We start from the raw sequence: 70341 nt of genomic DNA on the forward strand, positions 1-70341 counted from the left end.
CTTAAATTTAAAAAACAAAGCGCTATTGTAAAAAAAAATGAATGATCTTTTAAAAGATGTATCACAACACACCCCTTCCCATTTGAAAAATAATGGTGAATTTCGCCCTCGCTAAGGGGTTGAAGTTGCGGGGTTAAAAATTTCAACAAAAAATCGTTTTTCTAAAATAAAGAATTGACGGATGCGAGCGTTTTTGTTTTATAAATCAAGAACTTCTAAAAACTACCGCTAAAAGTATTAAACTTTGATATTGTTTCAAAATCTTTGACAAGCTGTCATACTGTGAACACTCAAGTTGGCAATTTCAAACATCTGTTATCGATGGGCCACCCTGTATAAATGTTTGTAAGATTAAAAAAACAAGTAGGTTTTTATTCAAAAATATTTTACAAATAAGTATTGCTTAAAGGTACTACTACAGGTTTTACAATAAAAGAGAAAGTCTATTTTTACAATACGCTTATTGTGATATGTTCTTTTACATCCATTGCAATAAATTCCCTTTATAACGTTAGTTGTGTTATGGGTACAAATGAAACCAAATTTATCCAACAGCAGTTTGGTTATTAGTAAACTCTTCTATTTGCTGGCTTTCATCTTCACTCTCGGAGTCTGGTTGCAAAATTGTTAATTTCGTACTTAAAACCTCTTCTGTGTCCAGTGTTTCAGACTTGAAACCACTCTTTTTAACTGCACTGTCTTTTACCATACCGGAACCTTTTACTTTCTGTGTTTTCTTTTTCTTAATCATTTTCGCCTGCAAGTAATATTTACTTTGTTTTTCTTTAGTTCTCTCTGATTTTCGGGCTTCTTTTCTTTCTTGTTCTTGTCTTTTGGCATTCCATTTTTTCCAGCTGAATGTATTTCCAATTAGTACTTGTAAGAATAAAAGGTCATCTTTCGCTTTGCTTTTCTTTCGGGCGTCTTGGGCTAAACCACGAAAACGCGAAGACTGATATTATTTTGTTTGTTTCCATATTTTCCCTCACTGAAGATAACATTTCTTGTTTACATTTGTAAATTCTGTCAGATAAATATCTTTTGCTTTATTCTCGGTTGTTTGCTTATTTAAAAAATCCCTTCCAAAGCTCGTTCTATATGTAAAATATCTTCGACTATTTTCATCGAACTGATCCATCATTTCAAAGATTTTAACGTTATTCTCCAACTATATTTTTGAACTGATCGTATGTAATCGATGAGGTATTAGTTAGGTTGATTTCTTCCATTTGTTTATTTGTGGTACCTCATTCGTATTTTTTGAACCAAGACATTTACTAAAATCAATAGATGACGGATTCCAAGGATGTATGGCACTCGCTCGAAATCCATTTTTTTTAGTGTCAACTCTCGTGTATTCTTCTATAACACCTTTAAACAGTGGAGCAAACTTTTTTTTGGTTAGTGATTCATTAGGGTTTCTTCTTATAAATTCTAATACAGCTTTTTTCCATCCTGTTTTTAAAGGTTTGAAAGCAGAAAGATCTGCGGGCTGCATTATTCTGGTAGCGTTAGGATAGAGCACAATTAATACTATTGCCAGCTGGGTACAGAATTGACTGATTTTAAGCCTCTGGTGCATGGAGTGACCATCGATATTATAACTTATAACTTTTAATTAAAATATAAATTTTTGGGTAAAGGTAAAAAAATGTTTCGTCGCCATTGAAAAATTTTTTGGGATCATTAAGTATATGATCTATGCTTTTACTTTTTAAATATTTTTTAATTGTTAAAAATATTTACGGATATCTCCTTCTGAGACCACTGAGCTGGTAGATTTAACTGCCTCTGGCGTATGTTCAGTAAAAGTCGGATGAATTTTAAAAATGCGGATACCAGACGTCTCCGGGTAAATTTTCTGGAAATTTGTTTTCACGGGGATTTAAGTCTAAGAATTCTTTAACAGATAATTGGATGTCTATTTTCTGAATGGAAATCCTTTTTGGTAGCTGTTTAATATCCATTCTTCCAATCTCGCCTCTTCTTCGACTGTAAGAATGGTAGCCGGGCCCAAACTGGTCTTAAAATGTCTATGGAATTATTCACTTTTTCTAAATTGTAAAGTTTGCCGCGGTACTTTAAAGATTTGAGAGGCTTTTTGTTGTGACATTCTATTATTAATTGCTTCCAGTGCTTTAACATCTTCTTTATACTTTTTCTCATATTTTTGCTCCTTCTTGCACTTTGGGGATCTGAAGTTGAGAAAAAATGGCTTTGTATTAGTGTAGGATACAGTATCTTGTATTTTAGATTTTAAATTTTAAAATAGCGTAAAATACCTTTTTTAGTTAGGAATTAATTAAAAATGGTAAAATTAATTCTGTGTTTTTTTTTTAAAAAGCAGTATACCACCTAATAATTATAGGTACATATCTATATTGTAAAGGGTTCTAAGTTAAGTGCGCACCATTGCTAACTTTTTTATCATCATAGATATAAAGTCAGTTAAAAGTATTTTTTCTACTGATTAAGAGGGTTTTCTATTTATTTTAAAAAGTGTATTTTTTAAATGAGACACCCTATTTAATGGGTCTATCTTAAGCAGTTATTGAGATATAAATTTTTAAACATCCCATAAGAATAATATTTTTAAATTAAAATATTATTTTTATTAAATTTAAAAGAAATAATTTGATCGCATTAGTATTTTTGAAATTATGGGGAAAGGGGTCTTTAATTTTAGGACAACTGTGAATAACTTTGAGGTTATGATCCGTATTAAAACAAAGAAAATAACTATATGGTGGCCAATCACTGTCTAGTTTGCCCTGTATCTGTATATATAAAACATAACTTACACATGGCTCATGGATGTTCTTGCGAACATCATCATGTCTGTTTTTATTGTTTCGTGTATATTATGTACATATTATATTTCTATTGTTTCGTGACGTGTCTAAAACGATCTGTTAATATTTCTTGATGTAAAATATATGACCGATAGTTTTTTGTAACCTAATCTCGAATTTGTTGGATGAATATGTACATACAGTACCGAGCAAAAGTGGAGAAACATTTTATTTAATAAATATAAAGCCAGAGTAATCGACTATTGCCAATAAACAAATACTCACATTATTTCTTTAGGTTCAAAGGAATGCAAAAACATATTTGGTATTTTTAAATTCTTGCAACAAAAACTATTGCTAAATCTATTTGCTTATCCTTATTTTATGAGGAGCAAAAGTAGAGAAACATGTTTAAAGTTCTTAGTTTATGTTTGCTTATTGAAAGCAATACACAATAATATTTTGTTAATTAATAAAGAATAACCTGTAAATATGCCTCGAGGTATTACTTTGGCGTTATGTATAAAACAGTTGATAATATCAAAATATCAATCGGGTGTTAAGCAAGCAATCATTGCTAAGCAGTTAGGATTAAACCGCTCAGTCGTTTCCAAAACCATAAAGTTACACCGCATTAGGAACTCATTAATAAGTCCACCTAAAACTGGTAGGCCTAGAAAAACGACGCCTAGAGTTGACGAGAAGATTAAATCCTTAGCTCTTAAAAATGCATTTAACACAGCAGTGGATATAAAATCTCAACTAGACGATGTAAATATTAGTGTCCATAGAGTTCGAAGACGTTTAAGTTAAGGGACAGTGGCTTGCGGGCAAGAAAACCATCCAAGAAACCCTTCATTTCGAAGAAGAATTGAACCGCCCGACTTCAATTTGCACATGACCGTTTAAACTGGTCAGAAGCAAGATGGAATACAGTATTATTTTCGGATGAAAGTAAGTTTAATTTATTTTCTTCTAATGGTATTTTATGGGTCAGGCGTCCTAAAAATAAAACAGTTGATCCAAAGTATGCTTTGGGCACTATTAAGCACGGAGGGGGAAATGTACAGGTGTGGGGTCGTTTCTCTGGTATGGAAATGGGCCCCATTGTCAAAATTATTGGGATTATGGATCGGTTTAAATATTTAGAAATATTAACTGATAGTATGTTGCCATATGCAGAGGAAAACATGCCATTGCAATGGAGGTTTTAACACGACAATGATCCGAAGCATACAGCTAAAATTATAAAAAAAATTTTTTGAGGACAAAAAAATAACTGTTGTTAAGTGGCCAGCTCTGAGTCCTGACCTTAATCCCATAGATTCTCTATTTAGTAGACAAAAAAATTCGTAAGGAATATCCCGAAAAATTTAAAAATGGAGACGAGTTGTTCGAAGCAGTTGAAGCTGCATGGCATTCTGTACCCAAGGAGACCTTAGGGAATCTGATTGGATCTATGAAAAGGAGATGCCTTGCAGTTATTAAAAATAAGGGATATGCAACTAAATATTAATTTGTTGTTATATATTTTCTTTAAATATGTGTTTCTCTATTTTTGCTCCCTGTTTTTTTTATTAATTTACATATGGCTTTATAATAAGTAGAACTATATTGTTTATGTTTTATTTTTATTATCTAGTTTGGTGTAGTATTATAAATGTTTCTTTACTTTTGCTCGGTACTGTATATTAAAAAGCGCATGATTAATGTGTTAAGAATGAATCACTTACCCTCTCTACAGATAAATAATTTGTAAAATGTTATCTACAATGTGTTTATATTTAACTATTATAATATATAAAAACAATTCGACGAAATAACTTTAAAAGAAACCTTAAAAAAGAAATAACTTTAAAAGAAAGTAGCTTTACAACTAGTCTTTATGCTGAAACTTAAAACGATATTATGTAGATTAGTTAGTACGAATCAATTTAGGCTCTTTCTAACATCTAACATAAAATCTCAATATTCCTATACAGGGTGTTTCAGAACTATGGGATCAAACTTCTAGGGGTTGTTCAGTGCAACAGTAGAATCCATTTGAGTATAGGAACCCATGTCCGGAAATGTGTCACTACGGCGCTAAGACGCCTTTAAATTTAGAAAAAATATTAATTACCTAAATAGGATCTGATGCATTTATTTTTACCTTTTGTATATGATACCATCACAACAATTGTTCAAAATGTCTTCCTCCAACCTCAATACACCGATTTAAATGCCCAAATGATTTTGGCGGACTACACTAAACATTTAATCCTCGCTTTGAATGATTTTAAATGCTGCTGTTATTCGTCCAATTAATAATTCTAGCTCTGATTCTACTGGAGTTTCGTAGACTAAAGACTTTTTATGTCCCCACAAGAAGAAATCGAATGACCTAGGAGGCCAAGAAACTGCTCCACCTCTGGCAATCCCACGGTGCCCAAAATGTGAGCCAAATACTCGCGTACTTATACAGCAAAGTGAGCTGGCGCTTCATCATGCTGAAACCACATTTGCTGTCTTTAGTGGAGCATTTTCAAGGAGTTCTGGGAGAACTTCCTCCTAGAAACGCAGACAAATAGGTCCTGTTAACCGGTAGAAGACAGTTGACAGACCAACGATTCTGATGTTTTCTTGGAAAAATTGCATAAGGATTTTCTTCGTCCCAAACATGGCTATTCCTACTTTTAAAAATACCGTCTCTTGTGAATGAGACTTCATCGTGTGCAATGATGTGATCCAGAAGCCATCGACAAAATTGAACTCTAGGATGATAATCGGCTGCAGTCATACCTTGAACTTTCTGGAAGTGGTAAGGATGGAGTTGTTGCTCGTGTAGTACCCGCCAGACAGAAGCGTTACTCGTATTCATATTCTTAGCGACGTCACGTGTGCTATTTGATGGTTCATCGGCAACTCGCTGAAGCACCTCTTCTTCAAATTCGACCGTTCTTACGGTTCGAGCAACACCAGTATCATGCATCTTGGTCTTAAACATGCCTGTTTCAGCGAGCCGCCGATGAACCGCAATAAACTTTTTGTATTATTATTAATTCATGTTTTTTATAAATTTTAACGCGTCTTAGGGCCGTAGTGGCGTAGTGACGCATTTCCGGACATGGGTTCCTATACTCAAATGGATTCTTCTGTTGCACTGAACAACCCCCAGAAGTTTAATCCCATAGTTCTGAAACACCCTGTATAAAACATTCATGGCATCGAGGTCTGTGAACGATCGATAACTCCTATTTGCCCATCCCTAGTTTTCATAGGCGTAAAACGTCAACGTCAAACGCATATTACGTTTTGTGTTTTGTGACTGATTACGCTATGAAAGGATAAGGATAGTGCATAGAGAGCGTTATACGTTACACGTCCAGCTTCAGTGCCTTTTATTTTATATCCGGAGTAATTTAAGACTGTTTTATTATTATCCGTGATTTTCTAAAGTTTTTTTTTTACAATGGCTGCAAATAGCGACATACAGAGATTAACAGATGAGGAGCAGCAAGAAATTAAGGAAAGGTTGGGCGAGGTAGGTGCTTTTTTAAAGACTAGGACTTGTATCTTGCAATTTTATGTATGTACATAGATTTTAACCTATCTATTTACTATTCATGTGTTTATAGTATTCACCCATCAGTGGTGTTATGATGATTTAAATTATTGCTTTATTTTTATGCTAAATTTCCTTTTTGTGGTTTAAATATAATATGACTTATATATCCATGGGCTTCTTCTCTTAGGAGATCAAAATTTTTTTTGAGTATTTGAATGACTCACAAATGGTAAAAATGAACTATCTAGTTTTTCGTGGATGAATTGGTTGGGATATTTTCATCCCCAATCCCATTCACTTTTAGAAAATAACATAACTGTAGCATTTAGTGTTTTAGAAATGTTAATGTTTACATAGTAGATTGCCAGAAAATATTGTATCAGATCCCCTTAAGATGTTATTGGTTTCCTTAATTTTGGACTATGAATAGTCATGTTTTATAAAGTGAAATGGAAATTGATTAATTAAGGCTTAAATGAAAATATAATCATTACTTATTGAAAATGATCATCTAGGATGAATATTGAATAATGCTCAAGTGCTAGTTTCAATAACTTTCAGTGATTCATTAAAGATGAATCATCAGAAGTAAAACACTCACCTTCTTAGATGTGAGAAGTAAACTAAAATCTTCAGAATACCTACATATTATGTTAGTTGTTGTGAAATACAGAAACAGTCACTTTTCTATTTTTTTAGTTAGTTAGGATGCTATATTTTTATAAACTTAATTTTTTTTTAATTCTGTGAAAATCTTCAAAATTTCTGGCTTACTTTAAAATTTGATTAATTAGATTTGTAGACCATAAATCATTCAAATATTGAACCTACAAACAAAATTAAATTTACCTTCCAAGATGTCATGCCTATTAGTTGCTCCTACAGAGAAGTTTAATTTCTTCTCTTCTTAAACATGTGGTATTTGATCTGAGCAATTAATTGGCTTCCATGCTTACCAGAAAGCATCTTTGATTTTATCTTAGGCCAAAAAGTTTGGCAGAAATTGGATCTTAATAAGCAATAATTACAAACAGATGCATTTATTTACACTAAATTTTTTAAAAGAATAACATTTAATAACTTGTTTGTTCTTTTTGATTTTGATCCTGTATCACACTACACATTTCTTTACATTAATAAACTTTCCTTAAAACTCTGTATTTGTCTGTTTAAGTGTATTAAAATTGATAGTTGAAATTGAGTTTTGAAGTGCAATTGTGCATACAAATTTATCTAAGAAATCATAAATTCATTCTGTAAAATGTACAAAATCTTATTTTTAAGTGTTAATCTGTATGGATTGCCACTATTAAAACAAAAAGCTTTTTGGCTTTACATGATTTATTTCTTTAAATGTCTAGTAGAATTAAATAAATATGGATTGTTATTTCATTTTACTCAGGGTTTTCTGGAGTCTTTTAATTTCAAAATTCCCTTTCCTTTTTTAAAGGGCTCCTTAATTTTTTTTGATATATTTTTTAAGATGCAAAAGCATATCAACCAAACCAATTTTTATTTCCTTTATTTAAATTTACTATTAAAAAAAATTTGCTTTTTAATTGTGAGGACTTTAGGTCTAACATGTTGCTTCAATTGTTCCCAGGTATGTATGGTTGAATTTCCATAAAATGATTGTTTTACAAAAATTATCATCAGTTCTTAGTTGTTTAATATATTTTCCCCCAAAACATGAAGTGACTAACTTCTCTTTGCCAAAAATTTTAGTTATCTTACTTCATGTTTTGGGGGCTTCATGGTTTGGACATGTTTTGGGGGATGATGTATAAATACTATATTTTTGAAGAATAAATGGTATCCTTTAATAATTAAAAAAGGATTTTGACTTTGAGTGTACTCTGTCTATGTTTACAACATGTGGATCGATTAGGTCCATTGATCAAATTGATAGACTATTTTTATTTAGTATAGCCCTGTTTACAAGGATTGATTTTGAGGGTTAAATTATTGCAGGATTATCTCTAGGATCAAAATGTCAGTTGAAAGGAGTTTATCAGTTTAAATGAAGAATTATAGGATATAACCTCTAAATCTTTAAAAGCACTATTGTTGTTTAAAAATATTAAAAATAAACTAATAATTTTTTTTCAAGGCTTAAGCTTGTCGTTCTCCTCTTCTTTATTTTTTTGTAAAAAAAATAAAAACTTCATAACCTAACATCCAATAAAATGTCAAATCTGTCATTTTGGTACTTCAAAATAGGTCTCCAAAAAAAAAAAAATAATCTAGGCTATTTGGAAGCCATCAAATTCACATATTAAATTTTAGTGTGCTGCCATTTACACAAAAAAATAGTCCTCATGACGTCATTTGATCCAAGTATTAAATATTTGGTACACACATTGTAAACATTGCTATTGTCAGTCAGTCCCAATTAAGAATATCTAAAAATTAATAAATGCTTATATAATTTATATAACATTTATGTAGATGAGTTTTATCCTATATTATACTTCCATTTTTATTAAGCTTATTATGTTATATTACAATTTCAAAATATTGTTGATATTGCAATGTAATACTAGACACATTTATATACTCATATCATATTTAAATGTGAATATTGATACATTTTAATGCTTTGAATGTTTCATTAAATAATGGAATCCTTCTGATTTTGAAGAACATATTTGTTTATGCTTTTCAAGCTAATTTTTTTTAAAGTGCTGTATTGCTTGATCCAATTTGAGCTAGATTTTAAAAAATGATTGAATAAAGCCATTACTTGGATTTATTGTGATGTGTTGGCCTCACATCTTTTAGGATACTTGAAAGATAGCAAAATACTTTTATACATGCAGAGGTGTGCATAAAAATAGGAGTATTCCAACATTGTCCTAAGGCAAAAAACATTAAAAGAACAATATTATTCATTACATTATTTATTTAGAATAAAAAACTACCATTATTTAATCTATAGAAACAAAATGGGTATTTAAAAATTTGTTGTTCAATAAAATAGTAGTGAATTTAAAAAAAAAAAATTATATTTATATGCTAGTGAAAGAAAAGTGTCGAATAACATCAGTTCACCTTTGTTCTTGATCAGTGCACGGCATCTGCGGGGCATGGATTCAATTAGCTTTTCACAACTGGCAACAGGAATTGAGTGCTATGGTGCCTGGTAAATTTCCCACAATTCATAAACAGTGAGTGGTTGGTTTAGCAGCCCATACAGCTTGCTTCAACTGTTGCCATAGATTTTCGATAAGATTTAGATCCGGTGATTGCGGCGTCCAGTCTAAAACCGTAATTTGTATCCTTTCAAACCATGTTTTCGCTTTACGGGAAGTGGTATTTCTTCCTCGGCATAAGGTAGAAAAAAATTCTGCAGGATCTCAAAGTACCAAAGTACCCATCAGCGTTAATAATCTTATGTAACGGACCAACACCATACCAGGAGAAACAACCCCATTATATTCTATTTTATTATATTCCTACTTGATTGGTAGATCTCAATATGTTGAATATGAGGGCTTTAAATCGAAACTTTTTAACGTAACGTCGGGTGTGCCACAGGGCTCGAACCTGGGTCCGCTCCTGTTTAGTTTTTTTATAAATGACTTGATTGAGTTACTCACTTGTCATAGGCTGGCTTTTGCTGATGATTTGAAGCTATATTTAAATGTATATTGTTTGGAGGATTGTGTTTTTCTTCAGAACTGTCTAAATACATTGGAGGTATGGTGCGCTGTTAACAGGTTAGGCTTGAATGCAGCTAAATGTAGTGTGGTCAGTTACTCTAGATCAAAAACACCCTTAAATTTTAATTACTTTATTAATGATACTATTTTGAGTAGATTAGAGCAAATTACTGATCTTGGTATCACCTTTGACTCTGAATTTACATTCGTTCCACACTTCAACAACATAGTCAAGTCAGCCCTGAGAAGGCTTGGGTTCATAATTAAAAGTTCTCAGAGTTTTACTTTGGAATCTACATTAAGACTGCTTTTCTGTTGCTTTGTGCGATCAAAAACTGGAGTTTGGCTGCATTATATGGAGCCCGCTCTATCAGAATCATGTTGGTCTCCTTGAATCTGTTCAGCGTAGATTTGCTAAGTTTTTGGCCTTCAGGCAGGATGGCACATATCTGGTAAGAGGGTTTGATCATCGGCAACTATTGGAACGCTTCAATCTAAATCCATTACATCTCAGAAGAATGATCTTCTCTGCAAAATTCCTGCATGGGTTGCTGAATGGATTCATTGATAGTCCTGTACTTCTTTCTGGTGTACGTTTCATGGTGCCTAGGCTTAATGCTAGACATCCCCTAACATTCTTTCTGCCAAGGCCACATGTGCGATATAAATTTCTCTCCGGTTCATGTGATTGTCGATATCTTGGTGGATCATTACTCTTGGGATTAAGACCCATGTGTTTAAGTTATAGTTATATTGCAGTTAATTTAATTTAATTTTGTTGAATATGTGATTATCTTGTTAAACTTTTATAATTGGGTTTTTATATCATATTAATAGTTATTTGTTCTAATTTTTTGGATAACTTTTGAGATTGTGACTTTACTTAACTTTTTTTCTTTTCTTTTCATTCTTTTAGGTTTGTTTGTGTGTGTTTTTTTTAACTATATTTTTCATTGTTTTGCAACTGTTTCCTGTTATTGGGCAAGTTGCCTGTTGGAAATAAAGGCTTATTATTATTATTATTATTATTATTATTGTTTACAGCCAGTTAAGGCTCGCACTCCCTCTAAGGGGGGGGGGATCATTTACTTATCCCAGATACCTGCGATATCAAAAGGATTAAGCTCTGTGGTCTGTGGGGGCCTTTTCGGTGTCCTTAAGTGACCTGAAATGTAGAGTTATCCCCTAGAAATTTCCGGGTGCTGCGAGCAGTTGCCAGTAGTACTGCCTTTTGCATGTGCTTATATAGATGTTCGCCTGTTCCTAGTTGTTTAAGGTATTCCAGTAGACTTTTCGGTATTACACCCGTTGTCGATATAACAATTGGGATGGTCTGAACATTATCCATTCTCCATTGCCTTCCGATTTGAATTTCTAGATCTCTGTATTTGGCGATTTTCTCAGTGTGTTTCTCTTGCAGATTATTGTTGTTCGGTATGGCTACGTCAATTAGAGTTGTTTTCCTGGAAATTTTATCTATTAAAATAAGATCTGGTCTATTATGCCTTACATGTTGATCGGTAAGTACACTGCGGTCCCAATATAACTTATATCGGTCATTTTCCACTACGGGTTCTGGAGTATATTTATAATACGGAACCTTCTCTGTTGTAATAAGTTCCAACTTCATTGCCAACTCTTGATGTAAAATTTTCCCAACTGAGTCGTGCCGTTCTTTGTATTCTGTCGCTGCAAAGGCCTGACATCCTCCTATTATGTGCTGGATTGTCTCTGATGTTTGGCATCCATACCGGCATTTGTCGTTTTGTACGGACGGATCTCTGACGATGTGCTTGAGATAATTTCTTGTTGGTATAACCTGATCTTGGATGGCGAGTAGAAAGCCCTCGGTTTCTGGAAACATCTTGCCTGATACCAACCAATAGTTCGACGAAGCAGTGTCGACATGATTTTGGCTGATCTCATTAGGATGCCGCCCATGAAGGGGCTTCTCCATCCAGATGCGGAGTTTTTCCTGGTCCGTATGATGGTAGCTGCACGCTTCCTCATTATTATTATTATTATTATTATTATTATTATTATTATTATTATTATTATTATTATTATTATTATTATACTGGAACCATCATGTTTTATTGTTTTAGTTGTAAAGCGTGGATTAAATTCTTGGTCTTTGTAGGTGTTGCTGGAAATAACTAGAGTAAAAAAAACAATTTTTGATTTGTAACTCCACAAAATGTTCCTCCACTTTGTACTACCCCATAGAACATGTTCCTGAGCAAATTTTAATTGCCTTTGTAGTTGCAGTTCCAAATCCTTTTTTATTTGATCAGAAGACATAAAAGGCATTTTAGTTGCACATGCAATTATTTTTCTGTCCTCCCTCAAAGTGGTTTCTTTTTGACCTCAATTGTTGACAAAAGGTTTCCTCTCTTTTCCATCTGCAATCATTTTTGCACTTTAGTACGAGAAAAAATTACGAGAGTACTCGTAACTTTTTCCTTGATTTAACAAATTCATAATAATTTTTCCTTTATCTGGTGTACAGTGCCTCGCGCGTCAGTATGTTTCATTGCCACTGCTATTTCTATGCACACCACTATATACAAGGTGTCCCGGTTCATGTGGGAAATCTCTCGGATCCAGGTAGAACATCGCAAAATAATACCGAACGTTTCTATAAAAAAAATTCCTACGGGCCTTCTTTACGAAGATACAGCCTCCTAAAGGACGCCGCTGGAAATTGGTTTTTCATAAATTACTTTTAAACTACCCGGTAGAATTTAATACAAATTTTTGGTGATGAACACTATTAGGGACCTCTTAAAATGACATGCTTAAAATACATTTACCTTGTTTACTTTACCAGGGGCGGACTAGGTTGTACACTTTAATGCGTATATTTTTAACACCCTGTATGTTAAAGTCTAAAAAAAATTAATTTGGATACCTTAAACCCTAGGCTAAAAAAAAGGTACTCTTGTTCATTATTGATAAAATGAACCGTTTTGGAGAAAAAAAATAATAAACGAGCCATTTTATCGATAATGAACAAGAGTACCTTTTTTTAGCCTAGGGTTCAAGGCATCCAAATTTATTTTTTTTAGACTTTAACATACAGGGTGTTAAAAATATACGCATTAAAGTGTACAACCTAGTCCGCCCCTGGTAAACTAAACAAGGTAAATGTATTTTAAGGATGTCATTTTAAGAGGTCCCTAATAGTGTTCATCACCTAAAATTTTTAACAAATTCTAGCGGGTAGTTTAAAAGTAATTTATGAAAAACCAATTTCCAGCAGCGTCCTTTAGGAGGCTGTATCTTCGTAAAGAAGGCCTGTAGACATTTTTTTTATAGGAACGTTCGGTATTATTTTGCGATGTTCTACCTGGATCCGAGAGATTTCCCACATGAACCGGGACACCCTGTATAGTAGGATAGCTGCTTTTTGGTGGTTCTCTATTTATGCATCATTCTTTGTTATTGTAATCTTTCCTTTGATCCTCATATTGCTACATATTGGATCATTACTATTTAAAAACCTGATTTTATTTCCACATATACATATAATATGTATACAGGGTGTTCATTTGAAAACTTCCCTCCACGGATTTATCGAAAAGCACTGTTTAAAAAAAACGCCGAAATACGTCAAAAGGTTTGTCAAGGGGGACAACTTTCTAACCTAAAATTACTTCACCCCCTTTCACCCATTGCCCCCCAGGGTCATATCCTTAAAAATTTTAAATGGCAAGGGGTATCGAGTAATAGCTTGTTTAAAAGGTCTTTCAAAGTCTTTTATTTTGACGTTTGATTTTTTTAAATCGGTCGATTCGTTTTTGAGAAAATTAGAAAAATCTTTGTTTATCCTAATTTGTTCAGATAGAAAACAAAAACATGAAAATATCAGTTTTTATTTCAATAAATGTTCAAAATGTTGCCCGTTAGGGTTTGCCAAAGCTACAATTCGTTTATAATTAAAAACGGAAACTACCAACATAAACAGCAATTTCGAAGATTAGACGTGGAAAAAACTAAATAACAACCTGAATTTTTTTCCGCATTCTTTTCATCAAAACAGATATCCTGGGCGAACTATATTTATTGTTATACCTGCTTAGTTATTTATAGTTGCTAAGGAAAATTAAGAATTTATTTTGCCGTCAGTTACATTTGTGACAGTCTTGGAATAGTGAAAGTTTATTTGTTAAATTGAAGATTTTACTTCCAAAATGGTTTACACACTAGCCGAAAGAGTGGAAATTATTCTAATTTATGGTGCCCAAAATCAATGGGCTCGGCAAACTGCCGCCACGTTTAACGCCAGACATCCGGAGAAGATAAGTTCTCATAGGTATGTTTTGGACCTTGTTACTAAGTTTACTGAAACTGGATCTGTTGCAAATAAAAAACGTGATCATCGGCGAATTTTGGATGAAGCCGCTCAAGTTGAAGTTTTGGGTCATTTTGGAATAAATCCTAATACTTCATTACGCAAAATTGTTGCTGCCACTGGTATTTCATTAGGCTCTGTTCACACAGTTACCAAACTTCATAAATTTCATCCATTCAAAATGAAAATATTGCAAGAGTTAACCGAAGACGATTTGGATAGGCGAGTTGAGTTTTGTGAAAAAATGACTGAAGCGATTAATGATAATACTATTCATGTAAAGAATATCTGCTTCAGCGATGAATGCACATTTTATCTAAATGGATTTGTTAATAAGCATAACTGTAGATATTGGAGCAATGAAAATCCTCATGCATTTGTAGCATACTAGTTAGAGTACCCTCAAAAAATTAATGTATGGGCAGGCATTTTAGGAAATAAAGTGATTGGGCCATTATTTATTAACGGAAATTTAAATGGAGACATTTATTTGGATATGTTGGAAAATACCATCAATCCGCTTATTACTGAATCCATTGAAAACCAAATCGATGATGATGGAAACCCTATACTTGATGAGGCTGAAATATATTTCCAGCAAGACGGCGCTCCTCCTCACTATGTTCTTCTCGTTTGGCAATGGCTAGACGACGAGTTTTCAGATAAATGGATAGGGCGAAGGGTTATAGAATGGCCTGCTAGATCTCCTGATATAACGCCGTTAGACTTTTTTCTATGGCGTCATTTGAAATCTATTGTGTTTACTCTCCAACCTGAAAGTTTGGATAAACTTCGTCAACGCATCGACAGCTGCCATGATATCCCACAACATGTTTTTGAAAATGTCCGTCAGGAATTTGAACATCGCCTATATCATTGTTTTGCCAAAAACGGGCAACATTTTGAACACTTATTGAAATAAAAACTGATATTTTCATGTTTTTGTTTTCTATCTGAACAAATTAAGATAAACAAAGATTTTTCTAATTTTCTCAAAAACGAGTCGACCGATTTAAAAAAATCAAACGTCAAAATAAAAGACTTTGAAAGACCTTTTAAACAAGCTATTACTCGATACCCCTTGCCATTTAAAATTTTTAAGGGGATGACCCTGGGGGACAATGGGTGAAAGGGGGTGAACTAATTTTAGGTTAGAAAGTTGTCCCCCTTGACAAACCTTTTGAAGTATCTCGGCGTTTTTTTTTTTAACAGTGGTTTTCGATAAATCCGTGGTGGGAAGTTTTCAAATGAACACCCTGTATATGGGTATAGTATTTTCAAGGATTTTCCATTGTGACTAGAATAAAACCATAATAACGATTTGGGTCATAAGACACACACATTTTCCAGTTTTGGGTTTTATGATTTGCATCTGAAAATAATAAGTTATTTACATCAAACTATTTGATTATATAGAGTCAATGTAAGTACATAAACCTTCCTGGCACTCACTTAGCTTTCATTTTGATGGCAAGTCAGCCTGTAATAGACTTATTGTGCTCAAAATAATAAATAAATAATATAAGTATTGGAATTAATTAAAACAGGCCTAAATGAGGTTTGAAGATTTTTTTGATATTCACCTGATTAGGAGATCTGAATATCCTTTTTTCTCCATGATCTATTATTCTATTTGCTTTTTTGATGGTAACAGCTATAATATATTGCTTAGGTAAGTACCCTGTAAATGAAATTAAAAGTTAACATATGGTTAATTTTTATAACACAAGTATTTTTAACACTGAAGTATGGATATAAGCATCCAATCATAAATAATTTTTAATATTTCTACTCAATCATTAAAAACACAAGCAATATTTATAAAATAAATAACCTATGATGACAAACCTATCCTTTTATCATTTAATTCTTTGCTACCTTTCTTTCTTTAAAAATTATAAATGTTTAAAACAAAAATTAAAAAATGAAATTTTGAAAAAAATTTCTGTTGGCATGTTGATATCTCTTATTTCACAAAATTAAATTGTTGGTTTATTTAATGTTACCTCCGAACCGTAAGTCTATTCTTCAAGATTAACATATTGTAAAATTTCTTTTAGTATATCAGTTATAAGGTGATATGTGAAAATTGATAAAATTTATATCAATTTAAGCCTTCAACTCTGGATAATACCGCAGAGCAGCCGTTAAAAAAATATATTCGGGCGGATAAATCAGAATAAATCTAATGTTTTTTGAGTTGTTTGGCCTTTTAACTGGTTTTTAAAGAATATATTTAGAACAATTGCTTTGGCGTTTGTTTAGACATCTAAATATATTATCAACGTATTTTATATGTCAAATAATAAAACTTATACTTAGCACTGGATACATTAAAATTTATATATATATTTTTTTTTAATATTTATCACGGTAATAAACCTTTTTATCGGATTTAATCATTATCTCTTCTATGTTATTATTAAAGGAACTACTTTAAGTGAACATGATAAGATATATATAGTATTTTACCTGAATTACATTTTTGTTCTAGAAAATAAAGCCTGGATTTAATTATAGCAATTATAGGACCAATAGAAATTCTCTGCCCTAAAAAAATATCTAAGCCATTACATTATAATGTTTGGCTATATGCTCTTTAAGAATTTGGAGATAGATTATTTTTATGGTTATTTGCTGGTTCTCTATTTTTGTTATTAATTTTTTATTGTTAACTTAGATCTAGGAGTAAATAAATAATCTATATTACTTTTCCTTAATAAGAAATTGAAACTAGAATTTAAATATAGATTTTTTGGATACTACAGTAAAGTAATATTTAATAAAAATAGGTTGCCGTTATTTAAACAAAATGTAGGCCTGGAGTCATAAATTATTTAGCAGGCAACATCTTGGGGTGCCATAAAGGTAAATTGCTTCAAATGTTGAAAATCAATATTTTTTACTTCCTGCCATCATAGTGTCAAATAAATAAATAAGTTTTAGCATAAACATATATTTGGTTAATTCAGTATCTAGGTATTAAAAATAGCATTACCCACGCGACTATTGATTAAAGTCGGGGCATTGTTATGTTCATAAATTAATACATTTTAAGGATGCTCGTAATTCACATTGTGGGAGGGCAAAGTTAAAGTAAATCATCGATATAAATTTGGTTTTGTATACACGACGGCGATCTTCGCGTTGTTCCAAAGTTCGGGGCAACTGTATAGAGCCATATGTTCTTCTTAAATTTCATTAGGCCAGGGTTTTAATCTCCTTTAATTCTCCCGCACCGATAAATATAGGCTATTATTTTTGGTATTTTTTGTAAGAAATTTTAAATTATTTGCATTTAATTAATTCATGACTACTTTATAGATTGACCTTTTGTAAGAGATATAAAATTTGTTGTTTAAATAGATTATATAGGCTTTTTTAAAAATCCTTCTAGATACTGTATTTTATATTAATTTATTATAGCCGTGAACATTGTTTTTTACATAACGTTATATTTATCGCTGGTAGCATTATGAATGGCGGGATTTCCAATTGCACATGTATAGTTAATTAATAGCAGGCTATTTACTATTAAATAACTCAAATATTGAGGAAATGGTACCTGTAGTCTATGACGAAAGGTACACTGTGTTATTTACTTTGTTCTTATTTACAAATTTTGTCTTCCAGAGAATTGAAGGTTTTGTAATTGTGAATATACCATACCACAAGCAGGGTCAAATACCTTAAGCATACATAGTTTTATAAACTTCAAGCTAAATGTATACAGTCTAGATACAAAGAAAAACTATGGTCCATGCTTATTGGTTATGGTGTACCATAATCAGTAAATACCTGAACATAGAGCGAAATTTTGGACCCAAGTTAATCGGATAATAAGGCGGTCTACTGAGACTGCTCTACACGCCGTAGTTGAAAGAGCTGCCATCAACAAGAAAGTTGCACTAGTATTTTCTTCTATGTTGAAGGTGCCTTCACCAAGGCAAAAATTAATTTCTTCTGTGGGGGGTGGCCTACATGCTAGGAACATTCTCAGCTTTCTTGCCAGTTGGGTCCGGTCAGTGCTGCGAGAAAGAATCGCCAGCGTGAGGATCCCCAAACAGAGTCAGTGGTGGTGGTTTCCCACAGCACTAATGCTTAGGCGTTTAGAGCGGGAGAAGGATCTTACGCGCAGGCCTGCGACGGTTTATCACAGGGAAATTCATCGGAGTAGTATCTGAACGCATGCAAATCGCGTGCAGGATCGTCTAAAGGAAGATCTCTATCAATTTCGACAAAACAGAGCTCATACTTATCACCAAAACAAAAAATCTTACGTAGTTCATGTGGTTCCAGAAACCCTTGCAACTAAAACAAATTCTATGGGGGGAGATCTATCTTGACAGCAGGGACGTTAAAAACGCAGTAAATAAAACAATTGCCGTTCTGTGGCAGCTCCGGAAGATAGTCGGCAGGAAGTGGGTGTAAGGTGCATAATGAGAAAAACTGGCTAACTGCAAAGGCTGGCTTGTCGTGACGTAACAGGTGCAATGAGAACCACTCCAGGAGCCGCGCTTAAGTTTTCATTCACTGTGGATTCAGAGAGAAGCATTGGCATCCTATGTAAGGATGAAAGACAGCATGGCCAGGAGAAGCAAGGCATACACCCATCGCTAAACTAGTGAAAAAGAATATGCGTATTTTGCTGTCTCAGAATGCCTCAGAATGTCTCAGAATGGTAAATCTTACAGAAAACGTTTAAAGCAGCAATAAATAAATCTTCATATTAAATATGGAGTTAATACTTTCATGTGCCTAACGTTGATATTTTTAGTAACTATTCACATTTTAGAAGGCAACTAATTTACTCTACTATTAGTGAGACGTCATTGCGCATCATTATGCTTTCCTGGATTTTTTTTTTTTAAATATATTAATTAACCCTTCCTTACATTTTCTAATTGTCATATATTTAAATATATTTTCTTAATGTTTTTATGTTCATGTATGAATGGATTGTATGTTGTACCCAAAAAGTAATAATAAATAGACAAAAATAGGCAATATTATGACGGAATGAAGAAAATCCGGTGAGAAATTTCTGAACTCTGCTTTTAATAAAAGTAATCTAAAAACTAAAATTCGTGTTGTTGAAAACTGGAAAATATCAAGTGAATAACTTTTAAAAGGCGCGACTTAAAAATTGTCTTGTAAATGGCTTAAGCTATAGTGCTTTTAGTAATTTGCATAATGTTTTTTTTTTCATTATATCCTACACAAGTTGTAGTTTTGATAATATTTTTTCTCCTTTCTCTATTTCTGGCACAACAGGCATTATAGATATACTTTTTGACCTCTCTATATTCTGTATTTGAATAGTAAGATGAATTAAGATGCCAAAGTAACACGCAAAAACACACGGCCAAAAAATTAATGCGCGGTTCGGAGATATTAATTTATGGTCTAAATAATTAACAAAACTATACCATCGCTTTTAAAAACCTTTTTCATTTACCTAGACTAATGATATATTAATTTATAAATCATTATATGGCGACATCCTTAATATGGCGTTTTTTTTTATAACAAATTCGACAAGAACGTTTAAATGATATTTTAATAATAATCACTTTTTAAAGTGTCTTTTTATTACAGATATGAGTAACTAATTGCCAAAAACCAAACTAAACAGAATATATTCAAAACGGTTACAGCCAGTTGAGATTGACTCAAAAGAATGCCCCGATCTTTTTCGCACGCGGTTATTAAATGTTTTTATTCATAATTTCATGTATTTAGTCTTGAGCACTGGCGTCGGGAGACGCAGATGATGCGCCGCTTCATCACAAATTTTAAATTTCAAAAAAAAACATCCACATCTCTACATTAACAATTTGGTTTGTTTCATATTTTAAAATAAATTTATTCTTTATTTTATCTGATTTATCAAAATTAGAAGCCTCTTCTCGATACACAAGAACAGGGAAAATCAAAAGACAACCTTCGTTCATAGATTTAGAAATCAGCGGTACTTTCACTATATGTGGTTGTGTGGTAGTGTTTATTTAAAAAACTATTTTGTCTGTCCTGTTTAATTATTGGTGTGAAATCGAGTATAGGAAATAAAGGGGGTTTAATAATTTTGGAAATGTGACAAGAGGTTGTAGTAGCCAACAAGATTCTACGCAGGACATTTAATTTGATCCTTTATCTTAATCTTAAAATCTTATCCTTTGTAAGCTAAAAAAAAACGTACACTATTGAAGGCGGTTTGAAGGAAAATTCTTTGGATTGAAAAGGTTTTGTATAGCACAATTTAATGATAAAGTATTATTAAATAGAAGGTTTATGCAGTTACCTATTTGTGCTACTGTTTATTTAGCCCAGCAAGGGCTAGATTCTTTGGACAATGGTTGTAATTTTAAAGATTTTTTGCACTCGTACATATCGATTAGTAATATAGACATTTATTCAAAACGAACTTTTTTCTATTATCTCGATAAACTTATAGGTCGTGAAATAAAAGAATGTACTTTTTCTCTATTCAACGGATATTCTAAAAAAGTCCCATGTGTTGCATTACAATACCACAATGTCGCATTTTTTCAAAAAAGGAATATATTTTTTCCTCATTTTTTCATCATTCTTTAAAAAGAACTTATGTACCTGATCAAATCATTAAGAGATGAATATCTACGTCAGCAGTAACACGATGGACATCATGTCTGACTCTGAGGTTTTAAATGTTGCTAATGATCAATGGAATAATTTAAAACAAGTATTTACTGAAATTAGAGATGGCCAAACTTCGAATCAAACTTCAATAATTTAAAGCGTGGGTTTCTTAAACCACTTGATTTTGAATGTGGTGTTTTTATTAGCATTTTTAGTGACATTATCGAAATTACATTTTAACACGTTACAGAAATGAGTGAAGTGAAATAAAAATTATTTGATTTAATGAGTTTGAGAGTAGATATTCGTCTATTTGTGACCATTTCTTCTACAAGTCTTTTAGTTGAAAGTAGTTTTTCTTTAAAAAGAATTAAAACGTATCTGTGGAACTAGGGAACTTAAATAAACTTATGAGTATAGCCATTTTATGACATTATCATAGATACATTTGCTGCTTTAAAAAACTGAAGAATAGACCTTATCTTTAAAAAGTAAATAAATACTACCTCGGGTGTAACAATAAGTGTAGGTAAGTACTTTTCTATTAGTGATTTTTTTATGTATTTTAAAATTTTGTTTTTGCGGCTTATGGTCAATTTTGGGTTCTGCGCTTCACCCATTCCTAAATTCACGAGCCGCCACTGGTCTCGAGAAACTAAATATTACACTAAATAGGTAAATACTGTGTGTATGGTTACGGGACTACACTCTTCAATGTGAAATTCTCACGACTTGGTTGCCTAAGAAACGCCTTACGCGTTAAGCAATTTTTTAATAAAGATGATATAGTGGATAAAATAAATTAAATAAATATTTGAAAAAACATGTATCTATGACGTAAGATTCACCTTCCTTCTTAAGTATAAATTGCTATCGCATGTTATGCAGATAATAATCAATTTTAACGTTATCAAGGAGAACTGACACTTTATAGCTACCAATAAATTAATTTATCTGATTGCACAGTAATTTGATGATTGAGTTATTGATGTTTTTTAAAACTGGTTCACCTTACGTATTTTTTGTAGATGGAAATATGACGAAAAATTATAACGAATATGGTCCTAAACGTAAAATAAATTGTAGAGTGTTTGAAGTCATTATCCTGCATAAATTTCCGCGTGACCGGCATAAACTTCTTAGCATAGGGTTCCATTACATTTTGCAGGATGTCTTTGTAAATATATTGGTCCATTATGCCATAATTATATCCTATGAATGTACTCCACTCCTCGCCATGACATGGCACCCCAGATCACGATTGATCCTCCACATCCTTAGCGGTTTTGATTGTGTAAAGTAAATCGAATGGACGGTTTGGAGGAAGCCTCACATGAAATTTTCTATCATTTCCGGATCTGTTTATTTTAATTTCGTCACTCCATAGAATGGTTTTCCAAAATTTCACATTTTTATTTAGGTGCTGACGAGCAAACGTTAATCTTTTTTGATATTCTTTTTGGAAACAAGCGGTTTTTTTCTTGCAGTGCAGTCCCTAAGGTTTACTTTGCATAACCTTCTTCTTATGGTTCTTGCCACTAAATTAATGCCATAATCATTTATTGCCATCGTATTTGGCTGGAAGGTAAAAATGGATTGGGCTTACTTATTCGTTGAATTATTTTGTCCATATATCCAGACGTTTTTCGCAGACGGAGAGCTGTGTTTTTATTTTCCATGCTTTATGTACTTCTGTAGAGCTTCAGGGCGTTATACACCCATTTTTCTGGCGCAAACTAAATTTTTAGCAAAGGCAGATATGGATAAACCATTATTGTTTTGGTTTAACTATCAGTTTCCGCTTTTATCGGCCACAATGTTTCTTTCTACCCACTTAAAAAATGCAGTTTAGTCAATATTATAATACTCTAAATGAAGCAAAACCTTACTTGTAGGGAAATTTATTTGAACAAAATTTAAATGTGCTATTTGTGTCCACCCAATAAGAATCTAACTTTTTTTTTAACTGCATTTTTTCCTTATAAAGAACTAAAAAGACAAATATTTTGTTATTGCTCATTTTTTGTATTCTTGATAATAATATAATATACAAGGTATGCTATTTATATGACCATGACTGTATATCATCAGCTGTAATATTAAAATAAATAAATGAAGGTCAATAATACTATTTTAAATTTGTTAAACTTGGCGATAAAGATATTATTGTTATCCATTTTAAAAATATAATTATAAATTTAAAAAAATATATATAGGTTTTAATTTTTTAACATCAAGATTAAAGGGAAAAATTACCCAATAAAAGGGAAAAATTACCGCTAATTTTCTGGTCACAAGGAATTGAAGTCGAAAATGGTTAAAAGCGTATAAGTGGCATACAATTAAAATAATTGTACCTACACATAAATGCTAGTTTTTAAAAGGATCGCCAAGGTGAGTATACCGATAGCTAGCCACCGAAAAATCCAGAGAATAAGGATTAGTCTAAATATAACATATTGTCAACGAAAATCGAGTTATCTTAATTTTTTTATCAAATCCAAAAGCTTATTGTGATCCTTAATTAATCACTTTTTGAAGTATATAATATTTTTTTTAAATGAGAAATATTTTTTTGAAATGGTTGAAGCCACATCGAGCTTATATAATCCGGAGGAAGGAAAAACCCGTGAACATCGCAGACATCTCTATGGTTTTTAAGGACTTTTTAAGCTATTGAAGCATCGCTAGTGGCGAGTTTCCGAGCCATGCATACAAATAAAAGAGTATACAAATTAAAAGAGATATTATATTTGTCCACAAGTTTATTCCAGGAATAATTCGACATACAGTACCGAGCAAAAGTAAAGAAACTTTAATTTTTATTATAAATTTATTTTATTAAAGTTAACTAAAATTTTTTTATCCTATAATACTACACCAAACCAGATAATAAAAATAAAACATAAAAAATATAATTATACTTATTATAAAGCCATATGTAAATTAATTAAAAAAACAGGGAGCAAAAATAGAGAAACACAACAACAAATTAACAAATTAATATTTAGTTGCATATCCCTTATTTTTAATAACTGCAAGGCATCTCCTTTTCATAGATCCAATCAGATTCCCTAAGGTCTCCTTGGGCACAGAATGCCATGCAGCTTCAACTGCTTCAAACAACTCGTCTCCATTTTTAAATTTTTCGGGATGTTCCTTACGAATTTTTTTGTCTACTAAATCCCATAGATTCTCTATGGGATTAAGATCAGGACTCTGAGCTGGCCACTTAACAACAGTTATTTTTTTGTCCTTCAAAAATTTATTATAATTTTAGCTGTATGCTTCGGATCATTGTCGTGTTGAAACCTCCATTGCAATGGCATGTTTTCCTCTGCATATGGCAACATATTATCAGTTAATATTTCTAAATATTTAAACCGATCCATAATCCCGTCAATTTTGACAATGGGGCCCATTTCCATACCAGAGAAACAACCCCACACTTGTACATTTCCCCCTCCATGCTTAATAGTGCCCAAAGTATACTTTGGATCAACTCTTTTATTTTTAGGACGCCTGACCCATAAAATACCATCAGAAGAAAATAAATTAAACTTACTTTTATCCGAAAATAATACTGTATTCCATCTTCCTTCTGACCAGTTTAAATGGTCATGTGCAAATTGAAGTCGGGCGGTTCGATTCTTTTTCGAAATGAAGGGTTTCTTGTATGGTTTTCTTGCCGGCAAGCCACTGTCCCTTAAACGTCTTCGAACTGTATGGACACTAATATTTACATCGTCTAGTTGAGATTTTATATCCACTGCTGTGTTAAATGGATTTTTAAGAGCTAAGGATTTAATCTTCTCGTCTACTCTAGGCGTCGTTTTTCTAGGCCTACCAGTTTTAGGTGGACTTATTAATGAGTTCCTAATGCGGTGTAACTTTATGGTTTTGGAAACGACTGAGCGGTTTAATCCTAACTGCTTAGCAATGATTGCTTGCTTAACACCCGATTGATATTTTGATATTATCAACTGTTTTATACATAACGCCAAAGTAATACCTCGAGGCATATTTACAGGTTATTCTTTATTAATTAACAAAATATTATTGTGTATTGCTTTCAATAAGCAAACATAAACTAAGAACTTTCAAAATGTTTCTCTACTTTTGCTCCTCATAAAATAAAGATAAGCAAATAGATTGTTTTTGTTATGTTATGTTTTTGCATTCCTTTGAACCTAAAGAAATAATGTGAGTATTTGTTTATTGGCAATAGTCGATTACTCTGGCTTTATATTTATTAAATAAAATGTTTCTCCACTTTTGCTCGGTACTGTACGTTAAGCACATTGCACACGCACATTCGCATTTGCTATTAAGAAACGTAATATGTATTGTCAAATGGGACTATTCTTTTCAACCTTACGAAAATTTTATTTTATTGCAGCCGAATATGAATCAAAAATTTAAATAATATAGGGTATCCACATTAAACACTCTATTAGGTATTTTATCCTGCTCCTTTTGTAATATTTACTTTTGATAGTGCAGTTTCTACCTCAATTACTCTTTTTCAGACACTAAAGTAACTTGAAAGATCATAATTGCCTGTCAATTAAACAACAACCTATAAAATTATAAAAACAACTAACTGTCAGGAGTGCCAGTCTTAAATAGTATTGATCTAATTAAAATGATATGATTATATATAGAATTAATATAAGAAAGAAGACCTATAGCTAAATTTGATTACTTATTGCATTAACTTTAACAAGTATTCCTATAATTATAATAAATATTTTATATCTAAGGCTTCATAATACACTCATTTAGGTTTGGTCTTTAAAAAGCAAAAAGGAATTATCTAAAACGTTTACCAGAACTATTCAATACAGTTTTATTACAGTTATTTTTCAAAATTTAAAGGCAAGGTAGAAGTCCTGGGTCTTTTTTCTCCTTTTCACACCTTAGCCTAAAGCCTTATGGTGCTCACCCCGATATTGCATATTTATACTCAGCCTACCCAGCCTAGCGGCTGCCTTGTACTAGCCGGTACAGGTCTTTTCCTGCTGTGGTACCTACTAGTAGTGCTTCTGGATCCAGTATGTTCCTCTCAAATATTTGATGCCTTTTACGGCACAAGGCCTCGCAGTTGCAAATGACATGTCGGGCTGTTTCTGGTTTCTTTTCTATTATTCTAGTTTCTATTCCATTCTTTCTTATTAACATCTCTATTATGCACTCCAATTCTGTTCAGGCGTGCTTTAACGGCCATGTGTCCCGTTCTAATACCTATCAGTGTTTAGAGTTTTTTGCTGGTGGGGTTTTATAAACTTTGCTTTTTAAGTAGCCCCAAAGAAAAAAGTCTAGTGGGGTTAGTCCGGAGAGGTATCACACGATGGGGGTTCCCATTTGACATATAAAAGTGAGGTTAGCTGGAGGTGAGGAGGTGATTGACAGAACTTCAGTAAATGCATAATTAAACGTCCCCCTGTATATCTAATTTGACGTGTTTTTTTTTTTTTTTTTAAGAAAGTTATTAAGGGTGGATCGTTTTGAAATGAAAGCACTGTATATCAAATCACAAAACTGTTTTGTGATCTGACTATCACGCCAAAGGTTCCAACTATACGAATACTATAATAATACGAATTTTTTTTAACAAAAATTTTGTCTCATATAGCCGGGGTCAATACCAACTTTCTTATTAAAAATGGAACACATGGATTCTACACAAAATTATAAACATTTTGATGTATGACATGTCATACTTTTATTCAACTGTTTCTAAGATACGCGGTTTTGAAAATTGCTGTTTTTATGAATTTAAAAGCCTCTAAAACTTATTCTACTAAAAATAGAAAAAAACGAATTTCACTTTTCTATTCTTGCCTTTTAATTCGTTTAAATTATGTCACTTATCACGTAACACACGACGAAAGGGCAATTGCAATAAAAGTAAGAAAATATTATAGTTATTTATAATATTAGTAGATAAAAACAACTTGGATTGTTGCTTGAGTAATCGCTATAAGTGGATGATACAATAAGAACCAACATACATTATCAGTCAAATTACTTACGTAGGGAGCAAGTATTTTTTTTTTATTAATAATTTATTTATACCTGATATTTGTGTGAAGCTTACCCGTCAATGACTATGAGTATATAATCAGAGAATTTAGTTTGGAGCTTCATAATTTAACACACAACTAAAACACAGTTAAAAATAAATATACCGTGCGTGTAAAACCTCCTATAAGGTGAGTATGTTGGTAGGTATGTTACCTCCGATTTAATTGAAAATTGCCTTAATGTTCTAATTCTAAAGGCGATACTGGCATTTTTTTTAACATGTTTTGATACAAATGTATATTCTTAAAAGAATGATACACTTTATTGTTTTAAGAATATACATAATTTTTTTAAATAATATGTTTTTTATATCTTCTAAATTAATGTAATAATTAAACGCAAACATGTATTTTGTTCTTTTTTTTTCGAATATTTTTGTAAAACGTTTTTTTAGAACATTTGTAATGCGTCAATAGAGCATGATATTAAAGGTTTTTTACTTAAAATCCTACCTACATCGGAATATTAAGTTGTATATGTAGTATTATGCATATTATGATGATTAAAAGTTAAAACAAAGGTAAAAGTATTTACTTACCGCCAAAAGTAACCAGTGTTACTATTTCCTTAAATGAACATTATTGGCAGAGAAAATGAATCATAGGTTTTTTGTTAGTAGAATATTATGTCATGATTATTGATTTTGCACAGAACTAAGATTAAAATGTGTCAAGCCTTCCATGTTTTATCATTGGTCAGGTTAAATAAACTTTTATACGCATTATATGTACATATATGCTAAAATTGACCAAACTAGTGGTAAACTTCGTACAACGACCTCTCGAATTTTAAAAGCTAGTTTAAGAATATCAATACCTGATGACAGAAAAACTTTCAGACTAATTAGAAATGAAATCTCGGTAGTAGTAATGGATGCGATAAGTAGAACTGTAAGGATCCGCTACTTGATGGAAGTGCAGGGTAAAATGGATCGATCCTAATAACAGTGATGGTTTAAATTTTAAGCTATGGTTAAGTTCGCGGTGCATAAGTGGTCATTTTAGATGGTCGGTTACTCTCACGAGATGTGTTGCGTCTAATATAGCTAAACTTTAGTTTGCTGAGAATTTTATGTCCTCGAAATGTTTTTATCAATGTTGTGAACATATTTTTATTTTGATGGAACACTTTATTTATTGAATTAAACAGAGATAACAGATGAAATCAGAATTATTTCTATTTAAATTGATGTCTCATCGAGTTGCCCGAGTTTCGTCTAGATAGTTCGTAGCTGCGTAAGGATGGTTTCACTTATGGGCTGTAGGTTAAATTAAAACATCTGTATAAGCAAACCCTACCTAGCAAGGATCAACGATTCATGTGTAATTATTATATTTTGTATGTTTTTAGGTAAAAAGGATAATTGATTGGCTTGAGTCGTTTAACGAAATTAATATATAATTGAATTTATTTTGTGGTAGTTCCAAGAAATCCCTAACAAAATCACTTTGACAAGTTAGTTGCCTAAATTTACTGTGTCTTTTAACTGTTAAATTATCGATAATAATTAAACAATGTGAATTAATTTAAAAATTATAATCCATATGCGATCAGTAATAAAATAGGAAAAACAAAAACTCTTGTTTGTTTGATATTGTATTCTTAATTAGATTAATGTATTTTTTGACTTATACTTCAAAACGCATCACGTATAAAACCAATGCTACTAATCCCTTCGATCAATTAAAAATTAGTTTCTGAGAAAGTCCTGCATTCCTAATGTTAAAAATAAGTGATATATTAAACACTTAAATATTTCACCTTCTACTATAACAATTTCAATAAATTTGTCACGTGTCCTACTTTAGGTTACTCTTGTTCTTAAGCAATGTCATGTCTTCGTTACATTTTAAATATATCAGTAGTTCCTTTATCAATTTTTAAAATATCAAACAATTTTTACTAGGATATTAATGCCTAATTGGATTTAATCCAATTCATTAGAAAAAAATCTCAATTGTGATGGAACCTTTTTAATTGTAACTTCTGCCTTAAAAAATGTTTAATGGTTATAATATATTTATTACTATCCCTAACGTTTTCATACCTGTATTTAATTTTAAAACAAAACGTCTTATTTTCTGCGTTTGCCTGTTTTTTATACTGTTTATTTATATGCATTAATTACTAACCCTTTTTCATCAAATTCAGTACAGATGGCTATTTTATTTACAGATTGATAAAAATGGGGATGGACATATTGACTTAAAAGAGCTTAGAGAAGCTTTAGAGGTGTGTGGATTAAAGGTGGCAGGTTATAAATCTAGGCAGATAGAAGAGAGCTTTAAAAATAACAAAAAAACCAAGATCGATGGAAAGTTGACTTATGAGGAGTTCATGAAAATTATTTGTGATCTAAAAGCAGATGATGTAGCGCACACGTTTAGGACCGCAGTGTCAAAAAGAGAAAACCTGCATCACTTAGGGGGCACTTCGCATGCTTCAAATGATGGTACCACACACTCAGTACGTTTAGAGGAACAACTTGCCTTTTCAGATTGGATCAACTCCAACCTCCAGCACGATCCCGACTTAAAAAAATTGTTACCTATTGACCCTGAAGGCAAACTGTTATATGAAAAAGTAAAAGATGGCATTCTATTGTGGTGAGTCTCGGTCATATATGATTTTATTTGGTAAAATATCAATATACCTATATATGTTCATTTTTTAATGTGAACATATTCGGCGTTCCTGTATTCCTTCCTGAAAATGCCTTATAAGTCTTATTTAGTTTTTCAATTGCTTTAATTTGAATATTATCTAAAATATTTTACAGATATGATTTGTTGCAAAGTATAATGTCAGGAAAGTTTGGAAGTTTTTTAGTATATATTTTAAAAAGTTTTTCATTTTGAAGTTTTGCAGTTAACCTGCTTAATCCTAGGTTTAGCCATTTTATTGGTTGATCTGATCTTTTGTCATGATACAGTAAAAAACAAGAATATATAGGGTGTCCCAGAAAGTGTATGAAATCTCTCGGACTCAGGTAGAAAATAAAAAAAGAATGTGGAACTTCCGTATAAAAAATAATTTTCTGTACGCCCTCCCTACGAAAATGCATACTTAAAGACGCTACTGGAAATAGGTTTTTCTTGAATTACTTTTGAAGTACTTGGTATAATTTAATAAAAATTTTAGGTAATCAACACTACTAAGGACCTCTTAAGACGAAGTCCTTAAAACACATTTACCTTATGTATTTTACCAGGACCGGTCTAGGTTGAATGTACATTATAATGCTTACATTTTTAACACCCAGTACGATAAAGACTCTGAAATAATAAATATGGATAGTTTAAACCTTAAACTAAAGAAAAGGCACTATTTTTATTATCGATAAAATAAACCGTTTTGGAGAAAAAAATAATTAAGGAGTCACTGTTTTATTTTAATTAAAAAGAACCATGAGTGTTGTTTTTTTCAGCGAGGCGACAATTATTCAAACAACAGAGAAATTCTATTTTAAGTTGTTTAATATAATAAGTACATATTTTTAAAAATAGTGTTCTTCTTAAAAAAACAACTTGAAAAAGAATCTATAAAGGAAATCTTATAAAGGAAATTTTGTTTGCATCTTTTTATCGGTTTTTTTTGTTTTTCTAAACGCACCATTCTTGCAAACGTTTCTACGGTACACAATAAACAACTATCTGTCAAGATTTGTCATCTTGCACGTTGTTAATACATTGATCCTTTATTTCGATAATGATTTATTGATTTTTGGATTTCTTGGTGAATTTAATTTAAATTAAATCGAAATATGCATAGGGGTCATGGACTATTTTGCCAGCAATCCTTATCTTCAAAATTTTCACTAAGCTATCTTCTTACTGGAGCAGCATTATGGCTCGGAGCGCCATCAAGTTGAATATACAAATTTCTATAGGTTAGAGGCAAATCATGAATAGCATACGGCATAGCAAAATTCATTTTGTAAGAAAACCAAAAATTTCGCACCTTTTAAAGTTGCATTGAAAAAGAAGAGTCCAATAATACGGTCTTTTAAAATATTACACCACACATTTACTTTCTCCGAATATTGGTTTTTGCAATTAATTACCCAGTGAGGCTTCTCATTACTCTTGTATCTAATATTCTGTTCAGTTGGTAGAAAAAATCGCCTCTTCAGTAAATAATATTTTGGCAAATAGGCTATGGTCTTCGTAAAATTTAACCTACATGGTTAAACAGTACTACATTCGTCTCTGATCATTACCTAGTTGTAACATGTTCAAAAATCTTAGATCACCCTCTATTAATATTTATCAAAATTAGAACTTCAGTATCTTGGTTAATGAGGATTTAATATAATTTAACAGATTTGAAATAAATAGTGTCCTAAAGGTAGTTTACTCTAGAATCTACGTCTGTGAGGTATCGCATTTCCTCTCCTGGGCAAAATGTGCGCTTTATAAGTGGTATATCTAAACGCTTTCAGTAGTAATTCAGAGTTGTGTTAATTTTTTTTAACAATTATAAGTAAGTTATATCCAATGATATTATAACTATAATCATTGAGATTTTAAAAGAGAAAAATCTTGCCGCCTTTGCAACGAATCATACAAAGCGGGCAATGCCTTAATGAGAATAAATTAAACAATGTTTTTGGCTATACTAGCCAATTCTTACCACAGGATTTTTTTAATTTGTTTCGTAGGTTTCGAAAACAACATAGAAACTTAATAAAACGGAAATGTATTAACTTGATTATTGAGTAAAACGTTCTTTTTTTCGATTTAAACCTACGTAGTATTTTTTTTAAAGATCGGTTTTTTTAAACTGGGTTTAAGTCAATTTAGTTTTTATCTTATAAAATTTTGAGAAATTGAAATACTCGTATTTTTAGCAAAATTATCAACCACTCTTGCCCAGACACTATAGACGAGCGTGTCATAAACAAAGGAAAATTAACCCTTTATACGAAATTGGAAAATTTGACCTTGGCCCTGAATTCAGCTTCTGGAATTGGATGTAATGTCATTAATATTGATGCCCATAATCTGGAACGAGGCACACCTCATCTAGTATTAGGGTTGCTTTGGCAGATTATTAGAATCGGCCTCTTCAACCAAATAACTCTAGAACACTGTCCGGGATTGACCACCTTGTTAGGAGAAGATGAAAAAATTGATGATTTGATGAAACTTTCTCCTGAGGCCATTCTACTCAGATGGGTCAACTATCATTTGGAGCGTGCAGGTATTTATATTTATGGAATATCTTTGAACGTTTTCGATAATGTGCGAATTTCTTAAAAATATGTATATATAGTTGGATCAATGGATCTTTGCGTTCACGTCACTAAACTATCATTCAACTCAACACAATTGTTTCTCATCCGCTCTCTTTCTAATTTAGACAAATCAAATGAGAAAGAGCACAGAACGTAAGTCTTCAAAATACTCGACCTACGGTCGGAGCGATAGTTATGAGTTAGACAAGGACAAACATTCGATCGCATGTCTATGATAAACTTTCAACATCATTGGCTCCCCGCCGGGTTTTAAAATCGATTATTTGCTTCCGGGAGGGTGCCCGTTTTCGCAAAAATGTACTAAATATAATAAATTTTTGATATAGAAGTATACTGGTATAATATATGTTTTATGTTGAGATATTAAAAAAATAACTTTCTTCTAATGAACAAAGGAAACCACGGCTTGTAAATAAAACAAATTTTAATTTAGAATTTTCTGTAATAACACCTCATGTTAAGTACATTTTGTGGAAAGTTCTTTGTACATCTTAGATCTTCGTCTGCAACCACAAGCAACCATGTTTGTTTATGTTCTTAACTTTGCTTTGCCTTGCCAAAGAGTTTCAGAGAAATTTGATTTGTTTTGTTTTCTTATTTACTGTTCATTGTTATATTTTGTGTTTGGTTGAAGCTCTATTGAAATAGTTTTTTGCCAAACCTTTTTCTGTTTTACAAACAGTTCTTTCATAAAGACACAAGTTCTTTACATTTTCATAAAGATGAAAATGTACTGGATATGTGGAAAAAATCATTAGAGAATTGTACACCAGAAGTATGGAACGCTAAGGTTTGCCACACTGAAAAAATAATCAAGGACTGGTATGATAGGTGTCATTATTGAAGAGATACCCCAAATTCTGATTAGTTTAAACAGTGAAACTAGCTCGGAAGATAGTGACAGTGATTATTCATAATTGAATTTTCTATCTTAAACTTATTGATATTTTTTTGTTCAATGAGAAAAAACTTGTTTTGAAAAAAATGTTTTGGTGTAAGAATATTTGGGTTACGGTATAATATACGGGTTGCTCCATTTCTTTTAGCATATTATCATAATAAGTATCTCTTATTAACTAAATCTCTTGTTTCTTAGAAAAAAAGAAAAATTTAAATGGAGGTACAAATGATTCATTTTTTGTTTTTTTTTATCAATAACTTGTTTTTGGAAATACGACTGCAATAAAGTAAATAATAATGGTTTTGTTTAAAACGCTCATGAAAATATTATAATTATGTCTCAATGAGCTTTATGAGCTTTAAAGGAATAAAGTTCATGGAAATGTATTGTTATATAATATGAATACTGTCTATTTTCGATGAAAATCTTTCTTTATTAAAAATTGTTATAAATATTTTATTGTGAAGTAAAAACAAATCTTATGATAACTTTTATGAGGTCCTAAAAGACACTGTGTATGAAGTACCTATTGCATTTATAAGTAGAAAAGATGTGAGTAATTTAAAGAAATATTCTACTAGTAATAAAGAACAGCAGGTTGAAATAGACAGCAAATAGCTATAAATAAATTAGCTGCCCTAAAAGTGACAATATACTAAAAACAAATTTCAAAGAATCGCAGATTTCATCTCTGGCGAAAATCGCCGCCCACGGAAATTGGGCATGAAAACCTATTTTTTTTTTAAGTTTGTGCCGCCGCCACTGATGCTGGTTTGACAACTGATTGATTCATATAAACATCAACCTTGAACACGTGATGACGTAAACGCAAAGATCCATTGATCCAACTATATTTCTTAAGACGGGCTTGTGAATTAACTACCTTTCAGTTAAATAGACACAAATTAATAAAAAATACCATATACAGCTTTAAATTCTGAAACGATTTACACAGATTTCATCATCTCAGCTTTTATTCTTCCCTCTTATTTAAATTTTAAAATCTCAATGAAATGCTAAAAGGAAAGATATAAATGTGTTGATGTCTAAATGTCATTTTGATTTCATTCTACTTTTGTCTTGCTCTGTTGTAAAAATGCAAGACCTACATTACATTTTAAACCAAACAAATGAAATTAAGTATGTAGATTTTTTACTTAAACGCCCATTTTCAAATGACAACCTAAAAGCAGCAATTACTTTTTTTATGTATATCTTTTTTAGAAATCTTAAAAATAACTTCACAGAAAGAAGAAAATTAAATAATTTTTTGTATTATTTAAAATAAAAGTTTATTGTCATTTTTAAAATACTGACCATTTTCTTCAGAAACATTTTGTAGTAAAATTATTGCAGCTAGTACTTTGTTGCTAAAAGTTGTCTAATTTTATGCTGATTAAAATTCAAAAAATAAATCAAAATGTTTTATCATGTAGGGTCCACATGAAAAAATTTAATTTACTTTGCTCTACGGCTTTAAACAATGCCACACAAAAATAAAAAAACGAATGATTTTTTTGATTTTCTCCGTAGTAATATTAGTAAAGTATTTTGAAATTTTAAAACTGTTAGTCTATTTAAATAAGCAGCAAATTACGCAACTTTGTCACAATTAAATTACCCGTATCTTCTACGATTTTCCAGATCCCAACTGTCACCCTCTAATTACACTTTATACATACAGAAAATTCCAATCATCTTAGTTTTATTATGTAATATAATCAAATTAGTTTAAGTATTTGAGGAAATAGTAGTAATATGTATAATTAAATCACAGATATAGCGCAATGTTAAAAATTGAAACTCATTTTTAAGTTATATATTAAAAATGGCACAATTGTTAAAAAAAAACGGTAAAAAATATATTACTTTTTCTTAATAAAATTACAGTTACTTTTGCACCGATTTCTGTCATCGAAAAAAAATTTTAGTCTTGTACAAAAAATTATCAAGGACAAATAAATGAAGTCCCTTATGTGACTCGAAAACACCAAAACCTTCACAAATATGAAAATCCCAAGGTCTTTTATAAAACATTCGCAATTCAATTCTCTTTTCAAGAATAACAATGAGGTATATGTATCTGCCTGATTTTAAGATTACCCTTTATAGAATATATAAGCCTTTCATAATTTTTGGATTCAGATTCAGAAAATCATATTCAAACATTTTAACTCTACCCAGTGGCGCTAGCCGACTATAGTTATATACTATCTACAACAGTTATATAATAACATGCTAGTTGCGCGATCTGTAAGAAAATCTTGTATTTACATTCGTTCTGGAAAATATTTTTTTATGAATTTTGTGCTAAACTAAATTTTTGAAAAAAAATTAGATGGTTCTTTCCATATTTTATTCTGGTACTGTTCATTTACAATAAAGTAAACCTGTTACAAATAAATAGTAACGAAACGCTGCTTACTTATTTCTTTGGTTATGGTTGCAGGAACTCACAGACGGGTGACAAATTTCCAAAGCGATATAACGGATTCTGAAGTATACACTTACTTAATTAAGCAGATCGCTCCTCAAGACGCTGATGTTGACATAAGCGCCCTTAATGAAAGAGACTTGCATGAAAGAGCAGAAATCATGCTGCAGCAAGCTGCCAAGTTGAAGTGTAGGGCATTTATAACACCGCAGGACGTTGTTAATGGTGTCTACAAGCTCAATTTGGCTTTTGTCGCAAACTTGTTCAATAATCATCCTGGCTTAGAACAGACTAATAATGGAACTATTGATGGATATACTATTGAAGAGACTAGAGAAGAAAAAAGTAAGTTTTCGTTTTACTTTATTTATTTTTCAATATAAATTATGTAAAAGTGAATTTTATTTAACAAAACCACGGTTACCATAATCTTTATTTTACAGCTTATCGTAACTGGATCAACTCAATGGGCGTAAGCCCTCATGTGAATTGGCTATATTCTGATTTAGCTGACGGGCTTATTGTTTTTCAATTATACGATATTATTAAGCCAGGCGTGGTCAATTGGAACAAAGTGCATAGAAAATTTACCAATGAAAGGAAGAAATTTATGGAGAAACTTGAGAACTGCAATTACGCGGTTGAGTTAGGCAGGCAAATTAAATTCTCTCTAGTTGGTATTGGTGGTCAGGATATCAACGAAGGCAACGTTACTTTAACTTTAGCATTAATTTGGCAACTCATGAGAGCTTATACATTATCAGTTTTGTCCCAATTGCACGAGTCGGGCAGTCCTATTGTGGAAAAAGAAATTGTTAATTGGGTCAACGAAAAATTGTCTTCAGCTGGCAAAAAATCTTCAATAAGAAATTTTCAGGATTCATCTATTTCCGATGCCAAGGTCGTTATTGATCTGATAGATTCAATTAGACCTGGAGCTATTAACTATGATTTAGTTAAAAGCGGAGGTACTGAAGAGGTAAGTCTTGTTATTACATGAATATTTAATACTTTTTTTTCTTTTATCATCATAATTGTACTTTTATCAAATTCATATTTATGGTAAAAATACGCAATATTTTATTGTAATATAAATTAATTTTCATGATGTAAAATTTTGTTTTAGGAGAAATTGGCGAATGCAAAATATGCAATATCTATGTCACGTAAAGCAGGTGCTAGAGTGTATGCATTACCTGAGGACATAACAGAACTTAAACCCAAAATGATCATGACAGTGTTTGCATGTCTCATGGCTTTGGACTACGTGCCGAACATGGATAGTGCTAACCAGCAGTAATTAATATATTGTTTAATTTATTGTTTATTTCTTATTTTTTCATATTTTATATGTTGAATAGGTTTTTAGGTTATAATGTAAGACATTCCAAATTCGGGTTGCATTACATTCGCATTCAATTTCAAAGCAAGACATATATCATATAATGTGTTGGTTCGTGTGTGAACACTTTTGTTTAGGAAGTAACATATTTTTTTTATTGATTTAAAGTTGCGTGTAAATGGTTTTTTTGATTGTGTGAAATTTAGGCTAGTCTAAAAAAGTATTAAATGCTAAATTATGTAACATTCCCATTTGACTTATTCGTGCAATAAAAAATGCAATTTGGATTGTCGATGACAACGCGCAGAAAATTGTACAAATCATTTTTATTTTAGTTAATAACATGAAATAATAATTTTGATATATTGTAACTTAATTTTATATATTATGACTTAAATTAATTGCAATTTATATACATTATTTGGCTCTTTAGTACCAATTCAAGTGCCATTTACATTATAAGTATAATGTTACGCGGTGTATAAACTAGTATTACTATAATATTTATACTTTATGTAAATTTATAACATTTTCAAGTACACTGGTCATTTTGCTTAACTAATTATATTAAACAACAAAAAAAAGTCTTTTATTTAAGTCAATCCAGGCTTGGTTAAAGAAAAAATGATGTATGTCTTGTGGTGAAACTATCAAGATAAAAATGTTAGAAATAACATCTTTACTACAAAGCAGTAATTGATTGACCATCATCGCTAAGGCTAATTATGCATTGCCTACATCCAGATTTAGAAATTTAAGTAGAAACATTGATGTTTCATTTTAATGCATTGGCGCATTGAATTGTATCTTCGAAAATGATAAGAGATGATATGGTGACCACTAGAGGGATTAAAATTCATATAGTTCATCAGGTTCATCAATTAAACTAGCGTCATTTAAACTAGGAAATGTTAATAAAATGTTCGTCTTTTACAGTCAAATAAAACAAAAAAATTGATAAAAATAACATTTATTTTTTATTATAATTTAATCCAATAGTAAAAAAGTAGCATCAAGTAAAGGATGTGTAAAGGGAAATAAAATAATGCAGTCAAGTCGGCGCATATTTATGTTCATATGGAAAAGTTCAGATGAAAAACTAGATATATACTTGGAAAAGTAAATTACATGAGAACATGTAGTAAGTAACTCATAAAAATCTAAAAACCCCTTACACTAACCATCACTTTGATTACAATATATACATGAAGAACTCAAAACAATAATACAATTAAGCGAACACAACTAAATCGCTAAATCACAATCTCAAATAGAAAATAGGTGGTATAGATTATTTGCTTATTTTTCTATCCATTTTCATAAAATATGGAAAAAATACATCTCGGTTCTTCGGGAACCCATCGATTTATGATAGGAAAATATTAAAGATTGGGCAAAGTCTAAACCGGAAATAAATGTCAACTTTGTTAATTTAGAGAAAACACCCTATGTATTATTACATTTTATTATTCTACGTAAAAAACTAAAGGCATATATGTATATTTACTGTTCTATACCCAAGTCAAATAGTTTTTATATTTCAAATTTTGTAAGTGCAAAAAAATGACGTCATCAAATTTTTTTTTTCTATACGCAAATTTCGTATAAGTATCTCGACTTTAGCATTACTTGCTTAATGTTTGACAAATGGTTACAGAATGTAATTAAGAAAGGAGTACAAAAATTGTTAAGTATTTGTGTTTTTAATGAAAAATTTTTTTATCGTGCTTTTATGAAATTGAGCTCCTTTAATTCTTTTAAGTTCAGCAAAGCAGTGCAAGACGATGACTGCTATAATAAATATGCCATCAAAATTTTATCATAGTAGCCATCATTGCATAATCTCCATTTGTAGTGATTTTACCTGCACAGTCTATTAAAAATATTTTAATCTTAATTTTACACGAATATCGGTGTCAAACTTTGAAAACAAGAAATGTGATTGCTTTATGAAGATTATAAGATGAAGACTTTTTTGTTGCTTCTAAGCGCTGTCAAATGGAATTTATTCAATTTTGTACTACTATTCAATATAAAACCACTTGATAATAAAAACAATTTTGTTTTTCTATGTCAGAAAATACAATATGCAAAGGAAATTGAACATTCCACTTTTAAAATAGGGTTACCATTAAGTTAATGTTCTTAAGCAAGAAATAAACCGCAATTAAATAACGAAAACCTCCGTATAGAAAAGAATAGTTACTTTTTGACGACAAACAAAATTTAGGGTGTTTCATTTAAATTTACTTAATTGACAGCTAGCTACTAAGCCTATAACCAGATGCCAAAACTATCAAAATATTGTAGTTATGTCCCCCCATTGATCATGTTGCCAAATTTTCACCATTTTCCTATTCATACCTCTCCTACAATCTGGAGAAACACAAACTATATAAAGATAGACATACAGGTTGTTCTAGAATAAGGCTATTATTTAACGGGGTGAATTTTAAGATGATGTTAAGAAGCCTATGCCTATGTTAGAACATAGATTTATTGTATTTATAGACTTATTATGAAACAACCTGTATTTTATATATATACGTAAAACTTAACATTTTCGCAGCAAAACTGGTTCTTTTTGAAACTCCATTACAGGAGTATTCACTTCTGATGATATAGGCGGCGACATGCTTGGAACAGTAAAGCTCTCAGGATTTCCATCTTGTGCATTTAATTCTTTGTCGAAGAGACTAAAATCTATTAAGCTATTTGCAGATGCAATAGGATCGTTGACTAATTCGTCAGATGCTGAAATCGAAAAACAAATTATTACTAAAAAAATACTGCACTGACTTAGTTTAAAGACTTAGATTTTAAGGTATGTTCTTGCATTGTTCAACCCTATAATTATTACCAAAATAATCAATGAATATGTCTTAAGTAAAATGCATGTTTTATGTGATTTTTATTTCACCGGAAATGACAAGAGGGTCATACTGTTAAAATTTACTGTAGAAAAAGAGGATTTTTGAGAATAATGATATTCGAAATTACTTCAATTAGAATTCATTCCCAATAATTTACTGCAAACCAGAAAAATTAAGTAATAAATACGAAAAGGTAATTTTAAGATGGCAATTTAAGGACCTAAGAGAACGCCCACATGTCCCAATTACCATCAAGTCTGTAAGCCAGCTACTTGACAAACTTGCGCACACTCAACAGATTCAATCAGATCAATGTGATCATATGATGCAGCCATACTCCAATTTAGTTGTGACAAAGCAACAAAACAGAAATTTCAATGTAGTTTCCACAGTAAAATTTTGAGTTTCCAATTATGATTATTTATTTAAGAACACATAATAGTCTACCCGATCAAATAATTTCAAATATTTTTGAAAACCGGTCATTTCCCGACCTTTTCAATAAAAGCGATATTCTAACAATCTTCCAGAAATTGCTCTGTAGACAGAATTAAGTTAAAAAATGAGGTCAGAGGATCAGCCAGAAGATCCATAACTAAAAATCAAGTGAATACATCGACATGGGCCGCAAAGACCTAAAATAAAAATTTCCAAATCTTAGATTCCTCCAAATTAAAAAGAAGCAAACATATCTATCAGGTATGTAAAGGTTTATATGTTTTTTTTTAGAACGTTATGATACAAACTTTAACCCACCTTTGTCACCAAGTAAATCGGAGTAGCTTTTTCTCTTTATTTATATATTTTTTCATTCCAATACCGAATTATATAACCTAGTTATGGCCTCGTATTATAATTAATTATCACTATACGGTTTAGTGATGTCTTTTATTTCAGTACATTAAATCCTATATTAGGTGAAAGGTTATTAAGTAATAACGCGAGCGCCATCGAATCCGAAAGTCAAGCTCGAACAAATAAGAGCAGTTTTCTTAGTCGAGATTACAGGTAATTTTTTTTTCAAGAAAAGAAATATATTATTTTTTTTATGACAAACAATAAGTAAACCCTTTTATTCTTAAGCAGAATCGAAAACAATACTATTGTTATAACTTGATGATAAAATATTACAAGTTTTTTATACGTGTACTTCTAAAAAATATCTGACAAGTTATCTGCTCAGAGCCTTACCTCCCTCTTCCGATAAATTTTCTTTTTCTAACAGAGTATCCGCTTTGAAACCATCGTCTGGATCATTATCAGAAAATAACTGGAATAATAAAGACGCACCATTGACAAGTTATTTTTTTTAATTGCGTATACAAAGATATGAAAAAGTGACATACAGCTTATTGATAACATAGCAAACAACTTACCCCAAGTAGTGTAGTGGTGTCCAAATTGTTGCACCCATTAAGAATGTCTTTTAACTGGTTTAATTCACTTTGTGTATGATCCAGATGTAAATCAAGGTCGTCCCTAAAACAGTCATTAGTACGAAGTGTACTAACGTTATCAATTGGCATTAATATGTTGCCTGGCAACCTTAAATACACATACCCGCGGAGAAAAAAAAAGGAGGGCTGAAAGGCAAAATCACTAATAAAGAATTAAAAGTTCAAACTATTGTGGATCTGTGCAAAAAATGTTATATAAACATACTGGAAATTCCTTAAATATACAATAATAATCAAATGTATTTTTTCTAATTGTTTTTTAAGCGCTTATCAATAGAATCGCTGGGACCTTGTTAAAGTTAGTATTTGTCTAAATATAATAATAATTACATTCTTGTGCCTATAATCATTACATACTATAATAACTTTTATTAGGATGTCAAATATTGCATCCCTACTCAAATATTGGCCAAAGATTAAATATCAAGTTGCTTTGTTACTGCAATAACAAAGAATTCGGTTTATAGTAGCAAATAAACTTTGTAAGCAGAAATGGTATTTTTCTTAAAAGGGATGTAAATGTTAGGAATATTCTTGAGTTAACATTTTGAAGGTAAAAAGTTGTAAGGACAAGTTTGCGTCAAGAATTCTTCATTATTTTTTTAAAAACCTGGATACATATTAGTTTCTTGAAATGACAAGGAAGAACAGATGTGGCTTGAATCTGATTGACGATGAACTTCATGACATGGCTGACAGAGCCGTGATTTATAGGAGGCAAAGAAGCTAAAAACCTGAGAGGAGGTTAACGCCAAAACAAAATATATAATGTTCTTAAAAGATATTCATAAAATAATTCATGAGAATCAAAAAACGATTGATATAACTGCTTGCAACGCCTGCCTAAACCCGGCCACTCAGTATGCGCTACTTCCCATATACTTGCAGAGGATTCCACATAGCTCCACATCTTCTCTTCTTCATACATCATTAATTTTGACTATAAGTGCCATTCCAACTACATTGAATTATTATACAAGGAAAAAAACGGTCGAGTGATTTTAACCAAAAAACATTAAACATATTTTTATCTCCCATTTATATAAAAAAAATATTTTAATTTATTTAGTTTTGTGGACTATAAATGTATAGTTAATTTACAATAAATTATGAATTGTTTAAAAAAATTAATGAGTTCTTTATCTTTTATTATCTGCGTCTATTAATAATGCTTCCATCTTCCAGATTTAAAAAAAAATCTTTTATAAATACAGCAAATTCAGTCTTTGTATTTTGTCCACAATTGGTTAAATGCAATATTTTAAAGCCATTTAAAACCTTTACCTAGGTAATAATTACTTCTGAATGGTAATAAACTCTTATTTTCATGTGATTTTTTTTTAATTATTGTGAATTTGTTCTAAAAGCACAGTCATTTTACGTGTCATTTAAACTCTTGTTTAATTTATTCTACAAGTAATTTGGTTTGATTTTTACAAATAAATCAACACTTTTTAATGGTTTTGGGAAATTGATCATATGAAAACGCTAGTTTTCATGAAAAAGAGTTTGTTAAAACTACTCCCTTCCTTTGGGGTTCCAAGTTTTGTAGAAGAAAGACAAATGTCAACGGGTCTGCCATCCCAGCAAATAAACATAGGAGCAAATGCGAGAAACGATTTAAAAACTTTCATTTCAAAACATTTAAAAGATTTTTCGATTAAAAAAATGTAGTATTTCCATTTTTTGCACAGAAACTTGTACAGACATTTTGCGTCAAAAAATTTTCAGGTTTTTCTAATTCTTAAAGCATAGTTAGGTTAAAAGAAATTTTCAAGAATTTAATTACGCCAGAATCTTTTTTTTTTGTCAAAAATGTCACTTATCACGTTTTTTCCCATCGAAGGCAGGGGTAATTCTTAAATACATCCTCTGTTCCCCGACCCACAATAAGCTTTGTTCCATTACTACTTGATTCATAAACACATTTAACCACAAATCTATTTTTGATAGGAATTTAATATAGGTATTTAGTTAATGTTCTATTACTACTGCTTTTGTAACGTACATGAAAGGCTATAAGAAATAAATATGTGATTAATTTTGTGAATATTTATGTATATACAAATTAATTAAAGATAAAAAGTAAATTTAAACCAAACTTACCCATTCAAAATTTTGACCATAGGATCTTTTGTCGCCAGTTGCAGGTTTGATTTGTTCTGTGAAAATTCACTGTTTTGCCTTTTATCAACATTTGCAGGCTTACTTGTTGTAATGCTTGTATTAGATGAGTCGTTATTTAAAAGAGATGGAATCACAGAATTCTGATCACTTGGATTTAAAAAAACCTTATCTGCATCTTTCTGCAAATTGTCAATTAAGTCAATTTCATGGTCTGAGCTATCTTCAGGATAGTTATCAACAATCTAAAATTAATACAAGTAAAAAATTAAGTAGAAATTTCTTTAGATGACAAAAACTATCACAATAAATATGATAAATATAATATTAAACAAAGCTGCTAATATTTCAAACGGACAGTATTGCTATCTCGAAAATTATCGAAGCCACAAGGTCAGTTATATTAGAGAAAATATGACTATTATCGTAAACTATTTATAGTTGATGTTAAAAATACGATTTCTCATTTTCTTCTGCGCTACGACTCGGTATGCTTGATAATCTTGCATGATGTTTAACTTCTAAATCATCAGCATCAACTTAAATTCTCATAGGTTTAAATAAGAACCTGCTTTTTACTTTTTTAACGAGTTTGTTATCAAAAGAAGGAATAACTCTAATATATATCCCCACATTTCGGTATTGAATGGATATCCGGACTCGCTGTTTTAAATATATTATTTCCTACTGTAAATAAAAATACTTTATTATACATATAGCAATACTGTTGTGTTGAACTAGTAGCCACCCTGTATATTGGGCACTATTTATTTACAACATAGACTATAGTTTAAAAGCAGTTCTTACAACAAATTCAGGTTTGTCCCAAAAAACACTGTTTAACTGCTGCTCGGAATTTTGTTGGATAGTTTCTTGGTGGTCGTTTTGAGTTTCAATATTGAAATTCTGATTTGGTGATGATGTTATGAGTTTTGAAGACAAAGAATCCTGACTAATCTGTGATGAAGGCGTAATAGGGCTGTCAATCTATAACAAAAAGTTAGTATTTCATAGTTTATACAATGTAATTAAATTAAAGCATAGATATTTATAACTCATGTATGATAATATTTTTAACTTATGTGTGTCAAAATTTTCACCACTGAGGGATAACGTTTTGCTGGAAGTTGTATAGGTTCTAAAAAAGATTAGCAGGTCAAAGGTGATAAAATTTAAAAGAATGCATACACTTTTTTTATAAGGTATGCATTAAACTCTCATTTTAAAACCACATTAAGTTCTTCATTTCAGAAATGGAGTTAAAAACTTAAAGTCACATAAACAGGCTTACCTTAAAAATTTATACTTAATGTTTGTTTGTGAAGTTTTAAAAGCTGTGCAAAGAGGCATTAGAGGAACTGAATTATTTAAAAAATGATTATCAAATTTTTATAATAAAATTTCTTTCTCAAGGAATACAATTGTATATCATTCATTCACGCTTTTTTTCCACTAATTGTATTGTTCATGTAAGTAAATGTTCTTATGTCATTACCAAATGTTTTATAAATATATTTGTAATTATTTGGCTTGTTTACTCTATTGTATTCGGCAGCACCATCTTTGAAAGCATTTTTTCTCCAATTTCTAGCATTGAAAGAAATTAATAAACCCTAGGAAGTAGCACATATAAAACAAATTAGTTAAAATCGATATGTTACAAGACAAAAAAACACCCGTACCTTTGTTGGGGATCCTATAGCAGGAACCATTGCTTCCTTGGAAATAAATTTTCAATAATTAATTATACTTTCAAAAAGAAATAACAAACATCGTGCTCTTACTTACTATTGGAATATTATCATTTTCCTCAATTACAGCTGCCTCATGAAGCAGTTCTTCAGGAGAAAGATCATTTTTTGAAAGTTCTTGAATTACAGGACCAGCATCGGCTTGACACCGATTAGCCTTCTTGGCTTTAGTTTTTTTTGCTAACGGGCTCTCATGAAGCATCAAAGGCATGCGCCTTTTAACGCCCATGGTCATCCTTTGAGGCGGAGGTTCAGTTGGCTGTACCAAAGTTACCAAAAATTGAATAAGCTATAAAACATTTTTAAAATGAGTAGTTATTATTATATTATTCTAAACTCTTGACCAAATACCTTATTGACAATTTGTTGCTGCTTGACATGCTTTTGCCTTAGCATAGCTAGTTCTCTCCAAAGAACAGTATTTTCCTGTTTCATAGCAGTCAGTTGAGCATCTACGCCTGACTGCCTGCCTCGAAGGTACTTCATATCACTGAGCACTTTCGTTAAGTCACCATTTTTTAAAACATCCTGGGCATTATTATCATTAGGTTTAGCGCTTGAACTTGCCTGAAAGCAATCCAGCTAGATAGTGAAAGTGTTACAAATTTAATATTAGGTTTAATAAGTATACCTTTCTTTTAATATTCTTTAACTTCGAAAATTGGTCTTTTTGAAAATATGGATGATAAAACTTTATAGTATGCATGTCTTCCTCCTCATCTGCATCATTAAGGGATGGGTTAAGGCTTGGGTTTTCAAGAACGTGTGAAATTTTGTGAAAACCATCTAAAATTGTAAACTCTTAACAAATATTGAACCTTACTTAGTAGATTACAGCTATTGAAATCATGTTCTAGGGAAGTGTTGGTTCATATTTTCCTTAAGAATATTTGCAGTTTTAAATGAATTTGAAATAAGGTAAAACTCACATTACACTTATATAATACAATAAATCAGTCCAAAGATAACTGCTTTTGAAATTTTCTGAGATTCTTTAAACTTTTATAGTTTGCATTATAATTATAAGATTTGCCTGCTAACATGTATGTAACATACTAGGTATGTCTACATATTTTTTAAACTATCACTTACACAAATTCAATTGTCTCACAAAACTACTCATATTATTGTGCTTATAATACACAGGTAGTAAGTCATACCAAAACTGGACTTCATTTTTGATGATAAAGGTGGTGCCATTCTGTAAAAAAATAAATTGTATTAATTGTTGGAAACACATTATTTACAAAAGAAATGTGAAAAGGCTGCAAAAGCTCTGTTGGTTGCAAAGACACTCTGATTTGTAAAATTAGTTTCAAGAAGAATTCTAATTTATTTTCATTCTCATCTAAGATGACTTTTATTTTCCTATTCTATAGACTAATATGACTTAATATGAATAGGTGTTAACTAGACAACATGCACTTTTATAACTCTTTTTAATTTTTTTTTAACTTTTAAACTAAAGCTATTTTTGTTATTGAAAGATTCATAATAAGAAGTAAATAAGAATTTTTTTTCTTATGATAATAAACCACATTGATAAGCATAAGATTGATTCATATATTGGGTGGTAAAAAAAGTAATTGTAAATGGCAATGAAACAAGAAATTCCAATGCACATACATGTCATGCAAAGAGTTACTAATTTAATAAATTCTTTTTTAAAAATTGCATTAAGTATTGCTTTCTTAAGCACTGCTGGAAAAAGCCAACAGAGAAAAATTGATTGATGAGGATTGAGATAGGTTTAGAGATTATATTTTTAATGTGTTTAATAATTTTTACAGAAAACCAAATATATCAGTGCTGTTCTTATTTTTTAAATAATTATCTTTTTTGCTTCATGTTCTGTAACTTGTTGAAAAGAGAAACTTATTGACAGGATATGGATATTATTCAAATAATCTAGGGGATACTGGTTAGACTGAGAGATATATATTATCTTCAATTTTTGTGGCAATAGTACTGAAATATTCATCAAAATGTTCAGTTGGAATATTTGGTTCTTTTGAGATGTTTTTTAAATGACCCATTTGACTGTCTACAGTAAACCACATACTTCCTACAGGATTCTTTGATGTTTGAATAAGATTACCATTTGCATCTTTCTTCCCTTGTTTTAAAGCTTAATCATAGACTTTATTATAATTTTTTAGTTCTTCATTTCTTGGAGTACAATGCTTGTTACAAAAATCCTGTAGAAAGTACAGCCTACCTGTCATCTCATGCAAGGTTTCAGTAAACCAACAGACCTTATGCGGGTTGTTTTTTGTAATTCTATAGGTCTTCTCAGGGAAGGAAAATAAAAAAGCTAATTTAAGGTCAATAAATATTGAAAATTTATTTTAGGTAGGAATAATTTCTTATCTACTTCTGCCTAAAAACAAGCCAGCCCATGAAGTCTTATGGGCCTAAAAGCCTTTCTCTCCATTGAGTGCGATACTCCCGCGGAACCATCACCCATGTCAAGAAAAATAGCCTAACCACACTGATCTGACATCTGTTTGCTCTGATCTTTCTATGTATACAATTTATAAAGATGTTATAGAGGTAGGCAACGCTGTGAGTCGGTTCATTTATCATAATATGAAAGCCATAGCTGATCAAGCAGATCACATAGTGAAGCATAATTATCCTCGTTCAAAATAAACTTGACATTCAAGTCACCTGCCAGGACAACATCCCTGCCAATATCAATCTCCGGCAGTGTCGCCTCCAATGCCTCTAAAAATACGAATAGAAATGATCCGTTTGTAGATCTATATCCGTTTGGAAACCGCATACAGCTTTAAAGGTTTCATCAATATACAGCATAGTTCTATACAATTTTCAATGTTTAAATTTAATATATTTTTGGTTTAATTTATATCTAATAGCTTTGACAAGTACCAAACAGCCTCCGCCAGTGTATTGTTCACGTACAGAGAAAGAGACCAGGACGTACTTCTCGATATAAAGAACGATATTAAATATCATACCTAAAATTAAGGCTAGTCAGAATTCTAAGGGATTTTCTTTAAGTAGAAGAAACTGAATCAGTATCACTGCATAGAGCTGCATATATTGAAATGAGAAAGATCTGATTGGAAAAGTGCAAAGTAAGCTGTTCTTATAGTTGTTTGTGAGACACATCTAGGAGGAAACAGATCTTTGTTTAAGTTTTCATGGTTGAGGGTACATTGTATCTCCAGAATAGTTTAATCCCAAAAATCTAGGTAAACCCCAAAAACCTAGTTCCCTCATCATTAACTTCATAACTCACAACTTGTACACTTCTCATTGAGAAACCCGTTTTTGTGAACTTTGATTACTAAGGTGAAGTTTATTTGCAGCAAGGCAATTAGTCTGTAGGGTCCAAACTCATCTCTGGCATATTAGTTGTTATACTTGAAAAACCAATTATTCAATGTTTGGGGAGATTTTTCTTTATTCTTCAAATCCTTATCTATTATTTTCCACATAACTTTTGTGGGATTATTATATGTTGAGAGTCATTTTGTCATCTGACTAATTTTTAAAAGCATGCTAGTTTATGCATTTTTATACTCTTGCATGATATGTGGTTCTTTATAATGTCTTTAAAGTTTTCAGATAAAGGAGAGGTGTTCTCACATTGGTTTAAGATTATTGAAGTGAATGTTTTGAGGTTGATTATTCCTAATATTTTTTACAAGAAATGTAAATAGGCATTTTATATTATTTAACTTGAAAAATTCATCCATTTTCCTAAAGATGTGTTTTTATAAAAGACAAAAACAGAAAACACAAAATCTGCAGCATTAGAGAAAATTTTTTCTGGTTTGTTGGCATTTTCTAATATGGCAATAAATAATTAAAAATTACAGACTATTGTTGAAAATGATTAAAAATTTATTACACTTAAAAAGACTTGTGACACTGGGGTCTCATATGACACTTATAACAATAATGAATTAAAATAATATTAACAATGAGATTATTGATTATTAAAGAGCAGCAAAATGCTTGTATTTAAAGGGCAACATATAGCCAACTATTTCAATCTCTTTTTTGCTACTGTTTATGACAGTTCAACCTCCAGTCCTCAGATAACGCTTATTAAGTAATATCTATAAGTTTCTTTAATTTACCTAAACTGAATTTATAAAGAGTTATATTTATTAGACAATGGTTCAGGATCTGATGGTATTTACCAAATATTTTCTTAAGATACTTAGTCTCATCCTATCCACAGATACTCAACTCCATCTATGTAAAAAAAAATGTGTAAAATTTCTTAAAACTGGGTGCATATCCTGATTGCTGAAAATGTAGTTATTTGTGTCTTGTTTTTAAATAAGGGTGTAGGTTTGTTATAATTAATTATCACCAGTTGGAATTTTGACTACAACTCAAAAATTGTTTGATAATAGTGTGACTGTAGTTGTCATCAGCTTTGAATGGAATAAATTTAAAATTCTCTTAAACTCAAAGAGGTTGGGCTAGGTGAACTATTGACGGGCTTAAGACATATCTCAGTGACAGGCAGGTCCCAGATTGCACACTATAACGATTTTCACGCTGATTCTATTATAATTACTTCTGGGGTGCCACAATTGAGACCCTTGCTATTTATTATTTTAATTATTGACTACAGAGCACTTATTATATTAATAAATACTTAAATTAAATAAAAGGAGAATTTACACAAAATTGAGTATTTATTCTTTTGATTAGGTTTTTTGGGATAATAAATCCATCCATATACAAGAGTAATTTTAGGGTACTATTGATGAACCCTAAGTGTGCTGTTCTATATTTGTACCAAATCAAACTCCTATCTTTGGTACACCCTGACATGGAGAGCAGAATTTTGCCTAAAAATGCAAGCTTAGGTTCAGTGTAATTTTTTCCCACCCAAATAGAAAAAATTATATAAAGTGAAATGTTTAAAGTGAAATAATTTAAAAACCAAAACCAACTTTTTCTAATAATTTAGCAGAACAATTTAAGTGCACAGAATACAAAGATGAACTAAAGAGTGAATTAGCAAAATAATCTTTTGATAGATTTTGTAACCCTGCAATGTTTATCCGTAATTATTAATCTGCAGAGGGGTAAAAAAATCAGCCTTATAATATAGGTCTCTAAAATGTTATGTAATATAACAGATTGACAGGCAGATTAGGAATTGTATAAGAATCAGAACATCTAGAAAATCAGAAAACCTACATCTATTGTTTGATATTAATGAATTATTGGTAAAAAGTCTAATTTTCTACTTTAAAAAAATGGGCTTTTGGAAAATGCAAATGCTGCTTTTCTAGATACAGTAGGCTCGCGTTAATGTGAACTCAAAAAATTTCGACTTAATTCACATTACTGAAATGTTCACATTATGGAGATTATATTAAAAAATATAATAGATTATATTAAAAAAAGGGAACTACATTGTACTTTATTTATGTTTGTATTTATTTATTACAGTTTTAAGCATTATACAAAAGTTTTATTTAAAAAAAGATGTAATTTTTGTTTGCACTTTTTTTTGCGACAGGTTTAAGGCTTCAGCCTCTTCTTTTAAACCTTTTAGTGTAATAATGACCTTTATGTCAACATAGTTTTGATTGGCCCATTGTGTGACAATTTCCAAGGCTGCAAGAGCCTCGAAATGCGTAACTTTTTTTTCTTCAAAAGTTAATATCTCGCAGTCACTATTTTCTGAATCATTGCTATTGAGATTTTCCTCCACTGCATCTGTATTCCATTCCTCAATATCTTTGGGATTATAATCAATCTAAAAAAAATCATATCTCAATGAAATTCTAAAACTATTACAGACTTTCTTCTTTTAATTTCCAAAAATCGAAAATTAAAAGGAGTAACTAGCACTAAATAATACCTGTTCAATTGTTTGAAGCAATGTAATGGTTTCATTAACTGCAGCTGGTCTAACATCATTTTCCCACATCTCTTTTAGTCAAGCTAAAGGTAGGCCATCCTCCTCCAAATTTTTTTCCAAAATATTATTCCAACATTTTGAAATTACTAAAGGCTCTATTTTTTGCCAGGCCATATGCAATTGCATAATAGCATCTCTTAAAGTTATAACTTTTAGAGCCTCAGCTACTCCTTGACCCTATGATACAATTGAACTTAATAGGCCTTTTCTGTAAAATAGTTTGGTTATTCGCAAAACATTTTGGTCTAATGGTTGAATTAATGGTGTAACATTTGGGGGCATCTAGACAACAAAAATGTGTCCATCAAAAGTTTTTCATTCTTCTGCCGGTGGATGCAAAGGGGCATTGTCTAACAGGAGAAGGGCTTTTAAAGGAAGGTTTTTGCTTTGTAAAAATGATTTAACCTAAAAACCCAATTTAGTCTTAAAAAAATTAAAAAGCAAACAAAACTTTCACTTACCTCTGGAACAAAATGCTTAAAAACCAAAAATTTTTAATTTTTTTAAAAATTTCGTGTGTCATCCAGGCATTTTTAGTGCTTCATCGTCTATAAGAGCTTGTAAGTTCTATAACTGCTTCATCATCTATAAGATGACTGGATTATCAAATACTTTAAAACATCTGGGTGATTTTGCTTTTCCTAGTACTAGATGCGTTATTTTGTGTGATCCTGTAGCATTTGTGCACCCCAAAAGAGTTATTCTTTGTTTAGCTATTTTTAGACCAGGCGCCGTTTTTTCAAAAATTGCAACATAGGTTTTATCTGGAAATAACCTCCAATATAAACCCGTCTCATCTGCATTATAAATTTGATCTTCACTAAGATTAAGCTGCTTTATCTTTTTTCTTAAGCCTTCAATAAAGGGATTTACAAGGTGAGGCTGTGAGGACAACTTTTCACCTGCAATTTTAAGCAGCCTTATACCATATCTCCATTTAAATTTTTAAAGCCATCCATCTCCTGCATTAAATTTATCGTTGAGTTATGTAAATCTATAACCTTTTCATTACGCATATCACCCATAACTGGCAAATTTCGTTCTTGCTGTTTGGTAAACCATTTATACAGCAAAGTTTCCATCTTGGGGTTTTCTGCACTTTTTAAAGTGCATTTTTTTATTTTATTAGGTCTTAAACTCTCTCCAACAACTTTTAGAATTTTTTCTTCTTTATTTTTAATTGCACAAATAGTTGATTTTGCTATTTGATATTTCTCTGCTAGTGCAGTAACACTCATACCATATTTGTGCACTTCCAAAATTTTTGATTTCTCATAAAGAATTAAACACTTCTTATTAATTTTAACCATTTTAAAAGGCCACTGCGCAAGATGCGACACTCTCTCTTATCTAACATCAAGTAAATGACCAAACAATGTTTCAAATGCGTAAACCCAATATCCACTAACAAGCCTAGACAAGTCTACACAGGATTACTAAAGATTTCTTAAAATTCACATTATCGAAATATGGGTTTGTTCACACTATAGAATTAACATAGAAAAATATTGGTGTTCACATGAATGAGTTGTTCATAAAAAAGTTCACATTACCGCGAGTATACTGTATATATTTTCTAAATATACTGCTTTTTGGACCTAGAAGTTCTATTTAAATTTTCACCATTTTGCTAATGGTGTTATATTGTGTAAAAGTATACAATCATTAAATGTATCATAATCATTAAAGTATGACATGATTAAATAAACTGCATAAACAACATTTAAATGCATAATATAATGAGTTAAGGTCTATTTTGGCACCTTTCTTAAACTTGAAACTAAAGTTATGGGCGAGGCTTAAAATGTATGTTAATTTTACCAGAAACAATATTTCAATAATGGAGCAGCAAATTTTTGGATTTTTCTTTAAAAAAAACATAAAAAAATTAATTTTGATATTTATACATTTTAATGGAGTGTTATGTTATGTTACATGCCTGTAATTATAAACCCAACCCAACTTTTCTAAAAAGTACACTTAAAAATATAGGTATTTTCCCATAGTTTCGACAATAAGATGTGAAGTAATATTCATATAATGTTATTTTAAGATAGAGAGTACATTTTTTTACAGTAACATAAATTCTCAAAAATTTGTTTTCCATGCTTTTATAGTAGGGTTGGCTTGGAATGCAACAAGATGGGATGGGATGGGCTAGCTTTATAGTTCCAATCATAATTAAAAAGTATAATCTCAAAAATTATTTTCTATAGATACTTAAAAAAAAATATTTTTAACTTGTAAATATGCTCTTAACTCACTGGAATATTCCCTATAAAATAACACACATTTTAATCCTTTTCCCATAACTTTAAGTGCGATTTCCAGAAAAGTTGCTAAACTAGACCATATAATATGTATTTCTGTATATATAATGTATCTACCTGGCTCCATCTTATTAAGTGATCAGTTCTTGGATCATTAACCATTTTCCATAGTTTTACTACAAAAGCTGGTAGACTTCCATTTACTTGCATTTTGATCACCTTAATATTTTTGATCTTTTCTCCTTCAATACGTCAGAATAATTGCTTGATATCCAGTTGAAAATAAATCTAAAGAAAGTTGCTTTCAGCAGTAGTAAGTAGCAGTGTATAGTAAACGTATTGGTCATATAACAAATGGTTTAAATAATATTCTTGGGGAAATTAGAGGACATATAATATAGTATACAGCTGATAAATGTTTATCTAGGATATTTGATATTTATTTTATGAGCGGGAATTGGTATGAAGAAATGAACAAAACAGATCCAATGAATAAATTAAATTGTATACTGAGATTACTGAGTGGAATATGGAAAAAACATTTTGTTTGCATTGACACTTTGACAAGATGAGATAATCCCCTTCCACCCCGGGCATCTACTTGCGGCAAATGTTAAAAAGAGAGATCCCAGAGAAGGATGGATATAGGACGGAATAAGCGGAACTGCAAGGAGCACCTTTGAGCTGATTTCAGCGTTGAATTTGTAAGAACCGCGGTTATTCTTTTGGTTGACAACTTTGACAGGTAAGTGTGACGTATTGTTCCCCATCACTTAAAAATTCTAATAATTTAAAACTAATTGGTATTTATTTTTCTTAATTTATAAAGGGCGCACATCATATCGCAATTCTCAATCAATTTTCTACAATCTAAACATAGCCTTCTTCTGGACTGTATGACCGAAAGTTTAACCCAAGTCCGGATAATAGCTTTGTTCGCGGAAGGGATCCTTGATTGATCCTAGCAAATCTGATGATCAGTGTTGCTAGATGTCATAAAGAAAATAATCGCACAGCCTGATTGAAATTATCGTACATTATCGTACTGAACGTCGATATTTATACCTTCGAAAGTTTATTTAATTACCTTTGAAGTCGAAAGTTTAAGGGGAAAAAAATTCTGAAAATATTTTTAAATGTATTTATTTCCTAAATATTACAAAATTTGAATTAAAATATGGTAAACATTCATCAAAAATTATGTCATCGTCTTCAGATTCTGCGTTAGTTTCTTTCTCTTTTGTCGCAGCTTTATTCTGATAAAGTGTGGCTGACGTCATACTTTTCAACATTTTTTTACTAGGATTAAATCTAAAACAGTTTTGTTCTAGATGAACTTTCTGGAGAGATAACATATGACCATTTAACGTATCCGTTATTATTCTATTTCTTGCCGTAGTTTTTATTAAATTCACCTTTGAAAATTGCCTTTCACAACTGGCACTTGAATGCGGTAGTGACAGTACATTTAGTGCAAGCTTGGACAAATCGGGGAATATGAATTCTCCACTAAAGTATTTTACCTGACTTAGTTTACAAAAAACCTTATCAACTTCCGTGGATTCTGGTAGATCTTCGTAAATTTGTAATTTTCTCCACTGGTCATCCAATTTTTTGTAGTTGATGCGTGTTTTGAAGTTCACAAATTAACTTAAAAGTGTGGTCTCATTGCCCTTTTTGATACTATCTAAATTAAGATGGGAAATTATATATATTTAAAGTTAAGATACTTGCACAGGATCTTCGAAATTATACCGTTTTTTTATTTCTAGACAAGCAGTAATTAAAAAATTACGACAGCGTTGAAGAAAATCAATTTTAGCAGGTTCCTCTAAAGAATCTATATTCTAAAGAACCCCAATACCCAAAACTCTCACGAGATGTGTAAGGAAATGTGCATCATCAGTTGGGTCAATTTTACCAATGTCTGTTTTATTGATATAGTTTTGTTCCATAAAAGCTGATAAAAAATCTTTGTAACACATAACCATCTTACTGTGTAAATTTAAAATTACCACTTTTTCACTCAGAAAATATTTGTTAAGGTCGACAAATTTAGGTAGAACCCATTCCCAAAAAATATAAAATATTTTTATCTCGAATTTATTAAGACCAATATTTATTTCCTCGCTGGATAAGTTTGAAGTGAAAAACAATTTTAAAGGTTCCCACTGTTCTAGGATCCGCTTAACCACCTGCAGTAATGACAACCAACGAGTTTGGGCTGGTCTAAGTATCTCGTGTGGTTCAGTATTACAAAAGTCCTGAAATTCTTTGATTGTGTAGATCATGGAATACTGCTGTCTAAGCTCAATAATTATGGCTTTAGAGGTGTGGCATTGCAATGGCTGGAATCCTATCTGTCTAATCGTACCCAAAGAGTTACAGTATCTGGATGTTTATCCGATTCCAGATCCCTTAAAACTGGAGTACCTCAGGGTTCAGTATTAGGACCACTATTATTTTTGCTCTATGTAAATGATTTGGGTTCATTAAAACTGCAGGGCAAAGTGGTTCAGTTTGCTGATGATACCACCATTTTATGGAATCATAGAGATTCTGATAATGTTAGAGCCCAGGTTTTTAAGGATCTTAAGATTTTATCGGAGTGGTGTGCTGCAAACAGGCTTGTATTTAATGTGGGCAAAACCTTTATTATGGGATTTAAGTGTGACGTTCAGGGCCTTATGTTTAGTGAAAACTCCCCCTTGCAAAACAAAGAAAGCTGTAAGTTCCTTGGTATTACCATTGATGGTCGCCTTCGCTTCGAAGATCATATCCTAAATCTTGCATCAAAATTATCCTCTGGATGCTTTGCAGTAAGAATGGCGGGGCATGAGCTGGGAGGGGTAGTTGCACGTTCAGTGTACTTTTCTCTTATTGAGTCCCACCTTCGTTATGGCTTGCCTTTTTGGGGTTTAAGCAACAAGGGATTATTAAACATAATTTTTGTGATTCAAAAAAAGGCAGTTAGATACCTATGTTCCGCTGGGTTAAGAGATTCTTGTAAACCTCTCTTTATATCTCAAAAAACTCTTTTTTCTCTTTTTATCTTAGAAACAGCTACTCTTATTCATAAATATCCTAAACCTCCCTCTAACACTGGTCATATGACTCGCCAGGTTAACGATTTTCCCTTACCAATCCCTACATCCTCCCTCACGAAGAACTCACTTATATACCTTAGCAAAAAAATTTACAACCATGTTCCTCTATGTATCAGACAAATTTTAGAAGTTAAGGGATTCAAAAAGGAATTAAAATCACTTTTATTATCCAGGGCATATTATAGCCTTGACGATTTTTTTAATGATACCTTTTAACCTGTGCTCTGACATCATTTTAGTGTTTTAGTTTTGTTTCCTGTTAAATAATGTAATTTACTTCTTCTAAATTCTGTTTTATTGACAGCTTTACTTATTTTTTAATGAAATTTATCAAAAAGATGCTTTTTTTTCTCAATCTGTTTTGTTATGATTAATTTTGGTAATGTGTGTAAATTTTATGGTAAAGTGTTTTAGAAGTTATGTTTGTTTGAAATTTAAAGTGAATTTGGAATTTTTTAATTTTTAGGATGCTTGTACACAAGATTTTGTTGTCTTACGTAATATAGCACATTTTCTTTCTTTCTTTCTTTCTTTCTTTCTTTCTTTCATTGCCTGTCGCTTAGCGCTGTTTTAAAAAAAACCGTAAATATTTCTGGCCAAGTCTTCACACATTCGGGGTAAATTTTTACACGCTTCACTTGCGCATAAATGCAAAGAATGGCATACACATTTCTGAAGCATTAATCCCGGGATATCGTTAGCTAATTTGCTTGCCACGGAGTTTTTACTACCAAACATGGTATTACAGCCGTCCGATGCAAAACCAATCATATTTTTAAGAGGAATACCATTTTGCGAGAGGAGTGTTATTATTTCCTCATATAGCCTCTGGCTAGTAGCACCTTGATCCGCTTTCAGGTTCATCCCCAGAGAAAATTTGCAAAAGTTTCCAGAAAAGAGTATCAACTTTACAGATTTTAGGATGGAAAAATCTTACGCATATACATAAAGTTTTAACTGATGAAATGTCAGTAGATTCATCAATAATCAGACTGAATTTGGAGCCCTTTAAATAAGAGATTATTTCTTGTTCGGCACAGGCACCAATAACATTTTTAGAAACTTGAGTCGCTTTAAATCTTCCTAGTGACATTCCCTGGGCAATTTTCGAGTCAGGAAAACAACTTTTAATTAGATTTGTTAAATGATCAGCTGAATTAAAAGAGATATTGTGCTCTGTCAAAAATCCTGTTATTTTAATTTCGGCCACTTTGCTCTGAGTTTGCAAAGAACTCTCAGGTTTATTAAACAAAGAGGTTATTGTCGTCTTTGGAAAAGCTTTTACGTTCTGAACATGCTTTGATGATTTAGCATGATTTTTAATAACGATTAGTTCTGCAGTAAGCTCTAAATTACAAGGACGACACCTAGCCTTTTCATCTGAAAGTGCAATTTAAATATATGAGATAAAGGGAAAAACTTAATTATTGATAACAATTTACCATTACTTTTAATAAGCCAACCTTTAAACCTCGAGTCTCGTTCCCACTTCACTCGGTATTTTTGTTTTCGGTGCTTTAACTTTTGGGAACATTCGCCGCGTTTCATCTTTTTATATTCAGGAGTTGAACTCCTACTTTCACGTTCAGATTCGGAATCAGACATGGTTACTTCTTATTTTTTTTTAGTCTAGTTTTTACACTAGTTTTGGATAAAATCAACGACAAACACAAAATCAACACCGCTAATAATTACAACAATCACGTGTGAAAGATGCAGGTAAACTGTAAGTAAGTAATGTAGATTTACGACGAAAAATAAGAACGGGGAATCCCCGATACGCGATTCGATATACTCTAGTTCTGTACGGCGCCGCGCCGCCCATGGCCGTTCATATATTTCGTAATATGTGCCATCCATTAGATACATGGATGTGCCATCCATGTATCTAATGGATATGTGCCATCCATTAGACAACCACAAACACTTATTAATGCACAGAACACTTATAAATTCCTACTTAATACTATAGTATGTTAATGACTAAATAAAATATTCTTGGTAACAAAATATTACTATTGTATAAAGTAGGGTTTAATTATTTTTTTGAATTAAAAAAAATAAAATTTAGTCAAAATTACCGTACAAAGTGGGATTATCGCATAAGTACTATCGTACATCGTACATGCATTGGTTTTATCGTACGAAATCGATAATTATCGTACATCTAGTAACACTGCTGATGATCAAATAACTAGGGTCAACTACGCACGCGCGGTTTAAACCATGTCTAGGATTCGTACTTCTCCGCGAAGGGGTTTATTAGTCATATCGAAAAAGTATGCATACATATTTTTGGAATAATTTATAGACCTCCAAATTCTAATATTCAAAGTTTTTTCTTAACATAAGAGGAAACACTAATTGATACGTTTTCTAGTTTTAACCATATAACCTGCCTCGGGGACTTTAATATTGATGTTTCAAAAGCTTATGACAACCATGCACGCCAATTGATATCTTTGTGTGAGACTTTTAATCTAAAGCAGGTTACGGATGAGCCGACTCGTATTTTTTATGGCACCAGCTCTATTATCGAACTTATTTTTACTAATCAGCTAAATATTTAAAAAACTGGCACTATTAACTCTACGTTTTCCGATCACTTTGGCATTTTCTTTGAATTTAGTGGTATGGTGCCGGAAGTGCTTCCTAAAGTCGTGACCTATAGACCCCTAAAAAATATAAACTTAGATAACTTCTAGGCCGATCTAGAGGCCATTCCATTTCATCTTATATATGATTATCAATCTATTGTCAACAAAGTAAAATTTTTTAATACCAACCTAATAAAATTGTTTGATACCCATGCTCCTGTTAAAACATTTACAGTGCGAAAAAAGAGAAACTCTCCTTGGTTGACAGACAATATAAAACTTCTTCAAAAACTAAGAGATAAAGCGCTAAAAGATTTCAAAACAAGTAAATTGCCTGCAAAGTGGGAGTATTACAAGCAACTTAGGAACTATACCACTACAGCCGTTAGAGCAGAAAAAAAAGCTTTTTATAGAAATAAATTTAGTATTCTGCCTACATTTTCAAAAATTCTTGAAAGAATCTTAGACACTCAAATTCGAAATTTTTTAAATGCTAATGATATTTTGCCCCCTAAACAGTCTGGGTTTAGAAAGAACTTCAGTTGTGCTTCAGCAATGGCGGATGTTATTGATAACATCATAAGGATGATGGTATGATTTCTGCCCTTGTTCTATGGGACTATACGAAAGCCTTTGATTTTGTTAATCACGAAATTTTAAAGTCTATATTTCACTATATAGGTTTTTCTGATAAAGCTATGAATTTCATTAATTCTTATTTAAGCTGTAGGGTGCAGCGAGTCAAGATAGAGGAAAATGTATCTGATCCCTTGGAAGTTGATAATGGCGTGCCTCAGGGTGGTATTTTAGGACCCTTATTTTTTATTATTTATACTTTTAGATTTTATTTTTATTTAAAAAACTGCCTTTACCATTTTTATGCCGACGATGCTCAGTTGTATTACTCTTTTCTGCCAGAAGATGCTAAAAATGCGGAAGCAAAAATTAATCAAGACTTACAAGCCATATGTGATATTTCTTCAAAGCATTTTCTAAAATTAAATCCTTCTAAGTCGTCTGTAATGTTTATTATGCAAAAAATTAACCATATTTTAAACAGCAACACTATTAATATTAAGATGGGTGATGCTAATATTCCTGTTGTAGATAATTGCAAAAGTTTGGGCTTAATAGTGGATAGTCATTTGCGATTTCATCAACACGTTTCTAATATTCTAAAAAAAGGGTATTTTGCTTTAAAATTTATTTACTTGCATAGGCATTATCTAAGTGAAGATATTAAAAAAATGTTGTGTGACTCTTTAGTGCTGTCACAGTGCAATTATTGCGATGTTGTTTACGGTTGGTGCCTAGACTATAATGACAGGTGCCGATTGCAAAAGCTTCAGAACTCATGTATTCGCCTAATTTTTGGCATACGCAGACATAATCGCGTTTCCCATAGACTTTCCGAGCTGGGGAGGTTAAATATGCAAAATCGTAGGGTTGCTCATTCACTTACTTTTTTTTATAAAATTCTTACCGAAAAAACACCGTAGTCCACCTTACCTATACCTGAAGATTACTTTTAGAAATGATGTTTACTATTTGGGCTTAAGAAGAAACACAATTCATATTCCAAGACACAAGACTCAATTATTTAAAAGGTCCTTTTCCTATAATTTTGCATATCAGATGAACTCTTTGGGCATAAATTTTGAGTTGGGTTTGGTGTCTGTTCAGACTTTTCGCAGGGGAATGATGGTGCGTCTGATGAGTCAGCAGCTGTCTGCGTAAAATATTGAAAGGTTAATATTATTAGTTTGGGTATGGGTGGAGACTGAAAATTTGTGTTTAGTGTGGGTAACTAATGTGCGTGTTTTTCTTTTTTTTTTTCGTGAGAGGTACTATGTTAATGTTAATATTCTAAATTTTTTGGGTAGGTGTGTATAATTAAACTTAGTCTGTTACAAGCGTTTCTACATTTTTATTTCTAGTTAGTTAGTTTAAGTTTTGGCTACAATGTTAAAGACCAGAATCTGCCTTGGCAGAATTCTGAATTTGTCGGCCTTTTATTTCCATAAAATAATAAATGTGTATTTCTTTCTCTTTTTTTATGTAGTTATGTTGAGTTTGCAAATAAAAAATATTTATTATTATTATTATTATTATTATTATTATTATTATTATTATTATTATTATTATTATTATTATTATTATTATTATTATTATTATTATTATTATTATTATAGATTTTTCCCGTTCCACAAAGAAGATGTTCTCCAGATGAATGAGTCCCGATACAGCGACGTTCTTGGGGTAGGCAGGTGGACTCGATGTTGATGAGCCGCCACTGCTAGACGCGTCCTTCTTGCCGGAACAGCCCTGGGTGGAATCAGGCCTGCCAGCTCAGAGGAGCACTTACCGTGATAATAACGGTAGAATAAACAGAGATCAGCCACCTTTCTCCTGTGCTCCAGACTATTCAGACTCTTTGTCAGTTCTGGTTTGTCGATAAGACGAATAGCTCTCTTCTGTATAGAATCTAGCAGCTTTAAACTATGCTTGGGTGCAGAGCTCCAGACATGCGAGCAATACTCGAGGGAAGGGCGTATTTGAGCCTTATAAAGAGTCAGCAGCTGTTCTGGTGTATACAGTTTTTTCGTTTTGAAAAGCACTCAGAGTTTTTTGGAAGCTGCCCTGGCGATCTCGGCAACGTGGTCATGCCAGGACACACTGTTGGTGACTTCGACTCCTAGAAGATGTAAAGATGATTTCATTGGCAATGTTTTCCCTGCCATAACCAACTCCGGGCCATCAACGTTAGTCTTCATCGTAAATACTGCAGCCTGCGTTTTTTTAGCGTTAAAATTTACCAGATTGTTACCGCCCCACTCCAAGATTGCTCTAATATCGTTGTTGGTTGAAGCTACTTGTTGCTGCCTAAGTTTGGCGGACTTAAATGTGGAAATAAGGGTGCTATCGTCCGCAAAGCTGTAAATTGGATTGACAGTGGTTCCTAGCAAATCGTTGATATATATCAAGAAAAGGGTGGGGGATAGAATGCATCCTTGAGGGACTCCAGCGTTAATGTTAAATTTGTCGGAGAGGTGTCCATCGACGGCTACTTGGATTGTTCGTTGTTCAAGAAAACTTTTGATCCAATTCAATAATGAGTTTTGTATGCCGATTGAGGAGAGCTTGGTTAGTAGTCCCTCATGCCACACTCTGTCAAATGCCTTGGAGATGTCAAGAGCGACTGAGCGGGACTCGCCATGCTTCTCCATGGCCTCCGTGCACAAGTGTGTGACGTAAGCCAGAAGATCGCCGGTGGATCTAAGTTTTCGGAAGCCGTATTGATGATCGCTGACTAGTCCAGATGATTCCAGATATCTTAACAGTTGTTGGTTGACTGCTTTCTCCATAATCTTCGATATTACTGGAACTAGTGCAATCGGGCGGTAATTGGACGGCATCGTCTTCTTACCCTTTTTGGGTACAGCTTGCACTTGAGCAGTTTTCCAGCTTGTTGGAAATGAGCCCTGTTTATACGATGCCGTGAACAGTCTACATAAGGGAGGAGTCAATTCGTCTGCACAACGTTTTAGTACTAGGGCTGGAATTCCATCGGGTCCAGAAGCTTTGTTGGTGTCTACGCTTTTAAGAATTTTATTTATAATTCGTTGGGGAAACGAAATTTCTCCCATCGATGAATTCACCCTTGGCAAATATGGCGGTATTTTGCCTTGCGAGTGCAGAGTAGAATTGGACGCGAAGAGTTTACCCAGTAAGTTGGCTTTTTCCCTTGCTGTTACCGCGATAGAACCATCATCTGCTGTTAGGGGTGGCAAGGCCGACTTAGCAAATCCTTGACTAACGGCTTTCGATACCGACCAGAAAGATCTTGTTCCATTTGGGCAGTTTAGCAATTTGTTTTTGATCCTGTTGTTGTGACTCTCTTTGCATTCATCAATAATTCGCTTGCAGCTATTTCTGGAGGTTAAAAAGTTCCTCCAATTTTCGGAGGAAGGATGTTGACGCCATTTGCGATATGCTGCGTTTTTAGTGTTTAATGCCTTTTTGCAATTCAGGTTGAACCATTGCTTGTTGTTTGATCTGCATTTAGTAGAAAAAGGGATATAAGCTTCCATTCCTGCCAAGATCGTCTCTGTAATTTGGTTTGCACATTCTGAGATGTTATTGGTTCTAAAGCAGACTTCTTTCCAAGGGAATGAGTGATAAAATTCCCGAAGATGGTTCCACTCTGCTGATTTATAGTGCCATACCTTCCGCGGCATCGGAGGATCCTGCGTTTTAACATCCAACTGGCAAGAGACTGTCATCAATTTGTGGTCCGATGTTCCTAAGGGGGCCTGTACTGATACAGTGTACGAGTCAGGGTCTGAAGCCAAGACCAGATCTAGGAGACTCGCGAACTCGCCGTCTCGATCGGGGATTCTGGTAGGTTCCTCCACAAGCTGCGTAAGCCCGCATATGGTGGCAAATAGCTCAGCTTCTCGTCCTTCATCGTCGTTCTTGTTGCAGAAGCGGAGCCAGTTGATATTGTGAACGTTAAAATCACCCATGACGATGATTTCTGCGCTTGGGTAGTCAATTTGCAGTTGGTTAATGCAATTAACCAGGTTCAAAAAGAGCCGCCTATATTGGGTGTCGCTTGGTGGTCTGTAGATACAGCAGATAAATTTCGTGGCTATTATTTTGAACCACATAACGTCGAAGTCCGCAGGTTCAAGCGTTTTCTCCCGCTGGCAACATAAATCGCTCTTGACAAATACTGCCAATCCAAAGTTTAGTCGAAATCGGGTGTGTAGATCGTATCCAGGATAAATGAGGTGAACATTTCTTGTTGAAGGTTTCACCTTTGTTTCTGCCAATGCCAGAATGTGAGGCTTATTTGATTGCAGGTGTTGGTGTACTGCATTAATATTGGTGTTTAGGCCTCTGATGTTGCAGAAATTTATTTTTAGGCTTTTAAATCCGCCTGATGGACCCCCCCGACCAGCCTCCGCCCGGAGATCCGAATGGGAGGCTAGTTTACCTCCGGAAAGTTTTGGTCGTGAGGGCGCCATCATGCATTAATTTTACTACTCCATTTCCCCTTTGGAAACCGGACACATCGATATAGCGGCAAAACGTGAGTTCCATGGAACCACTTCACGCCGCCTAAGTCCTATGTGGTGGTATTAAACCGGGCGATGCAAGTGGACAACATCTACCACCAAAGAGGTTGCTCTTTTAGTCGCCTTTTACGACAGGCAGAGCATACCGGAGGGCTATTCTACCCCGGCCCTCCCCGGGAAAATAGATTAATAATGAATATTAATAATGAAATAGTCAATATAGATTAATAATGAATAGTTATATAGAACGTGGTAATTTTTTCAATTTTTTGAATTATGTGTTTTATATTTTTATATTTCTAACCGATGTTATTTTGCTACAGAAATAAGCGAATTTGTGGAATTTAATTCCAGTGCTGTCGAAAGAGAATTTTATAGATGGACTCATTATTACATACATTACACACATTACTTTTTTTGGATTTCTATAAACAATACAGCAAGCAAGTTGGGTCTTAAGAATAAAAAATTTGAAAAAAATTTATGAAGAGATCGCTAAAGAAATGAGGCACAAATTAAAGAAACATATATCAGGTACGAACTGTGAAAATAAATGGCGCGTGTTAGCGTTTAGTTTAAAAGAGCCTATAAAAAATATATAGCCGACTTAAATCAAACCGGGGCTGGGAAGAAAAATTTTGAATATGCAGCGATAATGACGGAGATCTTATGGAAGAAGAAAATGTGCATTCGGAGATTCTTTTGGCAGCAGATTCAGTAGATACAATGCCCACTGTATCAGAAAATCGAGAACCTAGTTGTTCGTCTTCAATTCAGACAGAAGAACAAGTCCCAAAGAAAGACACCAGTAAAAATAAAAGTATTATTACAGCTTCTTATCGGACTAGAACTTTGAAGAGTCATTTATTAAAAGAAATTCGAAACGACCGACAAACTTATTACAAGCGGCAATTAGAACTGGAGGATGAAAAAATTAAAGTAAAAAAATAAGTTATTAGAGGAAAAAAATGTAATATTAAAAAATATCGCAGAAAAATTAGATCCAACAATAGTTAGTATTTTAAATGCCTGAGCTGCTACATCGAATGGCATTTTCGTTATAAATATCTTATTTTTACTTTTGTTATTGAAATGTAAGTAAGTATTAAGTTTTTTGTTTTACTCCAGAAGAAATTAAGAATTTTAATTTTGTTATGCATTTTTTAATTATGTTTACTTTCGTTGTTAATATCGAATAAGGAGTATGTATTTTATTTTTATTATGGGAGTTTTCTATTTTCGTTTAAATTGTAATAAGTAGTTAATAAACAAACATAATATTAAAAGGAATTTGATAACAAGAATATTTTATTAACATATCATTTAAATACATATTATAACGTGTGGAAAAATTATTTAATGTAGAATGAAAGGTAAGTTATTCATTACAAAATTCCTTCGATTAATTCTACCTTGTTCATCTTTATTTTCCTCCCCTTTCGCTAATTCTAAAACAGCATTATTATCTTCAACTTCCCAAACATCCTCTTCTTGAATCTGTAAGTTATTACTGAGTGCAGTATGTATATAGTACAGCACATGCTCTTATGAAGTGTACAGCAGTTCTTATGTGACGTAATTTTAAATGATATAGTTGTGTAAATCGCTGCTTTAAAAGATCAAAACAGTGCTCTATTACATATATATTTTTGGATATGGAATGGTCTTCTTGTCAACTATGCCCTAAGGCGAAACGACGTCAAGAAATTGTCCAGACATGGATATATACGATCTCCAAGAAGGAAATAATTCTGACATCTTTGTGGTAAAGTACCAAATAGTGGAGAAGCTTGAAATACTCTTTTGTCATGTACTGACCAAAGGTAGTCAACGAAGATATCCCGAATAATTCTATTATCACAAACTATTTGCGCCTGAAACAATATAAATAAGTGAAGTCTATAATACAATTATGAATATTTGCAGATATATACATAATATAAAAGGATTAGACCTAATAATAACCAATAAGAATTCGTGCAAATACTCGCACTAACCATGGCTATTTTGTTGTTTGCCTTTTAAGGTAAGATTAAATACCATTTATATGGAAAAAAATCTAATTGTTTTTTAACTTTTATTGTATTATTTTTTTAATGTTCTCAGTAAATTTGACCCACCCTGTATGTTTAATATTGAATATCTTATCTGAATTGAAAAGTAATATTTCCTATTTAAGTAGGAATCAGGATCGTCACCTGATTTATCATTAAGTATATGCGTACCATCGATTGCTCCTATTACCCCCAGAAAATCCATTTTCACCAAAGTGTCTTTTGATATTAATTTTTTCATTTTCATTTGGCCACGTGATTATTTGAGCAGATAAGTTGCTCAAAAAATATGTCACTTTTGTTACAATTTTATGCAATGAACTTTTGGTTATATTGAATCTGTCTGCAACATCCCGGAATTTACTGACTTCTTGTGCAGCAAACCACAAGAATATCAAACTATTGTGCTAGTTCAGCACTTTTTTCTCGACTCAAACGAAAGTTTGAGTTCTTGGTACTGTCCCTCGTTGTATTCATGAACAATTCCTTCAAAATAATTTTTATTTCTTAGAGTTTTCATAACATTCATGACTTCTTCCAAGTCACCGTCACTAGATGAGAAATGATCAACTTAAATATGTTATTTCATTTACTTTTTACCTTTGTAAAATTTTATCTTGTGTACAAGAAATATGTATAATATACTAATTTACCTTTGCATCTTTAAACAAAGCTATAGAGTCTAATGAAGTGGATATAAAAAGTAGTCAAATAGATTTAAACTTCTAATAAGTATATAAAAAAACTGCTATATACTAAAAAATGTATACGCCGGTACAGAATAATATACATATAACTACAAAATTGCTCCTCCTGGAAAAATGCTTTTGTCAACAAACGCAATAGTCCGCAATACGCATGTACCTGACAAGAAGTCCAGTCATCTATCCGCTGATTGTTCTGATCGATCCCGTACCGGTCGTCGACTCGAGTAAGCATGTCCGTGAACGACGGATTGTTTGTCAGAGTCTGGAACTGAGAAGGCTCATATTAGGTTCATATTAAGCACTGAGAAGGCTCATATTCAAAGCGCGCCAGTCAGGGATTAGTCAGAGATCGCTTCCGCGAACAAAGCTAGTAATTGGTAAATACTAACTAAGAACCATTCCACGCTAAAAATCGGCTTAAGAAATAAATAAACAAGCGACACATACATGGAATCTACATGAATCCTGATCTTTATTACGTTGATTAGGAGCTGTATAATAATTTATTTTGGAATGGAATATTAATCGAATTCATAAGTCAAAAACTGACGGTATGTCAAAACTAACTTTGTGATGTCGATGGCATGTAAGAATTATTTAACTGACATCTATCTAACCGTTGATGGTGTCTTTTGGGTTGAGACAATTTTCTGAAATTTTAACGACCCTCGTGCAGATTATTTAATGTTGGTTAATAGAGTATATTTCCTTTTTTTTGTCAGAGATTACTTTTACTTTTAGATTTGTTTATTGCATAAATACTTGGGTATCCAATTTAAAAAAGGGTAAAAAATCATACAAGCATCATTTAAAGAATTGAACTATTTTTATTGTCTTTATTATTTGCATATCTGAAAAAGTGTATTTCTGATGTAAGATAGGTTAACGCAAGAAATCTCAGAAATGTTATGCCTTAAAAAAATTAAATGCCTTTTTTGGACCTGTTTCGAGACCTCTTCCTGGGTATGGTTCCATAACATTTGTATTAAGGACGAATGCATCATCTGCGATAAAAAACATAAGGTACCGACACTTTTTTTCCCCGATAGTGGATTGTTGACGAGCAAATTTCAAGTCTTCATTACACGTTTTTTTAAATAAAGCAGTGTTTCGAAAGAAACCACCGTCATATATTCGGCATCCGACATCACAAAAGATAAAGAAATAATTAGTGTCAAAACAACAGCCAACAAAACAATACTAAAACTCTCAATTGAAATATTCCGAACCACTGTTAATTAAGTGCTTGAAGAGCTATGTGTTTTCCATCCATTGCTCCAACACAGTGGGGGAAATTCCATAATTCTTCAAATTACTGTGCGACATTGAACCATTCTTCCTGACGTCGTTGGAATCTGCAACAAAATAAGCTACTTTTTTATTATTTCAGAGCGAAGAAAATAGAGAGTTCAATACAAAAGACCCTGCTGATATATAGGCGAAAACGCAGCTAATGATACTACCGTGGAAGCCATTTTTGCACCTGGTAGTTGTACAAGTATGAAGCAAGTTGAAGAGAAAACTTCTATACTAAACCAAAGTAGGAAGCGTAAAATTGTTGACCCGCTGGTATCTGAAGCAGTAAGCCCTCTTCGTGATGTAAAACAACGTATCACCACAGCTAAAGATTCGTTTGACAAATTTGAGGAATATATAGTTGGAGAATTACAACGATTTTTAATGCCAAAGTTGGATGTTATAAGTCACAAAATAATTTCCAGAATCCCACTCAATGGATGGTTCAAATATGTTCTCACTAGGTGCGTCAACTTCTTCAACAAGTACTCCCTTACCATCCAACGACTCACTGCAAACACAGTAGACAAACGAAATCATAACAGATAATGAATCTGGTTTGAACTTTAATGTTTTAAAATAATTTTATTTGTTATTAAGTATATTTAAGAATAAAGTTTTTTGTTTCTTTTTGAGATTTTTCTCATGAGATTGTTGTTGTTGCAACAAAAGTTGAAAATTTTCATAAAAATATTTTTGAAACACTATCGAAGTAAACAATTCTGGTAAACGTCTCATTTGCAAAATTCAAAGTTAGGTTTTCCCAAATTGCAAACAAATCATCGTAATGAAGGAGAATATAAAATTTTAAATCTCATAAAATAATAAAGCAACATTTTTTTACAATGAAAATGATCCCTTAACTTTTACTAACAAAATTAAACACCGAATTCAAACATCAAACGAAATTCCCTATATACCAAAAAATATCATTATCAGATCCACAAAGCCGATGTAGCAAGGCAAATTAATAAAATGCTAGAGCAAAAACTTAAGTTTCCCAACATTACCGATCTATTGGAAAAACTTAGCAAATGCCAGTATTTTCCCCCCTATACCTAGCAAGTGGATTTCACCAGATCCAGATGCCTGAAGACAATATCAAAAAAACAGATTTTAATACAGAACAAGGGCATAAGAAATTCATGCGCATGCCCTTTTAATTCATTATTTCGATCCAGATGACATAGAACAGACTTCTGAAACTATAAATAGAGACCTAAACTTAATCATACGCTACTCGAAAGAACACAATCTTAATATTAATACCAATAAGACTAAGGTTTTACTTTTTGCCAGAAAAAATCGTGGTGCTAACGTTGAAAAAAATATATACATTCAATATGATAATAACCCCTTGGCTTTTGCTGAAAGCGTCAAGATTCTGGGTTTAACTATTGATTCTTCTTTAAGATTCCAAGGACATATTGGTGCTGTCTTGCAGAGGTGCTATGAATTGAATGAATCGAATTGTCGAAACAGTGGGCTGCCAACGCAGTTATGCATATAGGTCTCCTAATGGACCCGTCATGCCCCACCAAGGGTTACCAGAGCCCAACGGCTTTAGAGAAACGGATAAGGCTCTCTGGTCTGAAGGACTTAGTCACTCGGTACACTGAAAGTGTTACCCAAGTATCTGAACCTGACGCGCGTGAGTGCTGGGCACTCCCCGACTACATGGTCAACGGTTTCATCCTCCTCACAGCACCATCGGCATTCCGGGTTGTCCGCAATATCGATTGTATGGAGATGGCTTCTTAAGTGCCAGCGACCGGTTAAAAGATCTGTCACTAGCCGAATTTTGCGTCTTTTTAGGCGTAGTAGATTTTTGGTGAGACAGGCAGAGGGCCCACCTATGTCCGCTTTGGCCTGTCTCATACCAGTCCATCTTCGGTGGGTCTACTTTTCCAGCAGACCCTTCACTGACGCGACCGCAACGCATTTGGCGATACCAACTATGGGTTCCGGCCCCATCGGCACATTTGCGGATCCCAGTCTGGCAAGAGAGTCCACTTCCTCATTACCTGCATGGCCTGCGTGGCCAGGTATCCAGACGAGCTGGACCCTGCAGCCAACCTGCACCAGTTTTTTCAGGACTTTTATGCAC

At 32.1% G+C, this 70341-nt stretch overlaps 2 protein-coding genes and 1 long non-coding RNA gene across 7 annotated transcripts; 1 reads left to right on the plus strand and 2 right to left on the minus strand.

Moving 5' to 3' along the window:
• The first annotated feature begins 6098 nt into the window (after window positions 1-6098).
• LOC126749000 (plastin-2) lies at window positions 6099-37961 on the plus strand. The gene is made up of 6 exons (XM_050458592.1): window positions 6099-6315; window positions 29236-29666; window positions 31910-32262; window positions 35668-35997; window positions 36096-36631; window positions 36779-37961. Exons 1-6 carry the CDS (start codon window positions 6244-6246, stop codon window positions 36950-36952), a joined length of 1896 nt encoding a protein of 631 aa, XP_050314549.1. The 5' UTR covers window positions 6099-6243; the 3' UTR covers window positions 36953-37961.
• LOC126749001 (heat shock factor protein-like) lies at window positions 37949-54003 on the minus strand. Of its 5 annotated transcripts, none has more exons than XM_050458593.1 (11): window positions 53510-54001; window positions 46292-46400; window positions 45831-45985; window positions 45551-45766; window positions 45237-45488; window positions 45131-45166; window positions 44256-44435; window positions 43431-43693; window positions 41244-41373; window positions 41059-41137; window positions 37949-39748 (listed from the first exon to the last, which is right to left on the minus strand). In XM_050458593.1, the coding sequence occupies exons 1-11, from the start codon at window positions 53600-53602 to the stop codon at window positions 39549-39551; spliced, it is 1713 nt and encodes a 570-aa protein (XP_050314550.1). In that variant the 5' UTR covers window positions 53603-54001; the 3' UTR covers window positions 37949-39548. The 5 variants fall into 5 exon arrangements, with proteins under 5 accessions (XP_050314550.1, XP_050314551.1, XP_050314552.1 ...); XM_050458594.1 differs by having other exon boundaries at window positions 41244-41346; window positions 53510-54000; XM_050458595.1 differs by lacking the exon at window positions 45131-45166 and having other exon boundaries at window positions 53510-53999.
• On the minus strand, window positions 50591-52818 carry LOC126749013 (uncharacterized). Its single transcript, XR_007664856.1, has 3 exons — window positions 51584-52818; window positions 51063-51527; window positions 50591-50957 (listed from the first exon to the last, which is right to left on the minus strand). It is a non-coding gene; the product is annotated as an uncharacterized LOC126749013 (long non-coding RNA).
• Window positions 54004-70341: the final 16338 nt, after the last annotated feature.

The sequence above is a fragment of the Anthonomus grandis genome, chromosome 22 (genome assembly GCF_022605725.1).
Source record: "Anthonomus grandis grandis chromosome 22, icAntGran1.3, whole genome shotgun sequence".
NCBI classification, from domain to species: domain Eukaryota; kingdom Metazoa; phylum Arthropoda; class Insecta; order Coleoptera; family Curculionidae; genus Anthonomus; species Anthonomus grandis.

Excerpts from the sequence above, each read along its gene's own strand:
- LOC126749000 (XM_050458592.1), top strand. The coding sequence starts at position 6,244 with ATGGCTGCAAATAGCGACATACAGAGATTAACAGATGAGGAGCAGCAA. Across the intron at positions 29,667-31,909 it reads AAAGATGGCATTCTATTGTG|CAAAATTATCAACCACTCTT; the intron begins GTGAGTCTCGGT and ends TCGTATTTTTAG. Across the intron at positions 32,263-35,667 it reads CTATCATTTGGAGCGTGCAG|GAACTCACAGACGGGTGACA; the intron begins GTATTTATATTT and ends TTATGGTTGCAG.
- LOC126749001 (XM_050458593.1), bottom strand. The coding sequence starts at position 53,602 with ATGCAAGTAAATGGAAGTCTACCAGCTTTTGTAGTAAAACTATGGAAA. Across the intron at positions 44,436-45,130 it reads CTATAGGATCCCCAACAAAG|ATTGACAGCCCTATTACGCC; the intron begins GTACGGGTGTTT and ends TTTTTGTTATAG. Across the intron at positions 39,749-41,058 it reads AAATTTATCGGAAGAGGGAG|CATCTGACGAATTAGTCAAC; the intron begins GTAAGGCTCTGA and ends TTTCGATTTCAG.